The 70,218-nt window shown below is 53.8% G+C and overlaps 1 protein-coding gene across 3 annotated transcripts; it reads right to left on the bottom strand.

Annotated features, from left to right (window-relative positions):
* Positions 1-16,071: 16,071 nt before the first annotated feature.
* Positions 16,072-41,018, bottom strand: LOC144605297 (CD48 antigen-like). Of its 3 annotated transcripts, none has more exons than XM_078420412.1 (7): positions 40,929-41,018; positions 36,337-36,589; positions 33,500-33,578; positions 28,213-28,494; positions 19,600-19,779; positions 18,397-18,447; positions 16,072-17,206 (listed from the first exon to the last, which is right to left on the bottom strand). In XM_078420412.1, exons 2-7 carry the CDS (start codon positions 36,565-36,567, stop codon positions 17,187-17,189), a joined length of 843 nt encoding a protein of 280 aa, XP_078276538.1. In that variant the 5' UTR covers positions 36,568-36,589; positions 40,929-41,018; the 3' UTR covers positions 16,072-17,186. The 3 variants fall into 3 exon arrangements, with proteins under 3 accessions (XP_078276538.1, XP_078276535.1, XP_078276537.1); XM_078420409.1 differs by having other exon boundaries at positions 16,073-17,206; positions 36,337-36,593; positions 40,929-41,017; XM_078420411.1 differs by lacking the exon at positions 33,500-33,578 and having other exon boundaries at positions 16,076-17,206; positions 36,276-36,593; positions 40,929-41,017.
* Between the last annotated feature and the right edge of the window lie 29,200 nt (positions 41,019-70,218).

Raw genomic sequence — 70,218 nt, 5'->3', positions numbered from 1 at the left:
CCCGCCATTCTTGCTCTCCTTCCCCTTCACCTTTCTACTCTTTTCCAAACCCCCTCTCCTGCCCCTTCCACCGTCAACCTCCTCTCCAGTTCATCCCCTTCCGCCTCACTATCTCCTCATTCCCCACTCTCCCTCACCTCCCCCCCCCATTTTGAAAACCACCCCTCACCTTGCAGTCTTACCATTTCCTTCCCCATTTCCAACCCTTCTCCCTCACTACTTATTTTCTCTCCCTTTCCTCTTCCCTCCCTATCCCCTCCTCTCCTTCCCTGTCCCCTCCCCATCCCCCAAGGCTGGGGGTCACTGGCCCGGTTCCTGTCCCAGGTCTCACGATATGGATGAATGCAGGCCAAGCCCGAGCAACAGGCTCAGTCTTGCTGTGCAGGAACTTACCCTGTGAAGGGTGTGATACATTCACAGCTCCTCCGCACGACCCAGTCAACATTTAGGCACGGGCTGAGAAATGACAAGTAACATTCACACCACGTGCCAGACGATGATCATCCCCAACAGGTGAGTCTTACCACCTACCCCTAATGTTCAATGATATTTCCATCATCCAGTCCCACATATCAACAAGCTGGGGACACGACTAACCTGTAAGTCCAATTGACACTATGGCTGCAGGAGCATGTGAGATATCGGGACTCCTCTGGCGAGTCATGCACCTTCTGATACCCAAAGCAAGTCTCCCCCCCCCCCCCCCCCCCCCCCCCATGTGCAGAACACAACAAGGAACACTCTCCACTTGCCTGGGTGAGTGCAGTTCCAACAAGTGTCAAGACTCAACCCGTCGCTCTATTGGGTCCACATCTACCCTGGTGAACACGCCCTCTCTTCACCCCAAACACTGACTACCTCCACCTTAAACACTCCCTTCCTCCACCCATCACCCTAAACAGTCACCCACATCATGCTAAACTGTCCCTCCCTACATCTCACCAATGGACACTCGTTGGTTGTGACAAGGCTTGCATGCTATATCAGGCAACAAAGTGAAGTCGGGCCAAAGGTCTAGAAGTCCACTCCATTCTAAGGTCCTCACCTGATTTAAGGCGGCCACTATAATCCTGGTGCCGAAGAAAAGCAAGACAGTGTTGTTGTACTTCGTGGTCCAGTATCTGTTATACCCTTGTTATGACTCTGGAATGACCACTACACGTATTTAGGGGTTTGAAGCTGAGCATAAATCAAGACTCAGTTTATTTCACCGCCACCTGGAACCAGAGTGCCCTGCCCATATTACGTCATTCCCACATATACATGTTGCTACGCGGGCAAACAAAGTAGTCCTTGTGATATAACAAAATAGTCCTTGCAATATCACAACATCCCCCTTGTCTTATATAAAATAAAATATGTTTAACAAACAAAACTTTAAACACAATTGCTTTTTATAAACACCAAAATTCTTCACTAGTAATGATTATCAACAGTAACGTGTAGGTTTCTTACTAACATGTCCTGAACATGTCACATATTCTCCATCAGCATTATGTGCCGGTCGTTCCTCCTCTTTATATTTGGTCTCAGTCCTGTTGCTGTCTGGAGGGATGCAGTGGGGACCAAAACATGGTTTCTCCAGTGGAGGAATATCTCTCAACTGCACTCAATTCCGTCTTAATCTATTTCCATTTGGCATTTCAATGATGTAAGATCTTGATTGGGGTTCGTCACAGATCGTTCTCACTTCTGCTGGTAACCAGACATGAGTTGCTTGATCCAGAACCCGGACCTTCTGTCCAATTTGTAATGGTTTCATGTCTTGTCTCTTGACCAAATTGTCAAAATGCGCCTTCATTCGCTGCTTGCGCTCTTCAAGTCGCTCAAAGTTCCTCTGCCCTTGGTATGCCTTGTTCATGTCAAGGTTAGTGGGTAGAGGTGTCCGAATCTGTCTTCCAAACATCATCTCTGCTGGTGATGGTAACTTGGAATCAATCGGCGTAGTACGCAAGTTGAGTAAAGCTGCTGCTACACTCTGTTCCATTGTCAAGGACTTCTTGATGACGGACTTCACCGTTCGTACCATTCTCTCAACAAATCCATTCAACTGAGGGTACCTAGGTGAGGACATCGTATGGGTGATTCCCCATTGCCTGCACATAAACTTGAACGGTTCTCCAACAAATTGTGGGCCGTTGTCGGAGATGATTTCCGTCGGTGCTCCTAGGAGGCCAAATGTTGCAGTCACCATATTAGCAACCATGGCACTTGTGGTGCTTGTCAGCTTATGCACCACCGGAAACTTGGAATGGTAATCTACCATGACAAGATATTGTATGTTGTCAAGTTCAAAGATATCCATTGCTATTTTGGTCCAAGGTGTGACTGGTATCTCTTGTGGTATGAGTGTTTCCCTCGTTTGCTCTGGCATGTGCTTCTGGCACTGACTATACCTTCGTACAAGGTCATCAATGTGACAGTTCATGTTGGGCCAATAGACCATTTGTCTTGCTAGAAGTCTTTTCGATGCCCTGGTGGCCAACATGAAGTTGATGCAGGATATGCTGTCTCATTGATTCAGGAATGATTACCTGCCTTCCTTTGAATATGGCCCCATTTGACATGCCCAATTCGTCTCGAAAAGGCCAGTAGGGCTGCAGGTCAGCAGGTATCTCCTGTATGGTCGCCGGCCATCCAGAATGAATATAGAATAGAATAGAATAGTTCCTTTATTGTCATTGTAACATGAGCCATGTACAACGAAATTGTAAAATGTCAGCCAGTCAGTGCACCATTCAAACATTTCTAAAAGCTAACGATACATACAAGGTAAAATATTTTAAAAAAGATAAACAACTAAAATAAATATCATGAAAATAGCACGCATAAACACCCAACCCTACATCCTTCTGTCGATTTCACAGTCTCTTATTATGTATCGCCCCTGCGTTCCTTGGCGGCTACATTTAGTGCCTTTATAGCAGTGGGGTAAAAACTATTTTTAAGTCTGTTTGTCCTTGTCCTTGTAGATCTGTACCGTCTGCCTGACGGTAACAGTTCAAACAGGGAGTGTCCGGGGTGGGAAATGTCCTTTATAATACTCTGGGATTTTTTGATGCAGCGGGAACTGTGTAAGTCCTCCAAGGTAAGTAGAGGGCAGCCGACAATCCTCTGGGCGTTGTCAATGGCCCTCTGGAGCGCTTTCCTCTGAGCCGCTGTGCAGCTGGTGTACCATACGCATACACAGTATGTTAGGATGCTCTCAATGTAGCACCGATAAAAGGACAACAGCAGTCTCTGAGTGATGTTATTCTTCCTGAGCACCCTCAGGAAGTGCAGTCTCTGCTGGACCTTTTTCAGCAGCGCAGAGGTGTTCACGCTCCACGTCAGGTCCTCCTCAATATGGATTCCCAGGAAGCGGAAATCCGCCACCCTCTCCACACAGTCCCCTCTGATAGTTAATGGTACCATGTCCGTTTTATTCTTTCTGAAGTCTATTATTATTTCCTTTGTCTTTAAGGTGTTGAGGAGCAGGTTATTTTCTCCACACCACACTGTCAGCTGCTCCGCCTCATCCCGGTAGGCGTACTCGTCCCCCCCGGTGATGAGTCCCACCACCGTAGTGTCATCCGCAAATTTGACAATGGTGTTGCTGTGGTGGGCGGGGGTGCAGTCATGTGTATAGATGGTGTAGAGCAGGGGGCTCAGCACGCAGCCCTGTGGAGAGCCGGTACTGAGGCTGAGGGCCGTGGATGTGTGATGGCCCACTCTGACTCTCTGGCTGCGAGCTGACAGGAAGCTATTTATCCACATGCAGGTGGAGTGTGGAAGTCCCAAGTCCCCCAGTTTGTCCACCAGTTTATGGGGAAGGATGGTATTAAAGGCAGAGCTGTAGTCCACAAAGAGCATCCGCACGTAGCTCCCCGGCTGCTCCAGGTGGAACAGTGCAGCATGGAGGGCTGTGGCTATAGCGTCCTCTGTGGATCTATTCGCTCTGTACGCAAACTGGTGGGGGTCAAAGCTTCGGGGCAGGAGTGATGTGATATGACCCCGGACCAGTTTTTCAAAACACTTCATCACCACTGGTGTGAGTGCGACTGGCCGGTAGTCGTTGAGGCTGGAAATGTGGGGTTTTTTGGGCAAGGGGACTATGATTGCGGACTTCAGACAGGATGGAACAGTGGACTGGGCCAGAGACTGGTTGAAAATCCTCGTACAGACTCCAGCCAGCTGGTCAGCGCAGTCCTTCAGCACGCGTCCAGAGACGCCGTCGGGTCCAGTAGCCTTCCTTGGATTGATGGCCCGCAGCGTGCGCCTCACCTCATGCTCCTCTATCTTGAAGGTTAGGCTGCTGTGGACCATGTGGTGTGATATGGCTGTCTCGGGTGGCTCCACTTCAAAGCGAGCAAAGAAGAGGTTCAGCTCCTCTGCCAACGAGGCGTCACCTTCAGCAGCTCCAAGGTTGGTCTTATAGTTGGTTAGATACTGGATCCCCTGCCACACCTGCCTGCTGTTGTTACTGTCCAGGTGGTCCTCTATCTTCCTCCTGTAGTCTAATTTGGCCTCTCTGATGCCTCTCTTCAGACCATGCATGACCATGACAAGTTTCTGTCTGCAGCTCCTCTTTTTTGAGTTTGCCGAAGTGCATCAAGTCGATGTCCAGTGTGTCTTCGACGTTGTCGATAAAGATGCTCTCAACATGTACATCAAGATCTAAGCTCTCTGTCTTCTGCGGGTTGGGCAGTCTGCAGAGAGTGTCAGCAATGATCATCTCTGCCCCAGGTCTGTGCTCTATGGTGAAGTTGTATCCTTGCACCTTGATGAGCATCCGCTGCAGTCGGGGTGGGGCACTTGTGAGTGGTTTGTGATCACAAGAGGCTTGGGATCTGTCAGCACTTTAACATCTTGCCCAAATAGGTACGTATGAAACTTTGTGATTCCAAAGACTAAGGCAAGATTCTCGCGTTCAATATTGGAGTAGTTGGACTGGCACGAAGACAGAGCTTTCGAAGCGTATGCAACAGGCCGTCCTTCCTGCGAAAGGCATGCTCCTACTCCTTTCAATGACGCATCTACCTCGAGGGTGACAGGAGCATCTGGACGATAGTACTGGAGTACAGATTCCTCTTGTATGCTGCTCTTCAGGTTACAGAACGCCATCTAGTGGTCTTCTTGCCACAAGAATGGAATATCTTTCATCAGTAAATCCCTCAAGATGGCCAGCATAGTTTGGGATGTAGAGCGATAAAAAATTCATCATCCCCAGGAACCGTTGCAGATCCTCCTTGTCCTGTGGTGTTGGCATCATGTGAATGTCCTTCACCGTACAAAGATCTGGTCTGATGCCTGTGTCTGAATAGACTGTCCCGAAGGAGTTGATGGACTTAGCCTTCACTACGCACTTTGCACTGTTGAAAGCTAGTCCTTCTCGGGACGCTGTCTCCAACAGCTTCTTCAGATTACAGTCATGTTCTTGTTCCGTGGATCCCACTACGACAATATCATCTGCAATGCAGATGCATCCAGGAACCTGCTCTATGATTGTGTCCATACGTTGCTGGAATATATCCTAGCTCACCGACAAGCTGAAAGGTAACCTTTTGTAGCAATACCTGCCAAAAGGTGTCGGGAACGTGGTATGTTCCTGGCTTGCCTCATCAAGTCGTCGGACCAATAGCCCGCTTTTGCATCAAGTTTGGTGAACAATTTCCCATTGGCAAAAGCTGGATTGATTTCTTCAAGGGTTTGGATCTTGTGTGGGCAGCGTTTGAGACTTACATTCTAACGTTTTGGGTCTCGGCATACCCTGATTGATCCATCTTTCTTAACGGAGGATGTTAGTGAACTGCACCAGTCCGTATGGTGAGTTATTTTCTGATGATTCCATCATCCTCCATTTTGTCCAGCTCAGCCCGCAACTTGTCTCTGATATGGACACTGCATTTCCTTGGTGCATCTATGTGTGGTGTGGCCTTCTCCTTGAGATGAAGGGTGGCTGGCTCCTTGAAGTTGCCAATCCTGTCAAACTGATTAGGCCATCTCTTCATCAGGTCTCCCACCGAGTTGAACCTGTCTTGCTCCTGTGGAGCATCTAATGGGTGCTCTTCTGTTCCCATGGCATGTATCGTGACGACCTGAAGGTGCTTAATACCTGGGAGGCCTATGACAGCGGGTCCTGCCATGTCTACCACGAAGAATTCTTGAGGACACCACATCGATCCCTGGTATCGGCATTAAATGGATATAGTTCCAAGACAAGGGATTTCTGTCCCATTATATGCCGTCAGTCGGACTTTGCAGGGCCGTAGGTACTGCTTATACTTGTCACGTAGATGCATGTCTCATATGACCCGAAGGGGAAGGGGATTTCCTCCAGCTCCGGTTTCTATCTTCACCTTCAGTCGATGTTGCCCCTTCATCGATGGGCATATGATGTTCAACACTGCAAATGCCTCATCGCCTATTGGAGGTACTCTGTCCAGACTTGAAATGGTGATGGTATTGAAAAACATATTAGATCCTTCATCTTGACTGTCGCAGTACAATGCATAACCCCCTTGGGACTGTTGCCATACCTCATCAACCTGTTTGTATTTGCCACTTGACAATTTAGATGGGCGTATATTATACATCTTAGACCTACAACAACTTGCCCAATGCCCTTTCTTGCCGCACTTCTTACATGTGTTGCAATATGCCGGGCATTGCTTGGGCTTGTGAAACAAAGCACATTGACCACAAGGGTTTTGTCGATCCTTATCTTGTGGCTTTTGCTTCGTTGTCCCTCTTGACTTGACTGCATCTACATTGCAAGACCTGGGCTCTAAATCTGCAATGCACTGTCTGCCTGCCGCAATGGCCTCATACTGCCTGCCTAATGTAATGGTGTATCCCGCAGGCTTCTGTAGAACCTCTCGCTGTAAACCCCCTCATAGGGCGTTGACGCGATTATCAACTCAATGATTCTTTCATTGAACTCGGGATCAGTGAAGTTACATTGGAGACTCTTTTCTCGACACCGGGTCACAAATTGATCGAGCAATTCTTCCGGTTTCTGGCGATACCGCATCAACTCCAATCTGTGGACTCTGAAATTTACCTTCGTCCTCAGCTGGCCCTCAAAGAATGTCCATATTTCCTCTGGCTTGTTTTGAACCTCTTCACTCAAACCTGACGCATTCAAACGACGGACTCCTTCTGCTCCTAAGGCAAGTTTTATCTTTGTTGCCTGCTTAGACAACGATGTGATTTCTACGTCTTGCAGGCACAGTTTCATCCTCTGTTTGAACAAGGAGAACTCATTGGCAATGTCCAGCATTTGCCAGTTCATTTCAGGTAACCGAGTCATGTTACTTGCCATTTACGGCGTAAACACGGTAACTTGAAATATTAAATTTGGATTCAAAACAAACGTATCACAGGATTACACACCTCTTGCTATCGGTATTACTATATACATTTACATGCAATCTACATATATATATATATATATGTGAGCTTCAAATTCAAACACTAATACAATGTTGCCTATATTTACCAAATCTTACTAAATTAGGTACCATTATCCACTTCCAATATCATATGTAAGCTTGCACACAAATGATTAAGCATTAAGTCTTACACACAAATTATTATTTTTTAATCCATATCACTCCACTTCGAGAAGCAGTCTTGCTGTGTATCAGCGTAGTGTAGACCGTTGCTCCACCGCGATGATTTGGCCTCGCACTGCTGGGCCCGTACTAGACTGCTCCAAGCTGCTAAAGCCGCAGTGCGATCGGGCTTCGGCTGGGGTGCGCGCTGGCCACGCCCACAGGGGCTCCGGGCTGCTACCGCATGTTGGGGGCGTGGCTGTGTTCTGCAGCTGCGCTCACCGGCAGTCTCTCCGTTTTTTTTTGGTGTTTTTTTGTCATTGTCGTTCTTAAATGTACGTTTTGTTTTATTTTTAATTCTGTGTATGTGGGGGGGTGGTGGGGGGGTTGGGGGAAACCTTTTTTTCAATCTCCTCCTCAACGGAGATGCGACCTTTACCGTGTCGTATCTCCGTTCGCGCTACGGCCTAACATCGTGGAGTCGGCGGCCTCCAGCTGGGATCGACCTCGAAGACTCCGGTCGCAGGGCCTGGACTTACCATCTCGGAGGCTTCGGCCGTGGGCCCTGCAGACCGCAACATCGGGAGTTCGCAGGTCCCTGGCTGGCGACCGGCTTTTGGGAGCTCCAGCCGTAGCAGCTTCGACCGCCCCGAAGCGCGAGGTACGATCAACCCGCCCGCAGGCCCTTCATCGCCCTGCGTGGCCTGGCCGCAGCACTTTACATCGCCCGGTGGGGGCTCAGGACTCTCATCGCCCTGCGTGGCTCGGCCGCGGCACTTTACATCGCCCGGTGGGGGCTCAGGACTTTCATCGCCCTGCGTGGCTCGGCCCTGGGACTTTACATCGCCCGGTGGGGGCTTCAAGGGGTTGGGAGCCTCGACTGCCTCGTGGCGCCACGGGAGAAGAATGAGGAGGAGATAAGACTTTGCCTTCCATCACAGTGAGGGTGTGCCTAGAGCAATCACTGTGATGGCTGTTTTGTGTAAAAAATTGTATCTGTGTGTCTTGTGCTTTTTGATGTCTGCTGCCGGACCCTGACGTGAGAGGACGCTGGCGTTGAGTATTGGCCGCTTTTCCGTCAGGATAGTTTGTCTGTTTGTCTCTATGTTAAATGTATTTGTAAAGCGCTTTGAGCATGTGATAAGGCGCTATATAAAATAAATATATTATTATTATTATTATTATTATTGTCAGTATGTGCTGCTGCTGCCTCAGGCCTAGGGCTGAACCGACTCTCCGGTCCCCACGTCGCACCTTGGTGAGTGCTCAGTCTCTCGGCTTGCTTCGTCTCCGTGAGCGTTCGGTCTCTCCGGTCCCCACGTCGCACCTTGGTGAGTGCTCAGTCTCTCGGCTTGCTTCGTCTCCGTGTGTGGCCGGTCTCTCCGGTCCCCACGTCGCACCTTGGTGAGTGCTCAGTCTCTCGGCTTGCTTCGTCTCCGTGTGTGGTCGGTCTCTCCGGTCCCCACGTCGCACCTTGGTGAGTGCTCAGTCTCTCGGCTTGCTTTGTCTCTGTGAGCGTTCGGTCTCTCCGGTCGCCGCACCTCCGTGTGTGTCTAGTCGCTCCGCCTTCCAAACTCGGCTCTGCACATGGCTGGGGCGCGACGTGGGCCTTCACTCACCACCCACAGCTGCTTGCAGTGTCCCGTCGGTAGCTCGGCGCTGACTTCTAACCAGGTACTTACATGTGTAGTGGCCCTGTCGAGATGCATTCCTGGCATTCTTTACTGAGCTGGAAAGTGTCCAATTTTCTAGGGCTTTCTTTTTTTTTTAAACCTTGCTAGGGCTAAATCACATAAACCGCTGCCACCATGTTGTACTTCATGTTATACCCTTGTTAGGACTCTGGAATGACCACAAATACACGTATTTAGGGGTTTGAAGCTGAGCATAAATCAAGGCTCAGTTTATTTCACGGCCACCTGGAACCAGAGTGCCCTGCCCATATTACATCATTCCCACATATACATGTTGCTACGCAGGCAAACAAAGTAGTCCTTGTGATATAACAAAATAGTCCTTGCAATATCACAAGTGTGCCTTATCGTCCTGTGGCTCTAACATCCACCATCATGAAGTGCATTGAGAGGCGTGTTATGGCACATTAACTCCACCCTCTGAGGCAGGCTTAATCCACTGCAGTTTGCCTACCAGCACAATAGGTCCACAGCAGATGCCATCTCCCTGGTCCTAAACCCATCTCCAGAATGGAGACACCCAGACAATAAGGAAACCCACATCAGCCTATTTATTCACTAGCTAAACATTCACACCATAATCCCAGCGAGCCATGTGCCAGGAGTACCTGGGCGAGCCATGTACCAGGAGTATCTGGGCGAGCCATGTACCAGGAGTATCTGGGCGAGCCATGTGCCAGGAGTATCTGGGCGAGCCATGTGCCAGGAGTATCTGGGCGAGCCATGTGCCAGGAGTATCTGGGCGGGCCATGTGCCAGGAGTACCTGGGCGAGCCATGTACCAGGAGTATCTCGGCGAGCCATGTGCCATGAGTATCTCGGCGAGACATGTGCCAGGAGTATCTGGGCGAGCCATGTACCAGGAGTATCTGGGCGAGCCATGTGCCAGGAGTATCTGGGCGAGCCATGTGCCAGGAGTATCTGGGCGAGCCATGTGCCAGGAGTATCTGGGCGAGCCATGTGCCAGGAGTATCTGGGCGAGCCATGTGCCAGGAGTATCTCGGCGAGCCATGTGCCAGGAGTATCTGGGCGAGCCATGTGCCAGGAGTATCTGGGCGAGCCATGTGCCAGGAGTATCTGGGCGAGCCATGTGCCAGGAGTATCTGGGCGAGCCATGTGCCAGGAGTATCTGGGCGAGCCATGTGCCAGGAGTATCTGGGTGAATGGGGCCAAGCTCTCCAGCAGGCCTTGCCTGCCGTGGACTCGCTCAACGAAGACGGAGGACCCACCCGGTAGGCCTGGCTCGCCCACCACGGACCGAATGGCCATAAGCCACTAGCAAAGAACGTATCCGCGCCGCCGAGATCAAGGAGGGACCTACGAGCAACTGCCAAGAATGATGGGGGCCGTTGAAGAGCAAACAGGGCCATCGGGGAGAGAAAGTAGGGCCGTCGGGGGAGGGAGCAGGGCTATCGGAGCATGACCTGGCGGGGGGTAGGGGGACGGTGTCTGCTGCCACGTGCGGAGACCTCGTACAAATGCACGAGGATGATCAGGCATTTAGACGGATAAGTGTTGATTAGGGATAGTCAGCATGGTTCTGTACGTGGGAGGTCGTGTCTCACAAATTTGATTGAGTTTTTTGAAGACGTGACCAAAAAGGGCAGAGGTGTAGATGTATATTGACTTCAGCAAAGCATTCAACAAGGTTCCGCATGGTCGGCTGCTCTGGAAGGTTAGATCACATGGGATGCAAGGAGAGATAGCTGAATGGATAGAAAATTGGCTTCATGGAAGGAAGTAGAGGGTAGTGGTGGAAGGTTGCTTTTCTGACCAGAGGCCTGTGTGGTGACCGGAGTAGTGCGCCTCAGGGTTTGGTGCTGGGCCTGTTACGGTTTGTCATCTATATCAATGATCTGGATGAGAACATACTTGGCAAGATTAGCAAGTTTGCACATGATAGAAAAGTGGGTAGATTTGCATTGTGAAGATGGTTGTGAAAAATTGCAGCAGTATCTTGATCGATTGGGCAGGTGGGCTGATGAATGGTTGATGGAATTTGATAGAGAAATGTGAGGTGTTGCATTTTGGGAAGTCTAGTATACGGGCAGGACCTACGCAGTGTATGGTAGGGCTCTTGGGAGTGCAGGTGCATGGTTCCTTGAAGGTGGAGTCGCAGGTGGATAAGATGGTCAAAAAAGCTTTTGGCACATTGGCCTTTATCAGTTAGAGTATTGAGTATGGAAGTTGGGAGGTCTTGTTGCAGTTGTACAAGACCTTTGTGAGGCCGCATTTAGAGTATTATAGTCAGTTCTGGGCACCATCTTTTAGGAAAGTTGTTGTCAAGCTGGAAAGGGTACAGAGAAGATTTACGAGGATGTTGCCAGGACTAGAGGGACTGAGCAATAAGGAGAGATTGAGTAAGCTGGGACTCTATTCCTTGGAGTGCAGGAGGATGAGGGGTGATCTTATAAAGGTGTATAAAATCATGAGAGAAATAGATTCGGTGGATGCAAAGAGTCTCTTGCCCACAGAACGTGAATCGAGGACCAGAGGACATAGGTTTATGGTGAATGGGAAAAGATTAAAATATATAATTGGAATCTGAGGGATAACTTTTTCACATAAAGGGTGGTGGGTTTAAGGAACAAACTGCCATAGGAGGTAATTGAGGCAGGGACAATCCCAACATTTAAGGAATAGTTAGACAGATACATGGGACAGGTTTGGAGGGATATGGACCAAATGGGGGCAGGTAGGGCTAGTGTAGCATGGTGGCCAGTGTGGGCAAGTTCAGACCTCAAAACATTTGATTTTACATCAAAATTCATAATATAGCACGTAATGCAACTTTTCAGCAAAAAAAAGGTATGCATGCCAAATGCACATACGCGTTGCGCTACATTCATGTGTGAAAAACGACTATTATTTCCAACAGTCTGTAGTTCTTGGACTATATGTACAATATCAGGCCTACCATGAGTATATTCTGCTATTTATAGAAAGGTTATTGAACAGAGATATTTTTTGCAACACCAAAAAAAAATCATTTTGTTTTGTTTTTTCTATTTTGCTTTTTCCTTACACATCCCAATTCTCTTGGTATTGGATAAAAGAACAATGGTCATAAAATGCATTACTGAGTTATGAAGAAAGAGTTGATATATGCGACTCGACTAAGCATACAGAAGTACTTTGAAATTTGCACATTAATTGATAATCAGCCCAAAAAGGTGGTAATTGGTTTTTTCTGCTGTGTTTTATATTTTAGCCCCATCTTAATTAATTAATATAGTTCTCTAATCTTGCACTTAAATGTAATATTTACTCATTACATTTCCACCACTGTAATCCAGCTGGCCAAGGAAGATGGCTATGGGGATAGATGTGCTGGCTCCAGCTGGGCTGGAGTTCCAGAGCCCCGGCCATAGGTTGCACATACAACCCACCGATCGGCCATGGAAGACCCGATGTTTGGCTGCCTTGCCAGCCTAGGTGCCACATTTTAGGGGAGACTTCCAGGGCGGGGGGATTTCTTGTGGAACCCCTCGCGACCTCTAGCGGCCGAATTGACAAATTGGCCATGGAAACCCCGATGAGGTCGCGATTGGCTGCCTTTCCCAGCCTAGGTCCACATTTTCAGGGGGACTTCCAGGGCGCGGGGGATTTCTCGCAGAACCCCTAGCGACCTCCAGCTACCGAATTAACAAATTGCAATCACCGACTGTTTTGAGGAAAAATGTGAAGAAAAATTGGAATGGTGGAAATGAAATAAGAAAGCAGAAATTTCCCGCCAAATTCAGAAGGGTTGGGAGGTGCAAGTTGGGCCGAAGGGCCTGTTTCAACACTATGTCACTGACTCTATAACACAGGTGTCAAACACAAGGCCCGCGGGCCGAATGCGGCCCGCCACGTCATTTTATGTGGCCCGGGAGAGCTTAATTGTCATTGGTCGTATATCTTTTAAGTTACAGACATTTTTAACTTTCAAACTTTCATTTCTAAACACACATTTTTTCCAAGTGCTGTGCATCTGATGTCACCAGCACGGCACGGCCTCTCCTCACTCGCACACACAAGATGGACGCCGTTAGCGGAGCTGCCCGCCCGCAATCACCGCCTCCCCCCCCCCCCCCCCCCCCCCTGCTCTCCCACACCCGGGGGACACTCCCGAGCAGGAGGGAGATGGTCGGACTGATGGTCCTCATCCTTCCCTTCCGTCCCTTCAACCCACGCACGGCGTCCTCGAGTCCCCCCTTCCACCGATGGCGGCGTCGACAAGGACCGCTGCCACCGACGGCCCATCATGACTTCAGTCTGCGCGCCTCCTGCAGCGCCTCTCTCCCCCCCGCTTCCCTCCCCTCCCGACGCTCTTAGACCACCCCGCCCGACTCGAGTAGTCCCACCTCCGCTGCCCGACTCCAGTAGTCCGGGGCTCCCTCCTCCATGCACGCTCGGTAAGTGCCTTTCGCCGCCAACGGCTCTACGGAGGGGAGTGGACGTGGGGCCGAGTGGGGGGAGGGAAGGGTGGGGGTAGGAGAGAATGGGATTATGGGGGGGTGGGGGGAGGAGAGTGGGGGAAAGGGGGTGGTGGGGAAAGGGGGGGAGAGTGAGAGTGGGTGAGGAGAGAGTGGGGGGAGAGTGGGACTGGGGAGGGGGACAGCGGGGGTGGTTGGGGGAAGAGAGAGTGGGGGTGGGGGAAGGGGAACAGTGGGGGTCAGGGAAGAGTGGGGGGTGGGAGGAGCAGAGAGTGGGGGTGGGAGGGAGAGTGGGACTGGGGAGGGGGGTGGTGGGGGGGGAAGAGAGTGGGGGTGGGGGGAAGGGGGACAGTGGGGGTCAGGGGAGAGTGGGGGGAAGCAAAGGGGGAGAAGGTAGGTGGGGGAAGGGGACAGTGAGAGTGAAAGGAGGAGGAGGAGGGGGTGGGGGAGGAGGGAGAGGGGAGGAGGGAGGGTGTGAGGGAGGAGAGGGGGTGTGGGGGGAGGGAGGTGGTGGTGGGGGGAAGAGAGAGTGGGGTGGGAGGGAAGGGGGACTGCGCGGGTCAGGGAAAAGGGGAGAGTGGGGGAGGGAGGGAAAGGTGGGTGATGGGGAAGGGGACAGTGAGAGTGAAAGGAGGGGGAGGGTGGGGGTGGGGGGAGGAGAGAGGGAGTGTGGGGGGAAGGGGGGGTGGTGGTGGGGGGAAGAGAGTGGGGGGTAGGGGGACAGTGGGGGTGGGGGGGACGGTGAGAATGCAGGTGGGGCAAGTGGGTGAAAGGGAGGGTAGTGGTGGGAGGGTTGAGGAGAGAGTGGGGAGGCGGGGGTGGGTGAGGAGGGGTGGAAGAGAGAGTGGGGCTGGGGAGGAGAGAATGGGGGGGTGGGGGGAGGAGAGAGTGTTGGAATGGGGGGTGGAGGAGAGTGCGGGTGGGAGGGAGAGTGCTACTGGGGAGGAGGGTGGGGTGGGGAGGAGGGAAGAGTGCGGGTGGGGAGGGGGGTGGGGGGAAGGGGACAGCAGGGGTGGGGGGGACGAGGGGGTGTTGGTGGGGGATGAGAGAGTGGGGGTTGGGGAGAAAGGGGACAGTGGGGGTCAGGGAAGAGTACGGCACCACAGTGAAGGGGAAAGAAGATGGCCGCTGGCAGGACAGTGTCAGAGGCTCCCTCTCCCCTTTCCCTTCCTCACCCACCCCTCCCCTCTCCACCTCCCCTTCCCCCCCCCGGGGTGAAAATGAGTTTGACACCCCTGCTCTATAACATTCACCATCTCCATCAAGAGAGCCTGACCACCCACCCCTGACATTCAATGACATTTTCTTCATTCAGATGCACCCATCAACATCTTAGAGACAGGTTAACCAGAAACTCCACTCTGCACCATGGCGCTACAATAGCGGGTGAGACGTCGGGCCTCCTGTGTCATGTACTTTACGACACCCCAAGGCCTTTTCCCTCATGTGAAAGACACTAGGCAGGAGTGTGATGGAACATTCTCCACTTGGAGAATGCCCGGGTGAGTACGGTTCCAACAACGGTCAAGAAGCTGAACTCCACTCAGGACAAAGCAGCCGCTCAATTGGTTCTACATTCACCATGATGAACATGTCCCTCTGTTCATCCCAAACACTGCCTACCTCCACCCACCAGTCGAACCAATCTCCCACATCACCCTAAGCATCTCCCCCTTCCTCCATCCTCCCAAGGCAATGATAATAAACTACAAAGTGAAGTTGGGCACTTTTAAGATCTAGAAGTCTATTCCATTTTGAGGTCCCCAGCTGCTTTAAGATGGCCACTATAGTCCTGCCACCAAGGAGAAGCACAGCAGCATGCTTTACGGACTACTGTCCTGTGGCTCTGACATCCACCATCATGAAGTGCTTTGAGAGGCTGGTCATAGCGCTCCATCCTCCGATTCAACCTTGATCCACTGCAGATTGCCTACCATTGCAACAGGCCCACAGCAGACGCCATCTTCCTGGCTGTAACCTCATCTCCAGAACACCTAGACAACAAGGACACCTATGCCAGCCTCTTATTTATTGACTATAGCTCAACATTCACACCATAAACCCAGCCAAACTCATCTTCAAACTCTATGACCTAGGAGTTCCAGAGAAAAAGACCAATGTCCGCAATGAGGCAGATTAAAATATCAGCTTTCACTAACTACAATGCTGAGAAAATCTATTCTGCACTCTGGTATTTTTCTCTTTGCTCTACCTGTTGTGCTTGCGTCTGGATTGATTGTATTCATGTACAGTATTATCAGGTTTGATTGGATAGAACGAAAGCAAAAGCTCAAAGGCAACTAGGTGATAAATGTTCGGCTTGACAGTCACATCAAGATTCTTGTAATGAAGAAAACTCTTCCCTACTTCTCTAAACCCGTTCAGCCCGACACCCCTCTGATCTCTCCAAGCTCCTCCAGCACCAGTACCCCTCCCTATCTCTGTAACCTCCTCCAATTCCAGATGCCCAGCAACAGAATGATTTGGAAGAAGCCTCTCAGGGATTTTATTATAAAATATCTAGATTAATGAAATACATAAAAATCTGAAGTAACTTAAAAAAAAACTGCTGTACACAATGGGCAGGTCAGGCTCCATCTGTAGAGAAAACTTCAGATGAAACCCTTGGGACCTGGTACAATAACTCTGTGATTCCACAGGTGCTGTCTGACCCTCTCAATGTGTCAGTGTGAACAGGTGAATAATGTTCCCAGTGCCTGCTGCACCACATCAGCAGGTAGTGAAAGGTTGGGTGAGAGTGGCTTCACTGATGAAATGTTCACCGGTTAGTGTTGGCAGAGAACGTAAAACATCAGCAATGAGCCATTGGCAAAAGGTGACCCTGCTTCAGCCCCAGAGAGGGATCCAGGAGCTTTAGGGAGGTGCAGACAGTCCATGGCCTCTTCCCATAGCCATAGGGAGAGGATGCCAGAACATATCAGTACATCTGTCTTCCTGGGTGGGATCTCGACCCGAAACGTCACCCACTCCTTCTCTCCAGAGATGCTGCTTGTCCCATTGAGTTCCTCCAGCATTTTGTGCCTGCCTTGGGGTCTCCCTGGATTTTCCATGGCTCCGCACTCGGTCCTGACCTCTGGCACTTTCCTCCGGGATGTAAATAAATGAAAACTAAAACTGGGACGAGTGACCCTGAAGCGGCTGTGGATCACAGAGCAGGTATGGTTACAAACCACAGTCTGGGACAGACAGTCTGGGAGACTGGGGGTGGGGGTCACCACTGGTCACTGTGTAACCCCTGGTGTTGAACACGGTTCCTCCTTAGCAGGCCAATGAGAAAATGGCAGAGGTTCCAGTGGGAGAGAAACTCACCCCCATCATCCTCCCTCCGCTGGAGATGGGCGTCCTTTCCCAGTAACTGGGCACATGCAAAGGCACTCGCTGCCCAATGGAGGTAGCAGGTGTCTGTGAGCTGGAGTCTCTCTGTCAAGGGGTATCAGTGAGCTGGGGTCTCTTCTCAGGTGGTGTCTGTGAGTGGGGTCTCTGTCTGAGCTGCCGAACCATGTCCAATCCATTCTTCAATCACAGTATCTCCAACATTTCTGTAGGACAGAGAGCAGAGGTGAGGAGACCAGTGAGCGCTCATTGAGACACTTCTCAGTGCCCCACTCCAACCCCTCTTCCCTCACAAAGCAGCTGCACAATACCCACTGGCCCTGTCCCACTCGATGCATGCACCCCTGGGGCTACTCTTATGAGTCTGTCCATTCCGAGACCCAAATCATCACGAAATGTCATGGAAACGCCTTGACAACAAAACACACCCCTTCCCCAACTTCACAGTAACTGGGTGGTGGACAGTGTACACCCGTAACTGGTTGTATGGGGGACAATGTATCCCAGTAACTGGGTGTGTGGGGGACAATGTACCCCAGTAACTGGGTGTGTGGGGGGCAGTGTATCCCAGTAACTGGGTGTGTGGGGGGAGTGTACCCCAGTGACTGGGTGTGTGTGGACAATGTACCCCAGTAACTGGGTTTGTGGGGGGCAGTGTACCCCAGTAACTGGGTGTGTGGGGACAATGTACCCCAGTAACTGGGTGTGTGGGGGGAGTGTACCCCAGTGACTGGGTTTGTGGGGACAATGTACCCCAGTAACTGGGTGTGTGGGGACAATGTACCCCAGTGACTGGGTGTGTGGGGGACAATGTACCCCAGTAACTGGGTGTGTGGGGACAATGTACCCCAGTAACTGGATGTGTGTGGGGGACAATGTACCCCAGTAACTGGGTTTGTGGGGGGCAGTGTACCCCAGTAACTGGGTGTGTGGGGACAATGTACCCCAGTAACTGGGTGTGTGGGGACAATGTACCCCAGTAACTGGATGTGTGGGGGGACAATGTACCCCAGTAACTGGGTTTGTGGGGGACAGTGTACCCCAGTAACTGGGTGTGTGGGGACAATGTACCCCAGTAACTGGGTGTGTGTGGGGACAATGTACCCCAGTAACTGGGTGTGTGGGGGGGCAGTGTACCCCAGTAACTGGGTGTGTGGGGACAATGTACCCCAGTAACTGGGTGTGTGGGGGGAAGTGTATCCCAGTAACTGGGTGTGTGGGGGGCAGTGTACCCCAGTAACTGGGTGTGTGGGGGGCAGTGTATCCCAGTAACTGCGTCTGTGGGGGACTATTCTGCCATTTCCCACCTATGGTCCTTTCTCAGTTCCTGGTTCCACTATGGGGTGTCAGTGATGGGCTACAGGAATTCCCCGCTGGGGACCTTGCGTTTGCTTACCGTTACTGTTGTTCTCGACAGGCGTGATGACTGATTTTGGATTGCACAAGACTGTAGGGGGATGAACACAGGTTACAAGATTGTAATCAGTGATCTGCTTTCTGGAGCCCTCTCTCCCACTACACATTACAAATCCTTCCCCATCTTCCATTCTCTGCCCATCCCTGTCACAACCCTGCACCTCCCATCTTCTCCTCCCAAAATGGCGGCGCTGCCCTAGCAGCTGTGGCATACCTGCGGTCCATTTGGCTTTGTGTTTTTGTTGGTTTTTTTGGTCTTAATTGTAGATGTGATGTCGTGTTTTTTTTGTGGTTGTGTACTATGTGTGTTGGGGGGGGGGGGACTGTAAAATTGTAAATTTGTCCCTTCCGAACAGATACACGACCTTTGTTTTCTGGGTCGGGTCTCCGTTCCTGCTGCGGCCTACCATTGGCCAAACTCCTGCAGCTGGTGGCCTCCAGGGCTCTGGTTCACAGAGACCAGACTTACCATCTGCGGAGCCGGCTGTCTTCGGAGGCTGCGGGAGCGGCTGCGACTCGCCTTCGGCTCGGGCCGCGTGGATGTCGACATCAGGAGCTCCGGCAGCGGCAGCTTGTTCGCCCGCCCCGGATCGTGGGGCTTGGGTCAGCCCGCCGCGGACATTTCACTGTCCGGCGCGGCCTGAAATAGGCCGCGGGATTTTTATCTGCTCGGCGGGGGCTTCAATGTCGGGAGCCACGACTGCCCCGACGTGCAGCGGCAGTGCCTTCGCCCGCCCCGGATCGCGGGGCTGGGGTCGGCCCGCTGCAGACCTTTCACCGTCCGGCGCGGCCTGGAACGTGGCAACCTCAACAGCCTGACCGCGGGAGAAGATGGCAGGGGAAGAGAAAAGACATTCTGGCCTTCCATCACAGTGAGGAGGTGACTGGAGGAGACTCACCGTGATGGATGTTTCTTTTTGTTTTGTGTTGGTTGGGGGTGTGTAATTTGCTTATTTTATTGCTCTTATTGTTGGACTGTGGGTGACGAAATCTCGTCCAAAAGACTTGTTTTTTGGATGACAAATAAAGATATCCTGAATCCTGAGTCGCCTCTCTCCTGCCCTTTCCATCGACTTGCCCACATTCCCTGCCCCCTCCTCGCTCAGCTCCTCCCATTCTTCCTACCCCTTGTTCTGCACTGCCCTGATGACCCCACACTCCCCAGACGGGCGCAGACACTCACGGATACAGGGTGAAGCACGGCTCTTTGGATCTTCTTGGCACCAGTTGACCCAGGCCTCACGCACCTCAGCCCATGTCAGATTTGCTGCACTCAGCATGCAGCCGTAAACGATGACGATGACCACAGTAATCCCAATCAGACCCCCAATGGCGATCAGAATTATCACCCACCAAGGCAATCCTGTAGTTGGCGAGGAGAAAAGACTCAGTGACTCCAACCCCATCGTCTCTGCCAGTGACACGGGGTATACAGATCCACTCCCATCCCGCCCATGCCAGGGCGGCACGGTGGCACAGCGGTAGAGTTGCTGCCTTACAGCGAATGCAGCACCGGAGACTCAGGTTCAATCCTGACTACGGGTGCTGTACTGTATGGAGTTTGTACGTTCTCCCCGTGACCTGCGTGGGTTTTCTCCGAGATCTTCGGTTTCCTCCCACGCTCCAAAGACGTACAGGTATGTAGGTTAATTGACTGGGTAAATGTAAAAAAATTGTCCCATGTGTGTGTAGGATAGTGTTAATGTGCAGGGATCGCTGGGCGGTGCGGACTCGGTGGGCCGAAGGGCCTGTTTCCGCGCTGTATCTCTAAATCTAAAAAAATCTAAATCTAAACCCCAGTATCATGCCCCCACGGCCACTTCCATCTCTCCCCACTAAACCACAAACCAGTGCCTGCCATCCTGTTTCCTCCCACTGTGCAGCCAGGCCTGTTGGGCACGTCCCAGTGGCCAGGACCACATCAGCAACAGGTTGCACAGCCACAGTAGCTCAACCATCTCCCATTTGCCCTACGCCCTCACCCCACCTTGGACTCCCCCTTATTTCACCACATTCCCTTCCTGAATACAGTCTGCCCAATCATTAGAACCTCATCGATTAGATCCCCCCTCATTCTTTTAACACCAGTGAATGGTGGTCTTATCAGCCCAATCGCTCAGAGACCACTCAGTCGTACAGCATGGAAACAAGCTCTTCAGCCCAATTTGCCCATGCCAACCAAGATGGCCCATCAACACTAGTTCCACCTGCCCAATTTTGACCCATATATTTCTAAACTTTTCCTGTCCATATGCCTGTCCAAATGCCTTTTATTTGTCATTCTACTTCCTGCTTAACTACCTCCTCTGGCAACTCATTCAATATACCCACCATCTCTTAGAAAAAGTTGCCTCTCAAGTTCCTATGAAATCTTTCCTCTCTCACCTTAAACCTATGTCCTCTGGTTCCTCATTCCACTACGCTGGGGAAAGAAAGACTGTACATTTACCCTATCTATCCCTGTCATGATCTTTTACACCTCTATTAGATCTCCCCTCATCCTCCTGGGCTCTAAGGAATAATGCTCTCGCCTGCTCAACCTCTCCCTAAAGCTCAAGCACTTGTCCTGGCAACTTCTTCACAAATCTTCTCTGCACTCTTTCCACCTTAACAATATCCTTCCTAATGCATGGTAAACAAAAATGAACACAATACCCCAAATGTGGCCTCACCAATGTCTTGTACAACTGGAACATAACATCCCAACTTCTATACTCAGTACCCAGATTGATGAGGGGCAATGTACCAAGAGGTTTCTTAACCATCCTGTCTACCTGTGACACCACTTTGAAGGAACTATGTACCTGCCCTCCTAGATCCCTCTGCTCTATAACTTTCACCAGGGCTCTGTCATTCATTGTGAAGGTCCTGGTCTGGTTCGACTTCCCAAAATATAATATCCCACACTTATCTGCATTAAACTCTATTAAACATTCCTCAACCCACTTGCCCAACTGATTAAAATTCAGCTGTAATTTTTGATTAGTATTAGAATTCTAATTAGTATTAGAATTTTTGATCCAAAATGGCGGCGCTGCCCTAGTAGCTGCGGCTCACCTGCGGTCCATTTGTCTTTGTGTTTTTGTTGTTTTTTTTTGTCTGAATTGTAGTTGTGATGTGGTGTTTTTGTGTTTGTGTACTGTGTGTGTATGTGGGGGGGAGGGGGGGAACTGTAACATTGTAAATAGATGTAAATAGATGTCCCTTCCGAACGGAGACCCGACCTTTGTTTTCTGGGCCGTGTCTCCGTTCCTGCTGCGGCCTACCATCGGCCCAACTCCTGGAGCTGTCGGCCTCCAGGGCTCTGGTTCGCAGAGCCCGCGGATCGGACTTACCATCACCGGAGCCGGCCGTCTTCGGAGGCTGCGGGAGCGGCTGCGACTTGCCTTAGGCTCGGGCCGCGTGGATGCCGACATCGGGAGCTCCGGCAGCGGCAGCGGGTTCGCCCACCCCGGATCGCGGGGCTTGGGTCGCGGACATTTCACCGTCCGGCGCGGCCTAAGATGGCCGCGGGATATTTCTCTGCTGGGCGGGGGCTTCAATGTCGGGAGCCACGACCGCCCCGACGTGCAACAACAGCGGCAGCAGCAGCGTGTTCGCCCGCCCCGGATCGGACTTATCATCAGCGGAGCCGGCCGTCTTCGGAGGCTGCGGGAGCGGCTGCGACGCGACGCGCCTTGGGCTTGGCCCGCTGTGGACCGTCCGGCGCGGCCTGCAACCACAACAACCTGACTGCGGGCGAGGACAGCAGGAGAAGGGAAAGACATTGTGGCCTTCCATCACAGTGAGGAGAGAGAGGACTGGAGGAGACTCACTGTGATGGATGTTTCTTTGATGGATGTTTCTTTTTTTGTGTGTTTTTGGGGTTGGGTAATTTGAATGCCTATTTAATGCTTTTATTGTTGGACTGTGTTTTTGGGGGTTTTGGGGTTGTGTAATTTGAATGCATATTTAATGCTTTTATTGTTGGGCTGTGTTTTGGGGGTTTGGGGGTTGTGTAATTTGAATGCCTATTTAATGCTTTTATTGTTGGACTGTGTTTTGGGAGTTTTTTGGGGTTGTGTAATTTTAATGCTTATTTAATGCTTTTATTGTTGGACTGTGGGTGACTGAATTTCGTCCAATATTGGATGACAAATAAAGCTATCTTGAATCTTGAATCTTGAATCTTGAATATTAGCTATCTTTGCTATCTACAATTTCACCCACTTTTGTGTAATCTGCAAACTTACTAATCATGCCTTCTATATTCACATCTAAATCATTGCAATAAACCATAAAGAGCAATGGGCTCATCACTGACCGTCAGGCACACTACTAGTAACAGGCCTCCAGTCTGAAAAACAACCTTCAACCATCACTCACTGCTTCCATGAAGCTAATTCTCTACCGGTTGGCTAGTTCTCCTTGATCCCATGTGATTTAACCTTCTACAGCAGCCTACCACGCAGAACCCTATCAAATGGCTTACCCTTATCAACCTTTTTTTGATACTTCTTCAAAAATCTTAATTAAATTCGTGAGACACGATCACACATATACAAAACCATGCGGACTATCCTTAATCAGTTCCTGTCTAGTAACTTGCTTACCACAAATTTAAGGCTGTAATAAAAAGGAACTGCAGATGCTAGTTTATACCAAAGATAGACTCAGTGGGTCAGGCAACATTTCTGGAGAAAATGGATGTGACATTTCAGATCAGGAGCCTTCTTCAGACTGATTGTGGTGGGGAGAGTGAGGAAAAAAAACTGGAATTAAAAAAAACAGGCCAAGTCAGATGACCCAAGGTGAGGAGGTTCCCTGATAGGCCGATTTGTTGGATAGAAATAGATGTGACCCCAAGAGGGTTACATGGTTGCAAACCATGAAGCTGATTAACAGACCGTTAGTGCAGTTTGGGGGGGTGGGGGGGAGTGGGAAGAAAGGAAAGGGAAAGCTGGGGGAAAGGGAGAAGGGGGCTAGTGCAAGGTGAGCCAAGTTTCAGTGAAAGGGAGTGGAAGGGGGGGAGGGGGGGAGAAAGTAAGAAACATAGAAAATAGGTGCAGGAGTAGGCCATTCGGCCCTTCGAGCCCTTCGAGCTCAGTAGCCTGTACCTGCCTTCTCTCCATACCCCCTGATCCCTTTAGCAAAAAGGGCCACATCTAACTCCCTCTTAAATATAGCCAATGAACTGGCCTCAACTACCTTCTGTGGCAGAGAATTCCACAGACTCACCACTCTCTGTGTGAAGAAATGTTTTCTCATCTCGGTCCTAAAAGACTTCCCCCTTATCCTTAAGCTGTGACCCCTGGTTCTGGACTCCCCCAACATCGGGAACAATCTTCCCGCATCTAGCCTCTCCAACCCCTTAAGAATTTTATATGTTTCTATTCTATAAGATCCCCCCTCAGTCTGCTAAATTCCAGCGAGTACAAGCCCAGTCTATCCAGTCTTTCCTCATATGAAAGTCCCGCCATCCCAGGGATCAATCTGGTGAACCTTCTCTGTACTCCCTCTAAGGCAAGAACGTCTTTCCTCAGGTTAGGAGACCAAAACTGCACACAATACTCCAGGTGCGGTCTCACCAAGGCCCTGTACAACTGCAGCAGAACCTCCCTGCTCCTAAAATCAAATCCTCTTGCTATGAATGCCAACATACCATTCGCTTTCTTTACTGCCTGCTGCACCTGCATGCTTGCTTTCAATGACTGGTGCACCATGACACCCAGGTCACGTTGCATCTCCCCTTCTCCCAATCGGTCACCATTCAGGTAATACTCTGCTTTCCTGTTCTTGCCGCCAAAGTGGATAACCTCACATTTATCCACATTATATTGCATCTGCCATGCATTTGCCCACTCGCCTAATCTATCCAAGTCACTCTGCAGCTTCCTAGCATCCTCCTCGCAGCTAACACTGCCACCCAGCTTCGTGTCATCCGCAAACTTAGAGATGTTGCATTCAATTCCCTCGTCCAAATCATTAATATACACTGTAAATAACTGGGGTCCCAGCACTGAGCCTTGCGGTACCCCACTAGTCACTGCCTGCCATTCCGAAAAGGACCCGTTTATTCCTACTCTTTGCTTCCTGTCCGCCAACCAATTTTCTATCCACCTCAACACTGAACCCTCAATACCGTGTGCTTTAAGTTTGTACACCAATTTCCTATGTGGGACCTTGTCGAAGGCCTTCTGAAAGTCCAGATATAACACATCGACTGGTTCTTCCTTATCCACTCTACTAGTTACATCCTCGAAAAATTCTATAAGATTCGTCAGACAAGATTTTCCTTTGGTAAATCCATGCTGACTTTGTCCATGCTGATTTCACCACTTTCCAAATGTGATGCTATCACATCTTTAATAACTGAGGGGGAGGGAGGTGTTTGTAGACGTTACCTAAAATCAAATGATTCATTGTTCATACAGTTGGGTTGTAAGCTGCCCAAGACTAATAGGAGTCTTCCTAAAGTTGATTGGAGTAGGTTCTTTGCGGGAAAAGGAATGTCTAATGGGATTGTCAGACTCATCGGGATGGCTGGCTCCGTCCTGGGGGCGGAGTTAGATTCATGGGAGGTGGTCTTGGAGGGTAGGATGCTCCTCAAACTGTGGAGCATCCTGGACAATACAGCTCACCCCCTCCCTGACACACTGGTCAACCAGAGGAGTACCTTCAGCAACAGACTGGTTCCACCAAGATGCAGGACAGGACGCCACAGGAGATCCTTCTTCCCTATGGCTATCAATCTGTGCAACTCCTCCCCCTTCTGTCGTGGGGTAGACTGAGATTGACTCCCCTCCCCAATCTTTTCCACTCGTCACTTTAATTTCATGTTTCATGTATTTTGGTGTTTTTATGACTGTTGGCAGATCAATTTCCCTCCTGGGATAAATAAAGTTGTATTGTATCGTATGTATGCCCTGAACTCTTGTCATCACACTTTTAAAAGCATCCTATCCCACTCTCTGGACATTCCTTTTCCTGCAAACAACCTACTCCAATCAACTTTAGCAAGTTCCTGTCCAATACTAAAGTTGGCCTTCCCTTAATTTAGAATTTTTAACAGGTGGGCCTGCACTGTCTTTATCCATAATTATTTTAAAGCTAAGAGAATAGTGGTCACCAGTCCCAAAAGTCACTTGCCCTTCTCCTATTTCCGAAGAGTAGATCAAGCTTTGCCCTCTCCTTTATATGGCCCTCTACTGCTGTGATATTCTCCTTAATCAATAAAGCAAATGTCAGTCCTCCCAACCCAGGAACCAGGTGAACTTTCATGAACTCCATCCATGGCATGAATATCCTTCCTCAGATAAGCAGCTCAAAACTGTACCCAGATTTTGTGTTGAGATCTCTGCGGGCACAATACAGTTGCAGCCTCTCCCACTCCAACTAAACGTTTGCTCTCAGCAACTGGTGTCCAAGGACACTCGGGTCTCCATGCACCTTCCCCTTTCCCAAACAATCCCCATCCAGATATTAATGTCTTTCTATTTTAAGAATGATAGTTGACGACCTCACATTTATCCACATTACAGCACATCTGGCATGCATGGAGATAATAGGGTTTAATGGTTTCTTTATTATCACATGTACAAATGTACAATGAAAAATATAGAACTTAGCAGGACTATCCCCGTTCAGGAGCACAATCCCCTGGTTAGTACAGAATATACAGAGCAGTCCACTGAGTCTATATGCAAGAGGTGCCATTTTGACTCCATTTTACAGTCCCAGCTGCAGCTGGCCACAAAAGCCTGTTGCAGCCGGCGACTCCATTTCGATTGTCCTCCGTACTAATGTCACTCTCCTCACCTGGCCCTCTCCAACCCTTGTACCCCAGGGTGCACCTCCCGCAGTCGACCTTGAGAGCGTGGAAGGCACCTGTGGCTTCTTTCTTTCTCGCCAACATTCAGAAAAAGCTGGTGGAGATACTGGGTCTCTGCTATACTTCTGATTCTCCCGAGTGAGCAGAATCGTCACTCACTGTTGTCCATCCGTACCCATATGGTGACACTCCCCCTTCACACTGTGCAAAGGTACCTGCACGTTGATCATTCTCTCAGATTGTGACTTAATTTTCCCACGGGGCACTGGCTTCAGCATGACACACAGCTCACCATGGAGATCACCAGGCTTTTCACAATTCATGCACTCTGCTATTTCTACAGACTGGAGAAGTTCATGTTCCTAGTATAGTTTTGTTTAGGTTAGGTTAGTTTAGAGATACAGCATGGAAACAGGCCCTTTGGCCCAGCGAGTCCACACCAACCAGCCAGCCCCACACATCAACACCATCATTTACACTTATACCAAACCAATTAACCTACAAACCTGTATTTCTTTGAAGTGTGGGAGGAAACCAATGATCTTGGAGAAAACCCACGTGGTCACAGGGAAAACGTACAAACTCCGTACAGACAGCAGACATAGTTGGGATCGAACCCGGGCTCTGACGCTGCATGTGCTGTAAGTCAGCAACTCTACTGCTGCACCATCTTGCCGCCCTATAGCTATGCGAGCGGGTGCAGCCCTACACGAGTATTTACAAGGTTGTTCCTCAGGTTGTGTTGCACTTCAGCCTCACTCTCCTGATCTTTGGGCACCTGCTACTGAGGGGTGGATTGTTCACGTGACCTTTGATGGATCATCCATCTGCTCCTGGGCCTGAACAAGGTGGCCATTCATGGGAGCAGGCTGTGGAATGTTGGTGTCCACTGGCTCCTTGGTGCTTTCTAGGACCAGTGAGGACTGAAGTGCATCCTGAACAAGGATGATAGTGCTTTAAGTTGAGGACCATGTGGGTATTGTCATGGAAATTAATTGGCATAGGTGAGAGAGGATGACAACTTGTTGCCCTTGAGTTCAGGTGGTTAAAAAGGGGTATGACTGAAATATAGATCGAGTGAACTACAGGAAATTGTTCCAACACAGGTTTAGGACAAGGTGGAAATTTAAAGGGGATGCAACGGGGACCATCTTTACCCTGACTGTGGTAAGTACCTGGACCGCATTTCTGAAGAACGATGAAAGCAGAGTCACCAGCAGAATTGAAGAAGTGTCTAGTCAAGCACTTGTATCGCACAGGCACAGAAGGCTTTGGGCCAAGTCCTGGTAGATGGGATTAATAAGACACAGACAAAAAGATGCAAAGTGCTGGAGTAAGTCTGCAGGTCAGGAAGCATCTCTGGAGAACATGGATTGAAATGTGAAGCCAGAAGAAGGGAGATAGGTGAAACTAACCAATTTTAGATCGTTAACCAACAACAAACCTTTTCCCCGTCCCAGTCCCCTGCCATCCAGCTCACTTCCTCTGGCTCCAAATTTCATGTCTCTTCTCTCTGTATCGCAAAGCCTTTTGTCTTCCCGTCTCCGGAAATTGTCCAACTATATGCCAATCAAAACTCCCTCACCTGCATCACTTGCCACCTCCCACCTAATTTTTACCCCCCTACTATAATCATCCCAAAATGCCACCCATTCCTTCTCTCCAGAGATGCTGCCTGTCCCACTGAGTTACTCCAGCATTTTGTGTCTACCTTCGATTTAATCCAACATCGGCAGTTCTTTCTTACACAAAATGTTACCTATCTGTGTTCTTGAAAGGTGCTGCTTGACCCGTTGAGTTACTCCAGTACTTAGTGTATTTTGTTTGGGATTCATAATGAGGTGCCCGCGAGTTGGCGTTGACATGATGGGCCAAATGCCCTGTATGACCTATGACTCTAATATTTAAATAAACCACTTTTTTTTTTAAATGGTGGGAAATCACAAACTTCTCCAAACCAAACCCAATTCTCCCACTGACACTTACCAGGGCCTTCACAGATGTCCTCCAGCTGGATCTCTGCTTTGTCCGTACTGATTGGGTTACTGGCCTCGCACGTGTACACAATGCCCACGACCGCTCCACTGTGATGAATCTCGACCGTCTCATTGCGTACATGGTGGTACTGGAAGCTGTTCTTTTGCAGAGGTTTACCGTTCCTCCTCCAAACGAATCTGGTGGGGTTGCCCACGGTCACGACGCAGGTCAGGTAGAAGTTGCAGATCTCGGTGATGTTCCTTGCCTTGATCAGTGTGCCTGATATGGGTTCTGAGGTTGGGATGGAGATGAAAGATGAGTAGAGATCATTGTGGATCCAACTTTTCCCGATCCAAAAATCCCCAACTTTCTCCCATCGCCTACAGCCATGAGTGAATTTTAAGCCGATCCCATTAATTTCCACCCATCAGTTTAACTCTTCCCCTCACCCCTACCCTCTTCAGTTCAGACCGTTGGCGCTGGAGGAAGTCCCTACATATGCTGCGTCTCCTTCCTGACCTCTGCCCTCACTCATCAGCAATTTCATAAATCTTCTCAACCACTAAACTTAGCCTCTGGGGGAGAGAATTCCAAAGACACACCCGTCTGAGTAAATAAATTACTCCCCTTCTCTGTATTGAATGGCCAACTCCCTATTCTGAGACTGTAACCACTGATTCCAGTGATTCCAGGTACCTCAACTTACATCTACCCCCCCCCCCCCCTCCCAGTTCAAATCTCCATTAAACAACTTCGGGAGCACTGTGCACAGTTCTAGTCTCCATAATAAATAGTGAACATGAAATTATTTAATTATTTGACAAAGTTGAGAAAGATTCACTGGTTAGTCTCTGATCTGAATGGTTGAACCACGTGTCAAGCTGTTATTGAAAGTAAAAGCCCATGGGATCGGAGGGGGCAGCAGCAGATTGGATTCAAAATGGGCTTAGCGGAAGTTTATGTTTCTGTGACTGAAATTAACCCGAATGGGCTCAGTATCCCGTCCCACATTCTATGCTGTAGATAGTAATGATTTAGAACTAAATGTAGAGTATTGAATAGTGCATGACTTGCCCATGTGGATGGCAGTGAGGAGAGCTCCAGGCTGCAGAGAGGTGGAGATGGGCTGGACAGCTGAGCAGGGTTGTGGTAAACAGAGTTTAATGCATGGAAGTATGAGGTGATGCAATTGGAGAGTTGAAACAGGGCCAGGCAATAGGCAATAAATGGGAGGGTGGGAGTGTGGTGGAGGGACACAAGGAGCTTGAAGTGAAGATCCCTGATGGGCGTTGGGATATCAATATGGGTTAATCAGGTAGACAGGATGCTTTGCTTTCATTGAAACATGCAAGTATAAGAGCAGGGAGAGAATGCTGGAACCTTGCCCAACACTGTTCTAGTCACCACATCCCGGGAAGAACAGGCTTGTGTTGGAGGATGCAAAGGGGATTTATTTGGATTTTACCGACTGGGATATTATCGTTGCGGAATGATGGGAGAGGCCGAGTTGTTTTCCCCGGAACAGAGGAGGCTGAGAGGAAGCGTTTGAGGGATGTAAAATGATGAGGGGACTGGGCAGAGTCAATAGGAAGGAGTGGTTTCCCTCAGCAGAGGGGCAGATGCACAGGAACCAGGGCAAGGATTAGAGCATGGATGAAGGAGTTCCTCCAGAGAGTGGGGGTCGAGGGCTCATCGACTGATGGGAAGCGATGGGTGAACCAAGGAGTTGTGGAGGGAGCGGGCTCGTAGAAGGTGGAAAGGGATGGAGATAGGAAGATGCGGCTGGTGGTGGAATTACTGAGTTGATGGAAATGTCGGAGGATGATGTGTTGGATGCGGCTCCTGGCCATATGCAAGGCGAGGACCAGGAGTACTCTATCCTTGTTGGAACTCTGGGGGGAGGAGGAGTGAGAGTAGAACTATCGGACACAGAGGAGACGCGGGTGAGGGATTCACCAATGACAGCAGGGGGAAAACCACGTCACTAAAGAAAGAGGACATCTTGGATATCCTAGAATTGAGAGCTTCCTTGGGAGGATGCGGTAGTGATGGAGGAATTGAGAGTAGGGGTTAGCGATTTTGCAAGAGGCAGGGTGGGAGGAAGTATAGTCTAGATAACAGTGGGAATCGTTAGTTTTATAGTAGACATCAGCCGATAGTCTGTCTCTTGTGATGGAGACAGAAAGATCAAGAAAGGGGAGAGAGGTGTCAGAGATAGTCTAGATATATTTGAGGGCAGGGTGGGAGTTAGTGGTGAAGTTGATGGTCCATGAGTTCTGCAAGGGTGCAGGAGACAGCTCCGATGTAGTCATGAATGTAGCGGAGAAAGAGTTGGGGGATGGTGCCAGTGTACGTTTGGAACAAGGGTTCTTCGATGTAACTAACAAAGAGGGAGGCATAGTTGTGGCCCATGATTATTTCTTTAAATTGGAGAACTTGAAAGGAGTCATGAGAGAAGTTGTTGAGTGCGAGGGCGAGTTCCACCAGGGGGAGGAGAGTGTTAGTAGAGAGATTGATTGAGTCTCTGTTTGAGAAAGAACTGAATATCCTTGTAACTTTCTTGGTGGGAGATGGAGATGTAAAGGGACAGGACCTCCATGGTAAAGATGAGGCAGTGGGGGGGGGGCTCGAAATTGAACATTATTAAAGAGCTGAAAGGTGTGTGTCATGTCATGCAGGGTGACTTGGACAGGTTGTGTGAGTGGGCGGATGCAAGGCAGATGCAGTTTAATGTGGATAAGTGTGAGGTTATCCACTTTGGTGGTAAGAATAAGAAGGCAGATTATTATCTGAATGGTGTCAAGTTAGGAAAAGGGGACGTACAACGAGATCTTGGTGTCCTAGTGCATCAGTCACTGAAAGGAAGCATGCAGGTACAGCAGGCAGTGAAGAAAGCCAATGGAATGTTGGTCTTCATAACAAGAGGAGTTGGGTATAGGAGCAAAGAGGTCCTTCTGCAGTTCTAAAGGGCCCTAGTGAGACCGCACCTGGAGTACTGTGTGCAGTTTTGGTCTCCAAATTTGAGGAAGGATATTCTTGCTATTGAGGGCGTGCAGCGTAGGTTTACTAGGTTAATTCCCGGAATGGCGGGACTGTCGCATGTTGAAAGACTGGAGCGGCTAGGCTTGTATACACTGGAATTTAGAAGGATGAGAGGGGATCTTATCTAAACATATAAGATTATTAAGGGGTTGGACACGTTAGAGGCAGGAAACATGTTCCCAATGTTGGGGGAGTCCAGAACCAGGGTCCACAGTTTAAGAATAAGGGGTAGGCCATTTAGAACGGAGATGAGGAAAAACCTTTTCAGTCAGAGAGTTGTAAATTTGTGGAATTCACTGCCTCAGAAGGCAGTGAAGGCCAAGTCTCTGAATGCATTCAAGCTAGATAGAGCTCTTAAGGATAGCGGAGTCAGGGGGTATGGGGAGAAGGCAGGAACGGGGTACTGATTGAGAATGATCAGCCATGATCACATTGAATGGTGGTGCTGGCTCGAAGGGCCAAATGGCCTACTCCTGCACCTATTGTCTATTGACTATTGTGTCTCAGATGTAGGTGGGAAGGGACTGGACAACGGAAGGGTGGTGGGGGGGATAGGATAGAATCAAGGTATGTGGAGATGAATTTAGTGGGACAGGAGCAGGTAGAAACAATGGGTCTGCCACTCAGCACTTCTGGCTGAACACGGTATGGATGATCAGCCTTGTCTCCAGCACTCACATGCTGGGTCCCAGTATCACCGAGGATGTTCTTGGAGACTCCTCATCCCATGAGCTGTTGAACTGTCCACGACTATTTAAGGCCAGATGTGGAAGGAGTGTTTAGGTTTGATCTAATTTGTGTTGACCCTACTTCAGACCGATTGTGGTGGGGAGGAAGAAAGTTGGAAGAGAGAGGGGAAGCAGAACAAAGCTGGCGACTGATAGGTGGATACAGGTGAGGGGAGTGGGGGTGGGGGTTTGGATAGACAGATGGTTGGACAAAGTCCAGAGATAAAAAAGACAAAAGGTGTGAGATAAGGATAGGAGGGGCAAAGACAGGCATGTGAGTGAGGTTTAAAAAAATGAGGTAAAGAGCCGAGCGCTTGCGCAAGGCGTACAGTGGGGGTCAAAAAATTGGAGAATGTACACACAAAATTACCAGTTTCAAGCCTCTTTTAGTGCATTTCAAAGTAAAAACGGACATTACAAAATAATGTGAATATGTCACTGTATACTAATAACATTTTGAAGCAAATTCGCACATTAATTGATAATCAGCCCAAAAAGATGGTAATTGGCTTTTCTGCTGTGTTTTATATTTTAACTCCGTCTTAATTAATTTAGTTATATAATCTTGCACTTAAATTTAATATTTACTCATTACAGTTCCACCACTGATTTTCTGGCACTCTTGGTTCCAGAGCTTTGCTGGTTTATCCAGCCGCCAAGGAAGTCAGCTATGGGGATAGATATGCTGGGCTGGGCTGGAGTTCCAGAGCCCCGGCCGCAGGTTGCAAATTTAACCCACCGATCGGCCGTGGAAGTCCCGATGAGGTCGAGATTGGCTGCTTTGCCCAGCCAAGGTGCCACATTTTCGGGGAGACTTCCAGGGCGCGGGGGATTTCTCGCGGAACCCCTAGCGACCTCTAGTGGAACCCTAGTGTTCATTACAAGTCTATACATCGTTTCTTTTCGTTTTTTTAATCCTATTTCTCCGTTGGTAAACGCAATTTTGGCAAAGTGAAAAACGCGGAAATCATCTAAAAGCGCGGAAAATGGATTTTAAAAACGCAGAAATCCGCGGAAATGCAGAAAATTCACATGCCTGCAAAGAGTAAAACGGGAGGAAGGAATATAGATGGAAGTGGAGGGGGACGGGGAGGGGATGGGTACGAGTGCAAGTGGGGGCACAGGGAAGGGGGTAGTGAAGAAAAAGAAAGACAAATGAAGTGGAAAGGGCGAGAGGGGGTGCAGGGGGGTTGTAGGTTAGTTACCTAGAATTTTCCAATTTTATGTTCATATCGTTAGGTTGTAAGTTACCCTCGTGGAATAGAAGGTGCTGTTCCTCCAATTTCCATGTGGTCTCACTGTGGCAATGGAGAAGGCCCAGGACAGAAAGGTCAGTATGGGAATGGGAAGAAGTGTGAAAATGGTTCACAACCAGGAGATCCAGCAGGCCTTGGTGGGCCGAGCAAGTGTACGGCAAAACAATCGCCGAGTCTACACTTGGTCTTTTCGATGTACAGGAACTCATATCAGGAACACCTGATGTAATAGATGAGTTTAGAGGAGATGCATGTGAACCTCTGCCTCACCTGGAAGGATGCTGGGTGGAGGCGAGAGAGGAGGCATCGGAACAGATGTTACATCTCCTGCAGTCACAGGGGAACGTATCTGGAGAGGGGGTGGTTTGGGTGGAAAGGGATGCGTGAACCAAGGGATAAGATTCAGAAACAGAAACATAAAAAATAGTTTCAGGAGTAGGTCATTTGGCCCTTCGAGTGCAGCATAGGTTCACCAGGTTAATTCCCGGGATAGCGGGACTGACATATGATGAAAGAATGGGTCGACTGGGCTTGTATTCACTGGAATTTAGATGAGAGTGGATCTTATAGAAACATATAAAAAATTTAAAGGATTGGACAGACGATGCAGGAAGAATGATCCCAATGTTGGGGGAGTCCAGAACCAGGGGTCGCAGTTTAAGAATAAGGGGTAGGCCATTTAGGACTGAAATGAGTAAAAAAAACTCAGCCAGGGAGTTGTGAATCTGTGGAATTCTCTGCCACAGAAGGCAGTGGAGGTCAATTCACTGGATGTTTTCAAGAGAGAGTTAGATTTAGCTCTTGGGGCTAAAGGAATCAAAGGATATGGGGAAAATGCAGGAACGGGGTACTGATTTTAGATGATCAGCCATGATCATATTGAATGTCGGTGCTGGCTCAGGGCCAAATGGCCTACTACTGCACCTATTTTTCTATGTTTCTCCATATCCCTTGATTCAGTCAGCCCCAAGATCCTGCCGCACTCTCTCAATAACAAAATGTTCTTCCTCAAATTAGGAGGCCAAAACTGCGTACAATACTCACTGTACAACTGCAGTGTGACCTCCTTGCTCCTATACTCAAATCCTCTTGCTATGAAGGCCAACATGCCATTAACTTTCTTCACTGCCTGCTGTACCTGCATGCTTACTTTCAGTGAATGATGTACAAAGACAACTAGGTCTTGTTGCACCTCGCCTTTTACTAATCTGACACCATTCGGATAATCTGCCTTCTTGTTCTTGCCATCAAATTGGATAACTTCACATTTATCCACGTTAGACTGCATCTTCCATGCATCTGCCCATTCACCCAACAAGTCACCCTGCAGCCTCATAGAATCCTCCTTGCAGCTCACACTGCCACCCAGCTTTGTATCATCCACAAACTTGGAGATGTTACATTTAATTCCTTTGTCTAAATCGTTAATATATATTGTAAATAACTGGGGTCCCAGCACTGAACCTCGTGGCACCCCACTAGTTACTGCCTGCCATTCCGAAAAGGACCCATTAAATCCTACTCTTTGCTTCCTGTCTGCCAACCAGTTCTCTATCCATGTCAATACCGTACCCCCAATACCTGTGCTCTAATTTTGCACAATCTCATGTGGGATCTTGTCAAAAGCTTTTTGAAAGTCCAGATACCCCTACATCCACTGGCTCTCCCTTATCCATTCTACTTGTTACATCCTCAAAAAATTCCAGAAGATTAGTCAAGCATGATTTCCCCTTCATAAATCCATGCTGACTTTGACCGATCCTGTGTCCTCTTGTTGAATTCTAAATTTCTCCCAGTCCTCCAGTTTGCAGCTTCCTCTGGCCAATTTATATGCTCCCTTGGATTTAACACAATCCCTAATTTCCCTCATGAGCCACAATTGAGCCGCCTTCCCCGTTTTATTTTTACGCCAGACAGGGATGAACAATTGTTGTAATTCATCCATGCGATCTTTAAATCTTCGCTATTGCATATCCACCGTCAACCCTTTAAGTATCAGTCTATCCAAACCAATTCCCGTCTGATACCATCAAAATCACCTTTCTTTAAGTTCAGGACCCTCGTCTCTGAATTAACACTGACACTCTCCATCTTAATGCAGAATTCCACCATATTATGGTCACTGTTGCCCAGGAGCTTTGCACAACAAGATTGCTAACTAATCCTTCCTGAATACACAATCCTCGTCGAGCATGGCCTGCCCCCTAGATGGTTCCTCTACATATTGGCTTAGAAAACCATCCCGTATACACTACTCCTCAGCGTTGTTACCAATTTGCTTAGCCCAATCTATATGTAGATTAAAGTCACCCAAGATAACTGCTGTACTTCTTTGATGCTATCCCTAACCTCACTACTGCTGTTTGGTGATCTGTACACAGCTCCAAAAAGTGTTTTCTTCCCTTGTCTATTTCACAGTTCTACCCATACAGATTCGACAGCATCCAAGCTAATGTCTCTCCTCACTATTGCATTAATCTCCTTTTTAACCAGTAATACCACCCCACCTCTTCTTCCTTGCCTTCCTCACCCAGCAGACTTCAGCCAGACATTGCTGGGTGAGATTATTCTGAGCATATTCACGAGTCAGGACGATATTGCTGGGTGTGAGTGTGCTGTTGTGTACGTGTACTGCTTCACTCACTGGGGCAAGAAGTGAACTCACTAAAGAGGACCTCTGGGAAATGGGTAGAAGTGGGATCACCAAGCATGACAGACACCTTTGACCTGGGGATGCAGTGGGAACTAGTTAATGCAATGCACAGATACAGACCCTCTGGCCCAGCCCCCCCCCCCCCCTCCTCCCCCCCCCCCCCACCATGTGCTCAGCTCCTCCAGCCTCGGAGCCACGATGTTCCCCATTGATGGTTCGATCCTTCGCGGCCCCTGGCTCAGTCTCCGGGGATGTGGTGGGTCTGTCCCCCAGCCTGGCACTGCCCCAGTCCCACTACACTGGGACCATCACCCCCCCGATCTGCCCTCACCCATTAATTAGGGGGGTTCAGAAGCTGGTGAAACCCCGGACCTCTGCGGCAGTCTCACTCACCGTACACATCCAGTCGGACCCTCGCCGAAGATTCAGATCCGGAACGTGTTACAAAAATTACCTCGTAATCAGCAGTGTCGTCTACCTGTAGATCACGGACTTCCAGTTCATACGTCCTGAGGTTAAAAGTTACCCTTTGTTTGTACTCGGTACTACCAAAGTATACAATGATGTTATCCTCGTATTCCGTTATCCTCATATTGGGTAACCGTTTCCACACAACCTCAGAAACTTGTGGTCCAACTGCCATCCCAGTAGGTAACGAGATGTTTTGTCCCACAGTTCTGATCATAGGGCGAGGGTCAGCCCCAGTCCTAGCTGAGGAGACAAGAGAGGCAGTCAGCAGAAGAGTTCAGTGACTGGAGGAGGAATCGGAGCTGGGAGGATCACAGAGCACAGGAGCAGGCCATGCAGCCCATCGTCTGGCTCTCGGTTCTGTGAGAGACCGGCCCACAGTTCCTACAACACACAGTGAGCCCACGGGGTGAACAGAGTGAAGACTCTCTACACCCGGGCCCGAGGAAGGAAGTTACAGCCTGCAGCCAGATATCGACGGATGGGTCAGGGGGCACAGACACGGCAAATGGGACGCAGTATGGAGAAGGGCTGAGGGTGTAAATTCGGAGGTTGAACACAGAGAGAGAATGCAGGGAACCTCCCTTTACGATATTCCATCACACACTCCCAGTGCAAGGTTAGATACAGAGGCTGGACATGGAGGTTGTCCTCTTTGACAGCATGACATTACATTGACAGCATGATCCTCACGAACACAGATCCTGTTTAGTCGTGGAAGATGCGCTTGTGCCAGTGGGACTTATTGGTTTCATCCTCCACACAAATCAATTTGGATAAGCCTTTTGTACTCTCACTAAGTCAAATCTTGGGGTCTACCTGGAGCCAGTAGAGACCCAGTGATTCCCCTTGTCCCAAAAGGAATCCATCAAATTCTTCAGGATCTTGGTGGCAAAGGCATGGGGAAGGGCCAAAGTGTCTAACGGGTGCAACGGCATGGAGGTCACCAGTTGGTTTATAACCAGTGCTCGGTCCCTGTGGGAAAGCACTCAGAGCAGGTCTGCCAGCACCCAAGCCAGGTGATGACTTTCACCGCCATATCCTGCCCGCTTGCCGGCCATATTTCCTCAACTGGGGTCAGGTAGACGCCCTGGTAGAGGAGGTGGGGGGTTGCGCCAAGCAAAAGGTCTCATCTATTCTAGCAGGGAGTCCAGCTGCCACGGATCCACCAAGGATCCATAATGTTTTTCGCAATTGATCTGAACACAGGATTTGCCCTAAATGCTCTCTGGCAGTTGCATATCTTCTGCAGGTTCGCAAACTGTTGTAACTTTTCTGTCAAGCTGCAATGTGAGTTTCTCCTCCTGACCCCCTGACGGCTTCTCCACTATCTACAAAGCGCTTCGGGATGTGATGGAACACTCTCTGCCTGCATGGGTGAGAGGAGCTCCAACAACTCGCGAGATGTTCAACGTCATCAAGAACAAAGGACGTGCTCGATCAGCTCCCCATCCAGTGCCCTAAACACTCCCTCCACTGTTGGTGTATAGTGGCTGCGGTTGTAGTTATACAACACTGAAACGCACTCATCAGCCCAACTCATCAATGCCAATCATGCCGCCTACCTAAGCCAGTCTCCATTTGTCTGTGTTTTTCTATCCATGTATCGTTCCTTTAAATGTTGTAAATGAGCCCAGTTTTACCACTTCCACCTTGCAGCTTGATCCAGGCATCCACCAAGCTCTGTGCGGAAAAACTTGCCCTTCGTGGCCCCTTTAATTCTTTTTTCCCCATCTCACCTTTGCCCTCCAGTTGCAGCTGGCATTCCTCACTGTCCACTATAGCACTAATCTTGATGACATCCGCAAACATATTGATTACGCCGGCTAAATTATTAATATATACGACAAACAACGGGAGACCCAGCACTGATCGCAATGGCACACTACTGGTCACAGACCTCGAATCTGAGGAAAAACAACCGACTACCACCCTGTGACTCCTTTCATCACAATTTTGCACCCAAATGGCTAGCTCACCCTCGTTCCCATGTGATCTCACCTTCCAGACCAGTTGACCATGCGGGACATTGTCAATGGTCTTGTTGAGGTCCATGTAGATAACCAATAAGCTCATCAATCCTCTTGGTTACCCACTTAAAAACACAGTCAATTTTGAGACATGATTTCCCATGCACAAAGCCATGCTGAATATCTCTTATTGTGGTGACACCATGGGCAGCTGGTAGAGCTGCTGTCTCATAGTGCCAGAGACATGGGTTTGATCTTGACTCTGGGTGTTTATGTGCACTTTCTCCCTGTGACTGCGTGGATTTCCTCTAGGTGCTCCGTTTCCACCATTTTTCAGATAGACCCCGCCTCTGAGAATTCCCTCCAGTCACACCAGTCAGCTCCTAAACTGTGGAACCGCATCCCTCTCCCCATCAGAACTGCCCCCTCCATCGACTCCTTTAAGTCCAGGCTCAACACCTATTTCTACTCCCTAGCATTTGAGGCCCTCTGAGGGGGCACTGTGAACTGTTTATGTATGTGCTGTTATGTTTGTGTGCCATTGTATGTTCGTTTCTTAGTACCTGAACTGATGTACAGCACTTTGGTCAACGTGGGTTGTTTTTAAATGTGCTATAGAAATAAAATTGACTTGACTTGCTCTTTTGTAATGTTGACAAGCTGCAGGATATCACTGTTCTCTTCTCTGAACGTACTAGTTTCCAAGTCATTCTCCACAATCAATGCAGATGAGAAGTACATTCATTTAAAACCTCATCCATCTCCCATGGCAGCACATACAGATTCCTACACTGATCCGACATGGCACCTAGTCTCTCCCTAGTTATCTTTTTGCTCATAATATACTGAACCTTTTGAGATTCCCCGTTACCTTATCTGCCAGGGATATCCCCATCCTCTTTCTGCCCCTCTAATTTCCTTCTCAAATTGTTCTCCTACATATTTTCACTCCTCAAGGATTCACTGCAACCAACATAGGCTTCCTTCCTTTTTTGGGGGCACAAGCTCAATTTCTCACATCAGCCAGGGTTCCTTAATCCTTCCAACCTTGCCTTTCACTCAACCAAGATCACACTCAATCTCCCAATCTCATTTTTAAAAGCCACCCACTTACCTTTACCTGCCAACAGCCTTTCCCAATCAAACTTTGCAGATTCCTGTCTAATCCCATCAAAATTAGCATTGCCCCAATTTAGGATTTTGAGTCCTATCTCTTTCCATGATGCCTTTAAAACAAATAAAATTAAGGTCACTGACTGACAAATAAAATTAAGGTAGCTACTCCACTGACACATCAATACTCACCCAAGCTTATTTCCCAATACAAGGTCCAGTGTGGCCCTTCTCTGGTAGATTTTGTTTAAGAAAACTTCCCCAGACATACTGAACAAATGCTAAACTGTCCAATCGTTCAGCACTCTGGTCATCCCAGTCAATAAAATCTCCTCCGATTACAAGCCTATTATTCCAACACCTATCTGCAATCTCCCTAATTCCTCTAAAAGTACAATCATGTTAAAGTGATCACCCCCTTACAATTTCTAAATTCTATTCATTTGGCCTCACAGAACAATCTTCTCGCAATATTCTCTGTACTGCCAAGTTGTTCTCCCAGATCAATACCGTAACACCTCTCCTAGCTACCTGGTTTCTGTGCTCCAGAGTACTGAGATGCCAGTGCCCACCAATATTGCCATAATATCCCAGTCCCATGCTGTTATACAATATACACTCAATTTTCTCACCTTGGTGAGAACCTCTCGCAGCGGTAGAGTTGCTGCCTTACAGCGAATGCAGCGCCGGACACTCAGGTTCGATCCTGACTACGGGTGCTGTACTGTACGGAGTTTGTACGTTCTCCCCGTGACCTGCGTGGGTTTTCTCCTAAATCTTCGGTTTCCTCCCACACGTCCAAAGACGTACAGGTTTGTAGGTTAATTGGCTGGGCAAATGTAAAATTTGTCCCTTGTGGGTGTAGGATGGTGTTAATGTGCGGGGATCGCTGGGCGGCACGGACCCGGTGGGCCGAAGGGCCTGTTTCTGCGCTGTATCTCTAAATCTAAAAATGTTCTCAAACCCACCACCTCTCCCACTGGGAAGGACAAGTGAACACCACCACTTGTAGGCTCCTCTCCAAGTCACACACTATCTCTGTCAGGCTGACCAGACCATCTGAAACCGCCTGCACTCTCGGAGCTCTCCTCCTCACTGCCATCCGCATGGACACTTCTTGTTCCGTCTAAAATCTTTTATCATTTGCTCCCTCCCACGGAGCCCATTTTGGATCCAGTTTGCTGCTCTCGCTCGGGTCATCTGGCCTTTCGCTTTCTTCACCAGCCCAATAAAGACTGATAAAAAAGAAAATCATAACTTATCAAAAGCCAAGGAGGCAGAGATAGAGTGGAGAAATATAGAGAGGCTGAGATTATTGGAGTTCAAGAGGGAGGGAGGGAGGGATGGAGGGATGGAGGGATGGAGGGATGGGTGGAGGGAGGGAGGGAGGGGGAGATCAGGGTTTCCTCTCTCAGGGTGTGGGAAGTTTTGGGGGGGGGGGGTCACGGGTGGTTTGGAAGAGCTTGGCGTGAAGCTAAATCCGATGTGAGCTTACCCGGAGAGACGGCAAAAACTGCAAACACGGCGGCGTGGACCAGGCAGGTGAGCTGCCCCATCTTCAACCGTCTCTGGTGTTCACTCGGGAGGCTCCGGTGGTATTGGAGAGAACTTCCGGTTCACTGCGGCGGTGACATTCCCGGAGGAGAGGCGTCGGGAAGCGGCCGGTGAGCTCAGTGCGTGGGGCCGTGCCTCTGAAGCCGGCACACTCCCCCTGCTCGTCTTTTAAACCCCAACCGTCTCCCGCACCTCGCTCCATCACCACCTTTACTCTCCCCTCCCCCATTTCTCTCCCCTCCCCCATTTCTCTCCCCCCCCCCATTTCTCTCCCCCCCCCCCATTTCTCTCCCCTCCCCCATTTCTCTCTCCCCCCCCCATTTCTCTCCCCCCCCCATTTCTCTTCCCCCCCCCATTTCTCTCTCTTTCCCCCCCCCATTTCTCATTCCTCCCCCCCCATTTCTCATTTCCCCCAATTTCTCTCCCACTCCCTATTTCTCTCTTCCCCCCCCACCCCTCCATTTCTCTCCCTCCTATTTCTCTCTTTCATTTATTATGTGTTCCGAGGCACAGTGAAAAGTTTTTGTTTGCGTGCTAACCAATAAGCAGAAAGACTATATATAATTATATCCAGCCATCCTACATGATCAAGGGAATAATGTTTGGTGCAAGATAATGTCCTGTAAAGTCTGATTAAGAGATTCCTTGATTATATTGGTGGCCATGCCGAGGCAACGTGAAGTGTAAATGAATTCAATGGGGTGGAGATTGGTTTATATGATGGTCTGGGCTGCGTCCACAATTCTCTGCAATTTCGTGCGGTCTTGGATGGAGCTGTTCCCAAACCATGCTGTGATGCATCCCGGTAAAATGGTTTCTATGGTGAGAGTTGGGGACATGCCAAACTTCCTAAGCCTTCGAAGGAAATGAAGGCATTGGTGTGCTTTCTTGGCTATTGCTTCAGTATGGTTGGTCCAGGACAAATTACTGGTGATATAGGTATTTTCTCCTCGAACTTAAAGCTTTCAACCATCTGTACTTTGGCACTGCAATGCATACCGTGGTATGTGTACTGCTTCGCACCCTGAAGTCGAACACTATCTCCTTTGCCCTGCTGACATTGAGAGAAAGATTGTTGTCTTGACACCTGGTCGCAAGGTTCTCCTTCCTGTACACCTTTTGGAATATTTTGTGCAGTTCTCGTCACCATGTTACAATATGGTTGTGGTGGCTTTGGAAAGGGTGCAGAGATTTACCAGAATGGTGCCTGGATTAGGGAGTAGGCCTATTGGGAGAGGTTCGACGGACTTGAATTATTTTCTCTGGCATGTCACAAGTTGTGGGAAGACCTGATTACAAAACTATGATAGGTGCTATGATACTATCGCTATGATAGTCAGAACTTTTTTTCCAGGTTGGAAAATTCAAATACCAGAAGGCATAGCTTTCAAGTGAAAGGGGTAAAGTTTAAAGGAGATGTGCTTGCAAGGTTTTCAATCACAGATGGTGGTGAGTGCCTGGAACGCACTGCAGGGGTGATGGTTGAAGCAGATATGATGGTGGTATTTGACTTTTGGATAGGCACATGGATATGTAGGGACTGGAGTAATATGAATAAATGAATGAATGAATGAATAAGTTTATTGGCCAAGTATGCATATATAAGGAATGTGCCTTGGTGCTCCACTCACAAATGACAACACAAACATACAGTTAACAATTAAGAATAAAGCATAACTACATCAAAACAATAAGGATACAACATTACGATCTAAACATATGGGTGAAAATAAACCAGAGCAAAAAAGAGACTACAGGCTTTGGTTATTGAGTAGAACTATCACTCGTGGAAAAAAGCTGTTTTTATGTCTGGCTGTGGCTGCTTTGACAGTCCGGAGTAGCCTTCCAGAGGGAAGTGTTTCGAAGAGTTTGTGGTCAGGGTGAGAGGGGTCAGAGATGATCTTGCCCGCTCGCTTCCTGGTCCTTGCAGTGTACAGTTCATCAATGGGGGCAAAATGTGGCAGCCAACAACCTTCTCAGTTGTGCGAATGATCCGTTGCAGCCTCTGGATGTCATGCTTGGTGGCTGAGCCAAACCAGACCATGATAGAGAAGTTGAGGACGGGCTCAATGATAGCAGTATAGAATTGGACCATCATTGCCTGTGGCAGATTGTGTTTCTTCAGTTGCCGCAGGAAGTACATCCTCTGTTGGGCCTTTTTGACTGTGGAGTCGATGGTGGCCCCCCATTTAAGGTCCCTGGAGATGATGTTTTCCAAGGAACATAAATAACTCCACAGGTGTGACTATGGTGTTGTTGATAGACAATAGACAATAGACAATAGGTGCAGGAGTAGGCCATTCAGCCCTTCGAGCCAGCACCGCCATTCAATGCGATCATGGCTGATCACTCTCAATCAGTACCCCGTTCCTGCCTTCTCCCCATACCCCCTCACTCCGCTATCCTTAAGAGCTCTATCCAGCTCTCTCTTGAAAGCATCCAACGAACTGGCCTCCACTGCCTTCTGAGGCAGAGAATTCCACACCTTCACCACTCTCTGACTGAAAAAGTTCTTCCTCATCTCCGTTCGAAATGGCCTACCCCTTATTCTTAAACTGTGGCCCCTTGTTCTGGACTCCCCCAACATTGGGAACATGTTTCCTGCCTCTAATGTGTCCAATCCCCTAATTATCTTATATGTTTCAATAAGATCCCCCCTCATCCTTCTAAATTCCAGTGTATACAAGCCTAATTGCTCCAGCCTTTCAACATACGACAATTGATGGTGAGTGGGGGGAGGGGAGGGGGATCTCTTCGAAAGTCTACAATTAGTTCCACTGTCTTGAGAGCATTGAGCTCCAGATTGTTGCGATGGCACCAGGACGCCAGCTGTATCACTTCCCCTCTGTAGGCAGATTACTCCCCATCCTGGATCAGTCCAATCAGGGTAGTGTCATCCGCAAACTTGAGGAGCTTGACAGAGGAGTCTGTGGAGGTGCAGTAGTTGGTGTAGAGAGAGTAAAGGAGAGGGGAGAGTACACAGCCTTGCGGTGCTCCTATGCTGAGGGTCTGCGGGTCCGAGATGTGCTTTCCCAGCCTCATATGCTGCTTCCTGTCCGTCAGGAAGTTGATGATCCACTGACAGAGGGGTTCAGGCACAGTCAGCTGGGAGAGTTTGTAGTGTAGTAGCTCTGGCACAATGGTGTTAAAAGCAGAGCTAAAGTCCACAAACAGAATCCTGGCAGTGGTCCCCTTGTGGTCTAGGTGCTGGAGGATGAAGTGCAGGCCTAGGTTGACTGCGTCATCCACTGTTCTATTGACCCTATATGCAAACTGCAGGGGGTTTGTGATGTTTTTCAGCTGGACCAACACGTCTTTCAAAGGTCTACATGACTGCAGAGGTAAGTGCGACAGGCCTGTAGTCATTAAGACCAGTGATCCTTGTCTTTTTGGGTACAGGGACAATGGTGGAAACTTTGAAGCAGGCAGGGACAGTGCAGGTTTGCAGGGACTGGTTGAAAATGTCTGTGTAGATCGGTGGCAGTTTTTCGGCACAGAGCTTGAGGGTGGAGGGGGAAACATTGCCTGGAGATTTCCGACTTTTCTGTTTTCTGAATAGCCTCTCCACCTCCGCAATTTCTATTGTTAAACTGGAGTCATTCTGTGAGGATGTGCAAATTGGTGACTGCAGAGGGGTGGGGGCCAGTCTTTGCAAACTCCAGCCAGTCTCTGAGTAGGTGTGAATTTCTGCTTGTGGAGGAGTGGGTGGGGATGGATCCAGTCTTTGCAAACTGGAGTCAGTCTTTGAGTACGTGTGATGGGGGGAGGGGGTCCCAGGATTATGTTTCTGTTTCTCGAACCTGCAGTAAAACTCGTTCAGGTCGTTGGTCAGCTGACGATTGTCCAAGGAGCGTGGGGTTTTCCTCTTGTACCCGGTGATTTCTTGCAAGCCCTTCCAAACTGAAGAAGCGTCATTAGCTGAGAACTTGCTCCTCAGCTTCTCAGAGTACCTTTCCTTGGCAGCTCTGATTCCTTTTCTCAGCCTGTACTTGGCCTGCCTGCAGAGATCTGTATCCCCGCTCCTGTAGGCCTCATCTTTTGACCGGCGGAGCTGTCTGAGTTCTGCTGTGAACCAGGGCTTGTTGTTGTTGAACCAGATCCGGGTCTTCGTGGGAATGCAACTATCCTCGCAAAAGCTGACATAGGATGTCACAGTGTCTGTGTGCTCATCGAGGCTTGTGGTTGCTTCCCTGAACACATTCCAATTAGTGCAGTCAAAGCAGGACTGTAGTTTTTCAATGCCCTCGCTTGTCCACCTTTTCGTTGTTCTGACCACCCACTTCTCCCACTATCTCACTGCTCTCTCCTCCCCGGCCCCCCACCTGTGTCCCTTTGGCTTGCCTTTCACTGCTCTGACTTCTTATTTGACACCCTTTTGTCTACTTTTCGCCTCTCACCTTTGTCACCCATCTGCGAAGCAAATGAAGCCATCAACTGGAGCAATCTCTCCCTTGCAAGATTTGTGCCGCCCCACCTCAATTCCAGCCTTCTTCTCCCCCCCCCCCCAAAACCAGTCCGAAGAACGGTCACGTGTTGAAAGATTGCCTATCCATTTCCTCTACAAATGTTGCCAGACCCGCTGAGTTACTCCAGCAGAAGGACAAAAAAAGCTGGAGTAACCCAGAGGGGTCAGGCAGCATCTCTGGAAAGAAGGAATGGGTGACGTTTCGGGTCGAGACCCTTCTTCAGACTGAATTCTTTAGAGTTACTCCAGCACTTTGTTTCGCTCCAAAATAATGGTAACCACAAGCTAGTAACTTCAAAGGGAAGGAAAGAGAAACGAGGAAGTGTGGTTAAATCTTGGTTTCCGACTTCAGAGATTGCTTGACGCTAGTTAGTTTTCAAAGGAGAAACTTTCATCTGGAAGCCTGTGAATGGATAAAAGAGAGCGGAGTCACACAGCGTGTTAAAGAGACCTTGCCTTCAAATCCTGCAACTGACCTTCTCCCGAGATGCTGCCTGACCTGCTGAGTTACTCCAGCATTTTGTGAATAAATACCTTCGATTTGTACCAGCATCTGCAGTTATTTTCTTATACTATATATATTTCACATCACCGGGCCTCAGAGTGCGAGTGCGGAAAGGTCACGGAAAGTTAAAACCGGGTGGCCACCTGCTCCTGTAAAAGAACGGGTGGTCTGCAGACCACAGAGTTCTGGAATAATTCAAAGGGTCAAGCAGCCTCTGGAAAGCATGGATATGTGATGTTCCAGGTCGGGACTTCTATATACTCCAAACATTAACAGGCATGCAGTGAACCTTTGGTTACATTAGCCGCCTGAAGAAATAGGAAAGCCCCCCTTAGTTGTATTCCTTCACCAGGCACATCCCGATAAGAAAGTGTGAATGTAAATTCCCTCCAAGGCACAGGGAACGCTGTCTTCACTCATACTTCCCTCTCTCTCCTTCACTCACTCAGTTTCCCTCACGCACTCCCATCCCCTCAATGTTTACACACTAGTCTCACTGACTGACACGCCCTCTCTTTTTTGCTTTTTTTTCACACTGTCTCCCTTGCATACTCTTTCCACCCCCTCACTCTTGCTTTCTCTCTCTCGCTTGTCCACATCTCAGTTGAACTGGAGAAACAAGGAACTGTAGATGTTTGATTACAAAAACGACACAAAAGGCACGCTGGAATAACAGTGGATCAGGTAGTATAGTTTAGTTTAGAGATACAGCGTGGAAACAGGGCCTCCGGCCCACCAAGTCCCTGCTGATCAACGATCACCCATACACTATTTCTATCCCACACACTGGAGAGCAACTTAAGAAGCCAATTAACCCACAAACCTGCACATCTTTGGGATGTGGGAGGAAACCGGAACACCCAAAGAAAGCCCACGTGGTCACAGGGAAAAAGTACAAACTCCGTACAGACAGCACCCATAGTCAGGATTGAATCCGGATCTCTGGTGCTTTAAGGCAGTAACTCTGCCGCTGCGCCACTGTGTTGCCCAATCTCTGGAGAACATGGAACGGTGACTTTTCTTCAGACAGATTATACGAGTGGGGGGGGGGTGTGAAAGCTGGAAGAGAGGAGGGGCAAGACAAAGGCTGGCAAGTGGTAGATGGATTGATTGAGTCCAGGTCAATACATGGTCAAAGAGCAGCAGGCATCGCAGAGGGGGAGCAGTGAGAGGGTTTCACAGACCTCCTGTCGGAGAGAGGAAAAATAACTTCTTCAAAGTAGGCATAATTTAAGGAGGTTTCAGATGCTGATCTACAAAAAAAGTCTGGTTTACGAAATAAGTGTTGGAGTACCTTTCCAGCCATAGGTCTTGAAGATCTAGGAACTAGTGCCTGACCACATGCTCCACATTGCCATGTGCCTAGATGGCTAGTCGTTGCAGTTTGTGAACGTGTACGCCATGGGCCTTGCATGACGCAATCGTGCGTATTTCCAGAGATGTCCAGTCTCTTGTGCTCCATCGACCGCTGCAAGTTGTCATCTTTGGGAAGTCACCAATTGCACATTCAAGGAGGTAGATCACTCCTCAAGGCGGCCAAACCTCACTTAGAAGTTGAAGGTCGTCTCCTTTGACTTTAGTTTAGAGATACAGACCTCCCAACCCTTCCGAATTTGGCGGAAAGTATCCACTTTCTTATTTAATTTCCGGCATTCCGATCTCGCCTCACAATTTCCCACAAAACACATGCCTCGTCGCTCGCCCCGCCGCTGGCCTCGCCTGCATCGCCACTGGCCTCGCCTCGCCGCTGGCCTGGCCTCGCCGCTGGCCTGACCTTATCGCTCGCCCCTGGCCTCGCTTCGCCACTGCCTCAGCTTGCCGCTGGCCCTGCCTCGCCGCTGGCCTGACCTCTCTCGCCTCGCCGCTGGCCCTGCCTCGCCGCTGGCCTGGCCTTGTCGCTGGCCTGGCCTCTCTCGCCGCGCCGCTGGCCTTGCCTCTCTCGCCGCGCCGCTGGCCTGGCCTCGCTAGCCTCGCCGCTGGCCTGGCCTTGTCGCTGGCCTGGCCTCGCTCCCCGCTGGCCTTGTCGCTGGCCCCTGACCTCGCTTCGTCACTGCCTCGCCTTGCCGCTGGCCTGGCCTTGCCGCTGGCCTGGCCTCTCTCGCCGCTGGCCTGGCCTCGCTAGCTTCGCCGCTGGCCTGGCCTTGTCGCTGGCCTGGCCTCGCTCCCCGCTGGCCTGGCCTTGTCGCTCGCCCCTGGCATCGCTTCACCACTTCCTCAGCTCGCTGCTGGCCCTGCCTCGCCGCTGGCCTGGCCTTGTTGCTCGCTGCTGGCCCTGCCTCGCAGCTGGCCTGGCCTCGCTAGCCTCGCCGCTGGCCTGGCCTTGTCGCTGGCCTGGCCTCGCTCCCCGCTGGCCTGGCCTTGTCGCTCGCCCCTGGCCTCGCTTCGCCACTGCCTCAGCTCGTTGCTGGCCCTGCCTCGCCGCTGGCCTGGCCTCGCTAGCCTCGCCGCTGGCCTGGCCTTGTCGCTGGCTTGGCCTCGCTCCCCGCTGGCCTGGCCTTGTCGCTCGCCTCTGGCCTCGCTTCGCCACTGCCTCAGCTCGCTGCTGGCCCTGCCTCGCCGCTGGCCTGGCATTGTCGCTCGCTGCTGGCCCTGCCTCGCCGCTGGCCTGGCCTTGTCGCTGGCCTGGCCTCTCTCGCCGCGTCGCTGGCCTGGCCTCTCTCGCCGCGCCGCTGGCCTGGCCTCGCTAGCCTCGCCGCTAGCCTGGCCTTGTCGCTGGCCTGGCCTCGCTCCCCGCTGGCCCCTGACCTCGCTTCGTCACTGCCTCGCCTCGCCCCTGGCCTGGCCTTGCCGCTGGCCTGGCCTCTCTCGCCGCTGGCCTGGCCTGGCCTCGCTAGCCTCGCCGCTGGCCTGGCCTTGTCGCTGGCCTGGCCTCGCTCCCCGCTGGCCTGGCCTTGTCGCTCGCCCCTGGCATCGCTTCGCCACTTCCTCAGCTCGCTGCTGGCCCTGCCTCGCCGCTGGCCTGGCCTTGTTGCTCGCTGCTGGCCCTGCCTCGCCGCTGGCCTGGCCTCGCTAGCCTCGCCGCTGGCCTGGCCTTGTCGCTGGCCTGGCCTCGCTCCCCGCTGGCCTGGCCTTGTCGCTCGCCACTGGCCTCGCTTCGCCACTGCCTCAGCTCGCTGCTGGCCCTGCCTCGCCGCTGGCCTGGCATTGTCGCTCGCTGCTGGCCCTGCCTCGCCGCTGGCCTGGCCTCGCTAGCCTCGCCGCTGGCCTGGCCTCGCTAGCCTCGCCGCTGGCCTGGCCTTGTCGCTGGCCTGGCCTCGCTCCCCGCTGGCCTTGTCGCTGGCCCCTGACCTCGCTTCGTCACTGCCTGGCCTCGCCGCTGGCCTGGCCTTGCCGCTGGCCTGGCCTCTCTCGCCGCTGGCCTGGCCTCGCTAGCTTCGCCGCTGGCCTGGCCTCGCTAGCTTCGCCGCTGGCCTGGCCTTGTCGCTGGCCTGGCCTCGCTCCCCCCTGGCCTGGCCTTGTTGCTCGCCCCTGGCATCGCTTCGCCACTTCCTCAGCTCGCTGCTGGCCCTGCCTCGCCGCTGGCCTGGCCTTGTTGCTCGCTGCTGGCCCTGCCTCGCCGCTGGCCTGGCCTCGCTAGCCTCGCCGCTGGCCTGGCCTTGTCGCTGGCTTGGCCTCGCTCCCCGCTGGCCTGGCCTTGTCGCTCGCCTCTGGCCTCGCTTCGCCACTGCCTCAGCTCGCTGCTGGCCCTGCCTCGCCGCTGGCCTGGCATTGTCGCTCGCTGCTGGCCCTGCCTCGCCGCTGGCCTGGCCTTGTCGCTGGCCTGGCCTCTCTCGCCGCGTCGCTGGCCTGGCCTCTCTCGCCGCGCCGCTGGCCTGGCCTCGCTAGCCTCGCCGCTAGCCTGGCCTTGTCGCTGGCCTGGCCTCGCTCCCCGCTGGCCCCTGACCTCGCTTCGTCACTGCCTCGCCTCGCCCCTGGCCTGGCCTTGCCGCTGGCCTGGCCTCTCTCGCCGCTGGCCTGGCCTGGCCTCGCTAGCCTCGCCGCTGGCCTGGCCTTGTCGCTGGCCTGGCCTCGCTCCCCGCTGGCCTGGCCTTGTCGCTCGCCACTGGCCTCGCTTCGCCACTGCCTCAGCTCGCTGCTGGCCCTGCCTCGCCGCTGGCCTGGCATTGTCGCTCGCTGCTGGCCCTGCCTCGCCGCTGGCCTGGCCTCGCTAGCCTCGCCGCTGGCCTGGCCTCGCTAGCCTCGCCGCTGGCCTGGCCTTGTCGCTGGCCTGGCCTCGCTCCCCGCTGGCCTTGTCGCTGGCCCCTGACCTCGCTTCGTCACTGCCTGGCCTCGCCGCTGGCCTGGCCTTGCCGCTGGCCTGGCCTCTCTCGCCGCTGGCCTGGCCTCGCTAGCTTCGCCGCTGGCCTGGCCTCGCTAGCTTCGCCGCTGGCCTGGCCTTGTCGCTGGCCTGGCCTCGCTCCCCCCTGGCCTGGCCTTGTTGCTCGCCCCTGGCATCGCTTCGCCACTTCCTCAGCTCGCTGCTGGCCCTGCCTCGCCGCTGGCCTGGCCTTGTTGCTCGCTGCTGGCCCTGCCTCGCAGCTGGCCTGGCCTGGCCTCGCTAGCCTCGCCGCTGGCCTGGCCTTGTCGCTGGCCTGGCCTCGCTCCCCGCTGGCCTGGCCTTGTCGCTCGCCCCTGGCCTCGCTTCGCCACTGCCTCAGCTCGCTGCTGGCCCTGCCTCGCCGCTGGCCTGGCATTGTCGCTCGCTGCTGGCCCTGCCTCGCCGCTGGCCTGGCCTCGCTAGCCTCGCCGCTGGCCTGGCCTTGTCGCTGGCCTGGCCTCGCTCCCCGCTGGCCTGGCCTTGTCGCTCGCCCCTGGCCTCGCTTCGCCACTGCCTCAGCTCGCTGCTGGCCCTGCCTCGCCGCTTGCCTGGCATTGTCGCTCGCTGCTGGCCCTGCCTCGCCGCTGGCCTGGCCTCGCTAGCCTCGCCGCTGGCCTGGCCTTGTTGCTGGCCTGGCCTCGCTCCCCGCTAGCCTGACCTGGTCGCTCGCCCCTGGCCTCGCTTCGCCACTGCCTCAGCTCGTTGCTGGCCCTGCCTCGCCGCTGGCCTGGCCTCGCTAGCCTCGCCGCTGGCCTGGCCTTGTCGCTCGCCTCTGGCCTCGCTTCGCCACTGCCTCAGCTCGCTGCTGGCCCTGCCTCGCCGCTGGCCTGGCATTGTCGCTCGCTGCTGGCCCTGCCTCGCCGCTGGCCTGGCCTTGTCGCTGGCCTGGCCTCTCTCGCCGCGTCGCTGGCCTGGCCTCTCTCGCCGCGCCGCTGGCCTGGCCTCGCTAGCCTCGCCGCTAGCCTGGCCTTGTCGCTGGCCTGGCCTCGCTCCCCGCTGGCCTTGTCGCTGGCCCCTGACCTCGCTTCGTCACTGCCTCGCCTCGCCCCTGGCCTGGCCTTCCCGCTGGCCTGGCCTCTCTCGCCGCTGGCCTGGCCTGGCCTCGCTAGCCTCGCCGCTGGCCTGGCCTTGTCGCTGGCCTGGCCTCGCTCCCCGCTGGCCTGGCCTTGTCGCTCGCCCCTGGCCTCGCTTCGCCACTGCCTCAGCTCGCTGCTGGCCCTGCCTCGCCGCTGGCCTGGCATTGTCGCTCGCTGCTGGCCCTGCCTCGCCGCTGGCCTGGCCTCGCTAGCCTCGCCGCTGGCTTGGCCTCGCTAGCCTCGCCGCTGGCCTGGCCTTGTCGCTGGCCTGGCCTCGCTCCCCGCTGGCCTTGTCGCTGGCCCCTGACCTCGCTTCGTCACTGCCTCGCCTCGCCGCTGGCCTGGCCTTGCCGCTGGCCTGGCCTCTCTCGCCGCTGGCCTGGCCTCGCTAGCTTCGCCGCTGGCCTGGCCTCGCTAGCTTCGCCGCTGGCCTGGCCTTGTCGCTGGCCTGGCCTCGCTCCCCGCTGGCCTGGCCTTGTCGCTCGCCCCTGGCATCGCTTCGCCACTTCCTCAGCTCGCTGCTGGCCCTGCCTCGCCGCTGGCCTGGCCTTGTTGCTCGCTGCTGGCCCTGCCTCGCAGCTGGCCTGGCCTCGCTAGCCTCGCCGCTGGCCTGGCCTTGTCGCTGGCCTGGCCTCGCTCCCCGCTGGCCTGGCCTTGTCGCTCGCCCCTGGCCTCGCTTCGCCACTGCCTCAGCTCGCTGCTGGCCCTGCCTCGCCGCTGGCCTGGCCTTGTTGCTCGCTGCTGGCCCTGCCTCGCAGCTGGCCTGGCCTCGCTAGCCTCGCCGCTGGCCTGGCCTTGTCGCTGGCCTGGCCTCGCTCCCCGCTGGCCTGGCCTTGTCGCTCGCCCCTGGCCGCGCTTCGCCACTGCCTCAGCTCGCTGCTGGCCCTGCCTCGCCGCTTGCCTGGCATTGTCGCTCGCTGCTGGCCCTGCCTCGCCGCTAGCCTGGCCTCGCTAGCCTCGCCGCTGGCCTGGCCTTGTTGCTGGCCTGGCCTCGCTCCCCGCTGGCCTGACCTGGTCGCTCGCCCCTGGCCTCGCTTCGCCACTGCCTCAGCTCGTTGCTGGCCCTGCCTCGCCGCTGGCCTGGCCTCGCTAGCCTCGCCGCTGGCCTGGCCTTGTCGCTGGCTTGGCCTCGCTCCCCGCTGGCCTGGCCTTGTCGCTCGCCTCTGGCCTCGCTTCGCCACTGCCTCAGCTCGCTGCTGGCCCTGCCTCGCCGCTGGCCTGGCATTGTCGCTCGCTGCTGGCCCTGCCTCGCCGCTGGCCTGGCCTTGTCGCTGGCCTGGCCTCTCTCGCCGCGTCGCTGGCCTGGCCTCTCTCGCCGCGCCGCTGGCCTGGCCTCGCTAGCCTCGCCGCTAGCCTGGCCTTGTCGCTGGCCTGGCCTCGCTCCCCGCTGGCCCCTGACCTCGCTTCGTCACTGCCTCGCCTCGCCCCTGGCCTGGCCTTGCCGCTGGCCTGGCCTCTCTCGCCGCTGGCCTGGCCTGGCCTCGCTAGCCTCGCCGCTGGCCTGGCCTTGTCGCTGGCCTGGCCTCGCTCCCCGCTGGCCTGGCCTTGTCGCTCGCCCCTGGCATCGCTTCGCCACTTCCTCAGCTCGCTGCTGGCCCTGCCTCGCCGCTGGCCTGGCCTTGTTGCTCGCTGCTGGCCCTGCCTCGCCGCTGGCCTGGCCTCGCTAGCCTCGCCGCTGGCCTGGCCTTGTCGCTGGCCTGGCCTCGCTCCCCGCTGGCCTGGCCTTGTCGCTCGCCCCTGGCCTCGCTTCGCCACTGCCTCAGCTCGCTGCTGGCCCTGCCTCGCCGCTGGCCTGGCATTGTCGCTCGCCGCTGGCCTGGCCTTGTCGCTGGCCTGGCCTCTCTCGCCGCGCCGCTGGCCTTGCCTCTCTCGCCGCGCCGCTGGCCTGGCCTCGCTAGCCTCGCCGCTGGCCTGGCCTTGTCGCTGGCCTGGCCTCGCTCCCCGCTGGCCTTGTCGCTGGCCCCTGACCTCGCTTCGTCACTGCCTCGCCTTGCCGCTGGCCTGGCCTTGCCGCTGGCCTGGCCTCTCTCGCCGCTGGCCTGGCCTCGCTAGCTTCGCCGCTGGCCTGGCCTTGTCGCTGGCCTGGCCTCGCTCCCCGCTGGCCTGGCCTTGTCGCTCGCCCCTGGCATCGCTTCACCACTTCCTCAGCTCGCTGCTGGCCCTGCCTCGCCGCTGGCCTGGCCTTGTTGCTCGCTGCTGGCCCTGCCTCGCAGCTGGCCTGGCCTCGCTAGCCTCGCCGCTGGCCTGGCCTTGTCGCTGGCCTGGCCTCGCTCCCCGCTGGCCTGGCCTTGTCGCTCGCCCCTGGCCTCGCTTCGCCACTGCCTCAGCTCGTTGCTGGCCCTGCCTCGCCGCTGGCCTGGCCTCGCTAGCCTCGCCGCTGGCCTGGCCTTGTCGCTGGCTTGGCCTCGCTCCCCGCTGGCCTGGCCTTGTCGCTCGCCTCTGGCCTCGCTTCGCCACTGCCTCAGCTCGCTGCTGGCCCTGCCTCGCCGCTGGCCTGGCATTGTCGCTCGCTGCTGGCCCTGCCTCGCCGCTGGCCTGGCCTTGTCGCTGGCCTGGCCTCTCTCGCCGCGTCGCTGGCCTGGCCTCTCTCGCCGCGCCGCTGGCCTGGCCTCGCTAGCCTCGCCGCTAGCCTGGCCTTGTCGCTGGCCTGGCCTCGCTCCCCGCTGGCCCCTGACCTCGCTTCGTCACTGCCTCGCCTCGCCCCTGGCCTGGCCTTGCCGCTGGCCTGGCCTCTCTCGCCGCTGGCCTGGCCTGGCCTCGCTAGCCTCGCCGCTGGCCTGGCCTTGTCGCTGGCCTGGCCTCGCTCCCCGCTGGCCTGGCCTTGTCGCTCGCCCCTGGCATCGCTTCGCCACTTCCTCAGCTCGCTGCTGGCCCTGCCTCGCCGCTGGCCTGGCCTTGTTGCTCGCTGCTGGCCCTGCCTCGCCGCTGGCCTGGCCTCGCTAGCCTCGCCGCTGGCCTGGCCTTGTCGCTGGCCTGGCCTCGCTCCCCGCTGGCCTGGCCTTGTCGCTCGCCACTGGCCTCGCTTCGCCACTGCCTCAGCTCGCTGCTGGCCCTGCCTCGCCGCTGGCCTGGCATTGTCGCTCGCTGCTGGCCCTGCCTCGCCGCTGGCCTGGCCTCGCTAGCCTCGCCGCTGGCCTGGCCTCGCTAGCCTCGCCGCTGGCCTGGCCTTGTCGCTGGCCTGGCCTCGCTCCCCGCTGGCCTTGTCGCTGGCCCCTGACCTCGCTTCGTCACTGCCTGGCCTCGCCGCTGGCCTGGCCTTGCCGCTGGCCTGGCCTCTCTCGCCGCTGGCCTGGCCTCGCTAGCTTCGCCGCTGGCCTGGCCTCGCTAGCTTCGCCGCTGGCCTGGCCTTGTCGCTGGCCTGGCCTCGCTCCCCCCTGGCCTGGCCTTGTTGCTCGCCCCTGGCATCGCTTCGCCACTTCCTCAGCTCGCTGCTGGCCCTGCCTCGCCGCTGGCCTGGCCTTGTTGCTCGCTGCTGGCCCTGCCTCGCAGCTGGCCTGGCCTGGCCTCGCTAGCCTCGCCGCTGGCCTGGCCTTGTCGCTGGCCTGGCCTCGCTCCCCGCTGGCCTGGCCTTGTCGCTCGCCCCTGGCCTCGCTTCGCCACTGCCTCAGCTCGCTGCTGGCCCTGCCTCGCCGCTGGCCTGGCATTGTCGCTCGCTGCTGGCCCTGCCTCGCCGCTGGCCTGGCCTCGCTAGCCTCGCCGCTGGCCTGGCCTTGTCGCTGGCCTGGCCTCGCTCCCCGCTGGCCTGGCCTTGTCGCTCGCCCCTGGCCTCGCTTCGCCACTGCCTCAGCTCGCTGCTGGCCCTGCCTCGCCGCTTGCCTGGCATTGTCGCTCGCTGCTGGCCCTGCCTCGCCGCTGGCCTGGCCTCGCTAGCCTCGCCGCTGGCCTGGCCTTGTTGCTGGCCTGGCCTCGCTCCCCGCTAGCCTGACCTGGTCGCTCGCCCCTGGCCTCGCTTCGCCACTGCCTCAGCTCGTTGCTGGCCCTGCCTCGCCGCTGGCCTGGCCTCGCTAGCCTCGCCGCTGGCCTGGCATTGTCGCTCGCCGCTGGCCTGGCCTTGTCGCTGGCCTGGCCTCTCTCGCCGCGCCGCTGGCCTTGCCTCTCTCGCCGCGCCGCTGGCCTGGCCTCGCTAGCCTCGCCGCTGGCCTGGCCTTGTCGCTGGCCTGGCCTCGCTCCCCGCTGGCCTTGTCGCTGGCCCCTGACCTCGCTTCGTCACTGCCTCGCCTTGCCGCTGGCCTGGCCTTGCCGCTGGCCTGGCCTCTCTCGCCGCTGGCCTGGCCTCGCTAGCTTCGCCGCTGGCCTGGCCTTGTCGCTGGCCTGGCCTCGCTCCCCGCTGGCCTGGCCTTGTCGCTCGCCCCTGGCATCGCTTCACCACTTCCTCAGCTCGCTGCTGGCCCTGCCTCGCCGCTGGCCTGGCCTTGTTGCTCGCTGCTGGCCCTGCCTCGCAGCTGGCCTGGCCTCGCTAGCCTCGCCGCTGGCCTGGCCTTGTCGCTGGCCTGGCCTCGCTCCCCGCTGGCCTGGCCTTGTCGCTCGCCCCTGGCCTCGCTTCGCCACTGCCTCAGCTCGTTGCTGGCCCTGCCTCGCCGCTGGCCTGGCCTCGCTAGCCTCGCCGCTGGCCTGGCCTTGTCGCTGGCTTGGCCTCGCTCCCCGCTGGCCTGGCCTTGTCGCTCGCCTCTGGCCTCGCTTCGCCACTGCCTCAGCTCGCTGCTGGCCCTGCCTCGCCGCTGGCCTGGCATTGTCGCTCGCTGCTGGCCCTGCCTCGCCGCTGGCCTGGCCTTGTCGCTGGCCTGGCCTCTCTCGCCGCGTCGCTGGCCTGGCCTCTCTCGCCGCGCCGCTGGCCTGGCCTCGCTAGCCTCGCCGCTAGCCTGGCCTTGTCGCTGGCCTGGCCTCGCTCCCCGCTGGCCCCTGACCTCGCTTCGTCACTGCCTCGCCTCGCCCCTGGCCTGGCCTTGCCGCTGGCCTGGCCTCTCTCGCCGCTGGCCTGGCCTGGCCTCGCTAGCCTCGCCGCTGGCCTGGCCTTGTCGCTGGCCTGGCCTCGCTCCCCGCTGGCCTGGCCTTGTCGCTCGCCCCTGGCATCGCTTCGCCACTTCCTCAGCTCGCTGCTGGCCCTGCCTCGCCGCTGGCCTGGCCTTGTTGCTCGCTGCTGGCCCTGCCTCGCCGCTGGCCTGGCCTCGCTAGCCTCGCCGCTGGCCTGGCCTTGTCGCTGGCCTGGCCTCGCTCCCCGCTGGCCTGGCCTTGTCGCTCGCCACTGGCCTCGCTTCGCCACTGCCTCAGCTCGCTGCTGGCCCTGCCTCGCCGCTGGCCTGGCATTGTCGCTCGCTGCTGGCCCTGCCTCGCCGCTGGCCTGGCCTCGCTAGCCTCGCCGCTGGCCTGGCCTCGCTAGCCTCGCCGCTGGCCTGGCCTTGTCGCTGGCCTGGCCTCGCTCCCCGCTGGCCTTGTCGCTGGCCCCTGACCTCGCTTCGTCACTGCCTGGCCTCGCCGCTGGCCTGGCCTTGCCGCTGGCCTGGCCTCTCTCGCCGCTGGCCTGGCCTCGCTAGCTTCGCCGCTGGCCTGGCCTCGCTAGCTTCGCCGCTGGCCTGGCCTTGTCGCTGGCCTGGCCTCGCTCCCCCCTGGCCTGGCCTTGTTGCTCGCCCCTGGCATCGCTTCGCCACTTCCTCAGCTCGCTGCTGGCCCTGCCTCGCCGCTGGCCTGGCCTTGTTGCTCGCTGCTGGCCCTGCCTCGCAGCTGGCCTGGCCTGGCCTCGCTAGCCTCGCCGCTGGCCTGGCCTTGTCGCTGGCCTGGCCTCGCTCCCCGCTGGCCTGGCCTTGTCGCTCGCCCCTGGCCTCGCTTCGCCACTGCCTCAGCTCGCTGCTGGCCCTGCCTCGCCGCTGGCCTGGCATTGTCGCTCGCTGCTGGCCCTGCCTCGCCGCTGGCCTGGCCTCGCTAGCCTCGCCGCTGGCCTGGCCTTGTCGCTGGCCTGGCCTCGCTCCCCGCTGGCCTGGCCTTGTCGCTCGCCCCTGGCCTCGCTTCGCCACTGCCTCAGCTCGCTGCTGGCCCTGCCTCGCCGCTTGCCTGGCATTGTCGCTCGCTGCTGGCCCTGCCTCGCCGCTGGCCTGGCCTCGCTAGCCTCGCCGCTGGCCTGGCCTTGTTGCTGGCCTGGCCTCGCTCCCCGCTAGCCTGACCTGGTCGCTCGCCCCTGGCCTCGCTTCGCCACTGCCTCAGCTCGTTGCTGGCCCTGCCTCGCCGCTGGCCTGGCCTCGCTAGCCTCGCCGCTGGCCTGACCTTGTCGCTCGCCTCTGGCCTCGCTTCGCCACTGCCTCAGCTCGCTGCTGGCCCTGCCTCGCCGCTGGCCTGGCATTGTCGCTCGCTGCTGGCCCTGCCTCGCCGCTGGCCTGGCCTTGTCGCTGGCCTGGCCTCTCTCGCCGCGTCGCTGGCCTGGCCTCTCTCGCCGCGCCGCTGGCCTGGCCTCGCTAGCCTCGCCGCTAGCCTGGCCTTGTCGCTGGCCTGGCCTCGCTCCCCGCTGGCCTTGTCGCTGGCCCCTGACCTCGCTTCGTCACTGCCTCGCCTCGCCCCTGGCCTGGCCTTCCCGCTGGCCTGGCCTCTCTCGCCGCTGGCCTGGCCTGGCCTCGCTAGCCTCGCCGCTGGCCTGGCCTTGTCGCTGGCCTGGCCTCGCTCCCCGCTGGCCTGGCCTTGTCGCTCGCCCCTGGCCTCGCTTCGCCACTGCCTCAGCTCGCTGCTGGCCCTGCCTCGCCGCTGGCCTGGCATTGTCGCTCGCTGCTGGCCCTGCCTCGCCGCTGGCCTGGCCTCGCTAGCCTCGCCGCTGGCTTGGCCTCGCTAGCCTCGCCGCTGGCCTGGCCTTGTCGCTGGCCTGGCCTTGCTCCCCGCTGGCCTTGTCGCTGGCCCCTGACCTCGCTTCGTCACTGCCTCGCCTCGCCGCTGGCCTGGCCTTGCCGCTGGCCTGGCCTCTCTCGCCGCTGGCCTGGCCTCGCTAGCTTCGCCGCTGGCCTGGCCTCGCTAGCTTCGCCGCTGGCCTGGCCTTGTCGCTGGCCTGGCCTCGCTCCCCGCTGGCCTGGCCTTGTCGCTCGCCCCTGGCATCGCTTCGCCACTTCCTCAGCTCGCTGCTGGCCCTGCCTCGCCGCTGGCCTGGCCTTGTTGCTCGCTGCTGGCCCTGCCTCGCAGCTGGCCTGGCCTCGCTAGCCTCGCCGCTGGCCTGGCCTTGTCGCTGGCCTGGCCTCGCTCCCCGCTGGCCTGGCCTTGTCGCTCGCCCCTGGCCTCGCTTCGCCACTGCCTCAGCTCGCTGCTGGCCCTGCCTCGCCGCTGGCCTGGCCTTGTTGCTCGCTGCTGGCCCTGCCTCGCAGCTGGCCTGGCCTCGCTAGCCTCGCCGCTGGCCTGGCCTTGTCGCTGGCCTGGCCTCGCTCCCCGCTGGCCTGGCCTTGTCGCTCGCCCCTGGCCGCGCTTCGCCACTGCCTCAGCTCGCTGCTGGCCCTGCCTCGCCGCTTGCCTGGCATTGTCGCTCGCTGCTGGCCCTGCCTCGCCGCTAGCCTGGCCTCGCTAGCCTCGCCGCTGGCCTGGCCTTGTTGCTGGCCTGGCCTCGCTCCCCGCTGGCCTGACCTGGTCGCTCGCCCCTGGCCTCGCTTCGCCACTGCCTCAGCTCGTTGCTGGCCCTGCCTCGCCGCTGGCCTGGCCTCGCTAGCCTCGCCGCTGGCCTGGCCTTGTCGCTGGCTTGGCCTCGCTCCCCGCTGGCCTGGCCTTGTCGCTCGCCTCTGGCCTCGCTTCGCCACTGCCTCAGCTCGCTGCTGGCCCTGCCTCGCCGCTGGCCTGGCATTGTCGCTCGCTGCTGGCCCTGCCTCGCCGCTGGCCTGGCCTTGGCGCTGGCCTGGCCTCTCTCGCCGCGTCGCTGGCCTGGCCTCTCTCGCCGCGCCGCTGGCCTGGCCTCGCTAGCCTCGCCGCTAGCCTGGCCTTGTCGCTGGCCTGGCCTCGCTCCCCGCTGGCCCCTGACCTCGCTTCGTCACTGCCTCGCCTCGCCCCTGGCCTGGCCTTGCCGCTGGCCTGGCCTCTCTCGCCGCTGGCCTGGCCTGGCCTCGCTAGCCTCGCCGCTGGCCTGGCCTTGTCGCTGGCCTGGCCTCGCTCCCCGCTGGCCTGGCCTTGTCGCTCGCCCCTGGCATCGCTTCGCCACTTCCTCAGCTCGCTGCTGGCCCTGCCTCGCCGCTGGCCTGGCCTTGTTGCTCGCTGCTGGCCCTGCCTCGCCGCTGGCCTGGCCTCGCTAGCCTCGCCGCTGGCCTGGCCTTGTCGCTGGCCTGGCCTCGCTCCCCGCTGGCCTGGCCTTGTCGCTCGCCCCTGGCCTCGCTTCGCCACTGCCTCAGCTCGCTGCTGGCCCTGCCTCGCCGCTGGCCTGGCATTGTCGCTCGCTGCTGGCCCTGCCTCGCCGCTGGCCTGGCCTCGCTAGCCTCGCCGCTGGCCTGGCCTCGCTAGCCTCGCCGCTGGCCTGGCCTTGTCACTGGCCTGGCCTCGCTCCCCGCTGGCCTTGTCGCTGGCCCCTGACCTCGCTTCGTCACTGCCTCGCCTCGCCGCTGGCCTGGCCTTGCCGCTGGCCTGGCCTCTCTCGCCGCTGGCCTGGCCTCGCTAGCTTCGCCGCTGGCTTGGCCTCGCTAGCTTCGCCGCTGGCCTGGCCTTGTCGCTGGCCTGGCCTCGCTCCCCGCTGGCCTGGCCTTGTCGCTCGCCCCTGGCATCGCTTCGCCACTTCCTCAGCTCGCTGCTGGCCCTGCCTCGCCGCTGGCCTGGCCTTGTTGCTCGCTGCTGGCCCTGCCTCGCAGCTGGCCTGGCCTCGCTAGCCTCGCCGCTGGCCTGGCCTCGCTCCCCGCTGGCCTGGCCTTGTCGCTCGCCCCTGGCCTCGCTTCGCCACTGCCTCAGCTCGCTGCTGGCCCTGCCTCGCCGCTGGCCTGGCATTGTCGCTCGCTGCTGGCCCTGCCTCGCCGCTGTCCTGGCCTCGCTAGCCTCGCCTTGTCGCTGGCCTGGCCTCGCTCCCAGCTGGCCTGGCCTTGTCGCTCGCCCCTGGCCTCGCTTCGCCACTGCCTCAGCTCGTTGCTGGCCCTGCCTCGCCGCTGGCCTGGCCTCGCTAGCCTCGCCGCTGGCCTGGCCTTGTCGCTGGCTTGGCCTCGCTCCCCGCTGGCCTGGCCTTGTCGCTCGCCTCTGGCCTCGCTTCGCCACTGCCTCGCCGCTGGCCTGGCCTCGCTACCCTCGCCGCTGGCCTGGCCTTGTCGCTCGCTGCTGGCCTGGCCTCGCTTCGCCACTGCCTGGCCTCGCCGCTGGCCCAGCCTCACCGCGCCGCTGGCCTGGCCTCGCTAGCCTCGCCGCTGACCTGGCCTCGCTGCGTAGTGTGAGGCCAATTGATATTGAGAGGGGATGGGGTGGGTGAATGCAACTTGTTCCAGGTACCCACCACCCTTTGTGTAAAAAAAAAAGTTATCCCTCAGGTTCCCATTAAATCTATCCCCCCCCCCCCCCCCCCCCTCTTACCTTAAACCTATGTCCTCTTGTTCTCGATTCCTCTACTCTGGGCAAAAGACTGTGCGATTACCTGATCTATTCCTCTGATGATGTTGTACATGCCTATAGGATCACCCCTCATCCTCCAGCACTCCAAGAATTATAGCTCCAGCCTGCTCAACCTCTCCCTTTAGCTCAGGCTCTCGAGTCCTGGCAACATCCTGGTGAATCTTCCCTGAACCCTTTCAAGCTTGACAACATTTTTCCTGATACACAGTGACCAAAACGGAACGCAATTCTCTAAATGTGGCCTCACCATTGTCTTGTATAACTGCAGCACGATCTCCCAACTTCTATTCTCAGTGCTTATGATTTTATCCTTGAATGTATTACAGGAAATGTGTCCAGCTGCAAATCCTGACTGACCATGTTCACACACTGTGGATGGATTCACTATGAAGCACCAGTGATGGTAAGGACATTGTGGGCAGCAGGTTGAATCAGCTGTCCCACCCAGACCGCGGGCCGAACATCAAAAATGTGTCTAGATTTTTACTTTTGTGACCTATCTCTGGTACCTACTTGAAATTGGGCACAGATTTAGATTAAAAAATCATTGAGAAGGAATTCATAACTCGTCAGTGCAAAACGTTGCACACTAATTAATTAAGCTAATTAGAAAAAGTCACAACACTCCAGCTGCAGGCTCCATCGACCCAGGCTCCAGCCACGGACCCCATTGACCCAGGCTCCATCAGCCGCGAGCTTCATCGACCCAGGCTCCAGCCACGGGCCCCGTCAACCCAGGCTCCAGCCATGGGCCCCGTTGACCCAGGCTCCAGCCACGGGCCCAGTCGAACCAGGCTCCAGCCACGAGCTTCATCGACCCAGGCTCCAGCCACGGGCCCCGTCGACCCAGGCTCCATCAGCCAGGGGCCCAGTCGACCCAGGCTCCAGCCACGAGCCCCGTCGACCCAGGCTCCATCAGCCACGAGCTTCATTGACCCAGGCTCCAGCCACGAGCCCCGTCGACCCAGGTTCCAGCCACCGGCCCAATCGACCCAGGCTCCAGCCACGAGCCCCGTCGACCCAGGCTCCAGCCACCGGCCCAGTCAACCCAGGCTCCAGCCACGAGCCCCGTCGACCCAGGCTCCAGCCACCGGCCCAGTCGTCGACCCAGGCTCCAGCCACCGGCCCAGTCGACCCAGGCTCCAGCCACGAGCCCCGTCGACCCAGGCTCCATCAGCCACGAGCTTCATTGACCCAGGCTCCAGCCACGAGCCCCGTCGACCCAGGCTCCAGCCACCGGCCCAATCGACCCAGGCTCCAGCCACGAGCCCCGTCGACCCAGGCTCCAGCCACCGGCCCAGTCAACCCAGGCTCCAGCCACGAGCCCCGTCGACCCAGGCTCCAGCCACCGGCCCAGTCGTCGACCCAGGCTCCAGCCACCGGCCCAGTCGACCCAGGCTCCAGCCACGAGCCCCATTGACCCAGGCTCCAGCCACGGGCCCAGTCGACCCAGGCTCCAGCCACGAGCCCCGTCGACCCAGGCTCCATCAGCCGCAAGCTTCATCGACCCAGGCTCCAGCCACGGGCCCAGTCGACCCAGGCTCCAGCCACGAGATTCATCGACCCAGGCTCCAGCCACGGGCCCAGTCGACCCAGGCTCCATCAGCCACGGGCTCTGTCGATCCGCAAGATCGACCCGCTCTGTCCTGCTCCGGTCCTGGCTTCTCCGCGGCTCTTCGGGATCTCAGAGAGAGAATTCAGAACACGCACTGCATGGTTTTGCCAGAATTTACTCCAGAACTTTGACCCATCAATAGTGAAGGAACAGCGACACGTGGGCTCCCTGCCTAGCTAGCCTGAAACAAAGCACGTGATTGGTCAATTGGCGTCCGACTCAATGACAAACGTGCTTTGATTGGACAATTACTACTCGGAAAATTGACGAGATTTGTTTTTTTCCCCCCATATTTAAAAAATATGTGCAGGTTTTGTTCTTGACGAATTTCAGATATAATTTCTATAATATTTTTACACAATATTTTATAAATACAGGTAGATATGGGATGTGGGTCACGACATGAAACGAAAAGGCATCTCGGCCCGCATCTAACCAGCGATATCTGAACAGGCAGAAATCAATGGGTGGCCACTAGGTGGAGTAATAGGCAAGGTCAGATAGTAGAGGCATCCTGTGTGGCCACTCCCTTCTCACAGAGGTTCTGCATTGCATTCCATTGGGGTGATGGCTTCCTCATTCGTGGCCCTAGGAAAAGAAAGGAAATGATGAGATTCAAATGTAAGAAGAGCATGCAGGTATTTCTGTGGGCACAATAAGATTCCTGGATTGTTGCACCGATGTTGCCAGTGTTTAGTTTAGTTTAGAGATGCAGCGTGGAAACAGGCCCAAAGAGTCCACACCCACTATTTCATACTAGTTCTATGTTATCCCACTTTCTCATTCACTCCCTACACACTATGAGCAATTTTGCAGAGGCCAACCAATCTATAAATTCATACATCTTTGGGATGTGGGAGGAAATCGGCACACCCAGAGGAAAGCCACACCACGCCGTGAGAACATGCAAACTACATACAGGCAACAGCCGATGTCGGAATCAAACCTGGGTCTCTGGCACTGTGAGGCAGCAGCTCTACCATTGTGTTAGGGATGTCTCAGCACCTGCAGGAGATTCTAAACGAGGAGAGAAAACAGCCAGAGCTCATGGTCCACATGTGGAAAGAGTGATGAGGGCTTCCGAGAGGAACAATTCTGAGAGCGAGGTCATAGGTGAAAGAGTAGGTTGTCATCTCTGCATTCTCATCGTGCAGGTTAGAGGTGTCTAATGGCAGCTGCAGGGCATTCTAAAAGGGAAGGGTAAACAGCTGAGGACATGGTCAACGCTGGTACCAGTGACATGTAAAAAGAGGGATGAGGTACTGCAACGAGAATTTTGAGAGCTAGGTCATAGTTTAAAGAGCAGGTGTATTCTGATGCCATGTCGTGTGAGTACAGGAATAGGGGAAAGGTTAGAATAATGTGACGATAAGGTTGGTGTAAGAAGGTAGGCTTTAAATCTTTGGATCACTGGGACACTTCTGGGGAAGGTGATCTACATAAAATGGATGAGATGCGGCTGAAGCAAAAACCGAATCAACATTCTTGTGGGAATATTTGCCTGTACTGTTTGGAGGGTTTGAACTAATTTGTTAGATGTCGATTTGAAGGGTATGGTACAGTCAAACATCGAAGGGGAACTAGTCGATACAGTTGGTACAGTGAACCAAGTATAAAGTATATAAAGTATCCAGAAGGATACCAGATAACAGACTAGATCGCATCTATTTTAACACAAGGCGTTTGACCAGTAAGGATTTCCAAGAATACATTTTATTCAGAATAAAAAATATATTTCTCACCCTATTCAGTCCTCATTTCAATTTCCCCCATCCACCTACATTGTTTCCTCTGGCTTCCCACTGTTTTTCCTTATCTTATAGCCTCGTCACTTTTTCATCTATAGCCTTTGTCCACCCATCTGACAATCAACCCCCCCATACCTGTATCAACCTATCACTTTGCCCACCCCACCTTTTTTCCAGTTTTCTCCCCCCATTGGAATTAGTCTGAAGTGTCCCTAGCCATAATAACATCTATCCATTTCTTCCAGAGGTGCTGCCTGACTCTTTGAGTTATTCCAGCTCTTTGTGGTTTATTTTGTAGACCAACATCTGTAGTTCCTTGTGTCTACATCAAACTGTCTTCATTGACAGGATGGCAGTGGAGAGATCAACGACTTCAAATTCCGTAGAGTTCTGAAGATCAGTCCTGGAACCAGCACGTTGATGGTTGGCAAAGCCCAGAGATGAAAAGACAAGGTGTGAAATAGGACTGGAGAGTGGTGTGTTATGAAGCTAGTGGAAAGAATGTAGGTGGAAAGGGAATAGCAGAGGAGAAACACTGAGTTACTCCAGCACTTTTTGTGTCTTTTCTTTTCTGCGTGTTAATTTCCAAAGTGGTTTTATGTGGTTCCTTAGTTCCTGATGGAAATGGTGTTGTAACCAATTTTGGTCAGTGTAATACAATAAGCGTTCCCTCATTCATCAATGGTGTTATGTCCAATTCACGATATGTAACACATGCTGCAGCAGAACTGTGTATATTCTTATTGGCAGTTGGGGAGGTAAAAATCCGTTCTTCCTTTTGCATAAACACGTCTGGCATTGGCTGCATAACAATCAGCCTTGCTGCTTTCTGTGTGTGATCACAGCTCCTCCAGCCTGGCCCTCTGTCTCACTTTGTGTCTTTCCATTCTTGTCACATGAGCGGACTGCTCATAACGTGCACCCACTGGGGGAGAGAGCACCTCGCCGAGCCCTCTATCTCAACAGACCGTTCCCGGAGAGAGATGTACACTGAGCAGCTGCTACTCTGTACCTGGCTGATTCTCCGCATCTCAGTCCGTGAGTTCTTTTCTAAGCAAATCCTTGTGTGTTTCACTTCTCTATCTGGCATCTTTATTACATTCACAACTGGTATAATCCTGGACTCCAGGCACCCAGGGCGGAGAAAATATGAGTTAGATACAATGAAGCTCCGTCTAGACGGTCCTGTCACACCCAGGCAAGGGTTAGACACAGAGTAAAGGTCTCTCAACACCGTCCCCTCACTCATTCCCAGAGCCCAGATTAGATACAGTGGAACTTCCTCCATATAGTCCCCTCACACACTCCCAGGGCACAGGTTGGGCACAGAAGGAAGTTTTCTCTGCACCGTCCCCTCCACTCCCAGGGCACGCTGCCTCCAGGAGGGCACACGGTAGCGGGCATAAGTTGACGCGCTAGGCGGGAGTTGCCTGGGTTTTATCGCGATCTACTTAAAGCAGGAATCTGGTCACCTTCAGCCAGGGCGCTGCTCCCCAGGGGGAAGGGGGTAGTGTGGTTGTGAGGGTAGCCGGTCCTCACCCTGTCACGGTGGGTGTCGAGGAGAGGCGTGTGCGTGGAGCGATTCCGGCCGGGCTTACCCCACCTCCGTCGGAATTGCTCAAAGGACCCACGGCCTGGGTCCCTTCCCGAGAGCCGGCCCCATAACATGAGCCACCTTTCCCAGATGCCCAGCGTGCCGTTGCGTGATGCGGAGAGACGCGTTTTGTACAGGCTGCTCCTGCACACTCTCCACTTCCTCGCTCTCGTCTTCCATCCGGTGACACCCTGGCGGTCTGTGTTACCACCTGACAGCAGGAACCGTCCCCAGTGGAGGTCTCTCTATGAGGGGGGAGTCCTCCTTTACATCGGGGACCTGGGGTGGAGAGTGTTGCATATAGCCGTGGCCTGCAACAGGTACTTGAGCCGGTTCCCGGACTTGTCTGCCGCCTGTCACTTCTGCGGCGAGGAAGAGACCGTGTACCATTTGTATATACAGTGCGAGAGGTTGCAGCCCCTGTTCAAGTATCTGAAGGGGCTGCTCCTCAAGTTTTGGCTCCATTTTAGCCCCACGCTTCTGATTTTTGGGCACCCGGTACAGAGGGGGAGGGAAGGGGGGGCTCTCTGTCGGTCTGCTCCAGGACCTGGCCAAGGTGGCCATTCGCGGGTCCAGGCAGCGGGTAGTCAACGGCCGCACAGGGGTCGGCTGCCTGCCCCTTTTCTGGGCCTACGTCCGTGCCTGCGTGTCCCTGGAGAGGGAACACACGGTGTCTATGGGGACAGTGGAGGCTTTCCGTGAATGCTGGTCGCTGCGGGAGGTCGAATGTAATACTGATGATGATGACGTTATTTAAAAATTGATGACTGTTTTGTAAACAGCCACAAAGGCAGTTTTGATTGTGTTACTTTTTTGTTTGTTTGTTTTGTTTATCAATAAAAGTATTTATATTTTTAAAAAGTGTACATATTACATACAAAGTAAAGCTCTCTCTACAACGTCTCCTCACACAGTTCCAGCGCATGGGTTAGACACAGAGTGAATCTCCCTTTACACAGTGCTTGCCTTGTGGTGTTGTTGTTTCTTGCTGCGGTCACTCCATGTGGAACAGCTATCTGCAACTGGAGCTGGAATTTGAAGTTTGGCTATCAAATTAACAGGTCAGGAAAATGCAGTGAAGGTGTGGTAAAATGTGTCATATTGGGAATGGGAGTGATGGAGACGAGACTGCACTGGTCAGGTAAGTAGAGCAGAGACTGTGCCTGTCTCTGGGCAGGGACAGGGTCTGGACATGGGGAATAGGAGGAAGGTGAGAAAGCCCTGGTCAGGTGTGTGTGCTGCGACTGCCTGTCTCTGGGCAGGGACAGGGTCTGGACTTTGGATGGCATTGTGCTGGGCTCCCAGTGGGCATGTTGGGAAACCACTGTAACCCGGATGACATTGGGATCATCCCATTCCGGAGTGAAATCCCTCAGTTGCCACTCAGACTGGATGGGATCCCCACAGTTGTGTTTGACCTTTCCCGCCTGATTCAGGCCTTGGATCTCAGAGACTAGTTACAGGATGGCCATAGGGAAGGAGGCCATTTGGCCCTCTCATCTACATCCGCTCTATAAATTGGAACCCCTGGTACAGGAAATGGCTGGCAGCTCACTGCAAGCAGCTCCGCTCTGGTCTATTCCCCATGTGGCTGTCATTTAAAGGGCCACTGAGAAATGGGGAGACTGTGGAAAAGAGATGGAGAAAGTGTGTGAGAGGGGGAGAGAAAATTCAAAGCACATACAAGCACATTGAGAGAGTGAAAGTGGAAGAGGGGGAGAATGAGCATGAAAGGGAAATCAGACAATCCATGGGAAAAAGTATATGGACAGGAATACACAGACTGGCGCTACGTGACGGTACAGAGTTGTAGGGAATGGGACAGTGAGAGAAGTCAGTTCTCATTGTGAGCACCTCCTGCTCTGTGGAGACTACTACTGCGCATTCCCTTATTGTAGATCACTGAATGGTTCTGTGGTCAGTCCCTGTTGTTTTATTTCTTCTGACTATTTCCAAACCTGCAACATTCCAAATAAGGGTCCAACTTCCAAATGCAGATGTTCTACTTGGGCTAAAGCCTCCTCGTGCACTGTCCCTCTTTGCCATTTGGGCAAGAAAGTATTTTAAGACAAAAGCAGAAACTGCTGGTCAGGCAGCATCTGCAAAGAGAGAAGCAGGTCCTACTTCAGGTCTGAGTCTCTCTATTAGATGGAATGCAAAATAGTATAAAGCAAGTGCAGTGGGCTAATCAGGCAAAGCAGATGGTAACAAAATAAGGCACCTTGAGGAGCTGGTTGGCCAAACTGCTTCTATCTTAATGCCAGAAGCCCCTCGTGACTGATGAGTTTAGAGCATTGGCCAACTGGGAATGTGATGTCTTTGCAACCACAGAGATGTGGTTGATAGTTGTTCAGGACTAGAAGCTCAATATTTGAGGGGAAGAAGTTTCAGGGAAAACATCACGGCGGTATTCAGGGCAGATGTCTTAGTAGTCTCTTCCAAAGACGCGATATGGGGAGCTTAGAAATAAGGTAGGGAAGGTTACTTTGTTAGGCCCATACCGTACAACATCTAAACAGTCCATGGGACATAAGGGAGCAGACATGTAGACTAATCGCAGAAAGGTGTAAGAATAACAGGGTCATGTCAGTGGTAGAGAATGAATTAATTACATACTGTTAGCATGGATTTATCCAAGGCAGGTTGTGTCTTACTAACTTTATTGAGTTTTTTAAGGTTGACAAAGATGATTAATGAGCGTAGGGCATTCGATGTTGTCTTCATGGATATTAGTGAGGCATTTGATAAAGTACCTATGGTAGGCTAATCCAGAAGATTAAAATTCAGGGGATTAACAGTGACTTGGTTGCATGAATTCAGAACTGGCTTACTGATAGAAGACAGAGGGTTGTGATGTAAAGGACAATATTCAGGCTGGAGATCTGTGACCAGTGGAGTTCTGAAAGCATCTGTGATGAGACCACGGCTATTTGTGATATATATTAATGGCTTAAATGCAAACGTAGATGGGTTGGTTAGTAAGTTTGCAGATGATACCAAGATTGCTGGGGTCGCTGACTGTGAGGAAGCCTGACAAAGTATACAGTGGGATATAGATCAGCTACAGAAATGGGCAGAGAAATGGCAGGTGGAGTTGAATCCTGTGAGGTGTTGCACTTTGGGATGTTGAATGTAAGAAGAAATTATACAATTACTGGCATGACCCTTAACGGCATTGATGTAAGATGGATCCTGGAGTCCAAATCCATAATTCCCAGAAAGTGGCAACACAAGTAGATTGAGTGCTAAAGTAGGCACATGATATACTTGCTTTCATAGTCGGGTCATTGAGCATAAGAGTCCAAGAAGTCATTTTACAGCTTTATAGGACTTTGGTTAGACTGCCTGTGGAGTAAAGCATACATCTCTGGCCACCTCATTACAGGAAGGATGTGGACGAGGATTAGCAGAATAATGAAGATATAGAAACAAAGAAGTGCAGGTTCCGCAGATGCTGGTTTACACAGAACGACGCAAAGTGCTGAGGTATTTCAGTAGGTCAGGTAGTATTTCTGAAGAATATGGATAGACATTTTGGGTCAGGACCCTTCTTCAAACTGTTGCCTAATCCACTGTTATTCCAGCACTGTGTCATTTTACCAGAAAAATGTATGGATTAGGATGTATTAGCTACAGGGAGTGGTCAGACAGACTTGGATTATTTTCTCTGGAATGCCAGAGGTCGAGAGGAAACCTGATAGAAGCATATAAAATTATGAGGTGTAGATAGACCTCGAAGTCGAATAGTAGAGGGCATAGCTTTAAGGTGAGAGGGCAAAGTTTAAAGGAGATGTGCGGAACACATTTTTTACACAGAAGGTGGTGGTTGAGGCGAATATGAACGTGCCACTTGGGACTGCCCTCGTGTGAGAGTATCAGATGAATGGGATTTCTGGAGTGCTTCTAAGATAGATTTTTAATCCAATGCTACTTGACAGGGGCCTGCCCTAGACCTGATTTTGGCAAGTTACGAAAATGTTGATGGGGACCATCTTGAAAATACTGATCACAATTACAACATTTGCAATACAGTTAGAGTTTAAAAGCCATTTGGACCTGTATTTGGACAGGAAGGGTTTGGAGAGATAAGAGCAAAATAGAGGAAAATAGTCAGAGAGTTGTAGAATTATACAGCATGGCAGCCATACTGTAGTCCCACCTTGTCCATGCTGACGAAGTTGTCATATTGAGTTAGTCTCAGTCGTCTACATTTGGCACATACCCCTCTAAACCATTCTTATCCATACATCATGTAAAAACAAAGAAGAAGGGTCTCGACCCGAAACGTCACCCATTCCTTCTCTCCCGAGATGCTGCCTGACCTGCTGAGTTACTCCAGCATTTTGTGAATAAATCGATTTGTACCAGCATCTGCAGTTATTTTCTTAAAGAACTGCAGAAAT

The sequence above is a fragment of the Rhinoraja longicauda genome, chromosome 24 (genome assembly GCF_053455715.1).
Source record: "Rhinoraja longicauda isolate Sanriku21f chromosome 24, sRhiLon1.1, whole genome shotgun sequence".
NCBI classification, from domain to species: Eukaryota; Metazoa; Chordata; class Chondrichthyes; order Rajiformes; family Arhynchobatidae; genus Rhinoraja; species Rhinoraja longicauda.
Note: the sequence above shows the minus strand (reverse complement) of the source record. Positions and strands in the feature narration are given on the sequence as shown.

What these genes read in the sequence shown, in the direction of transcription:
- LOC144605297 (XM_078420409.1), bottom strand. Translation starts at nt 40,989, where the DNA reads ATGGGGCAGCTCACCTGCCTGGTCCACGCCGCCGTGTTTGCAGTTTTT. An exon ending in TCCACCCAGCATCCTTCCAG is followed by an intron (nt 28,495 to 33,499) that starts GTGAGGCAGAGG and finishes TCCCAACCTCAG; the next exon opens with AACCCATATCAGGCACACTG. An exon ending in CCGTGCTTCACCCTGTATCC is followed by an intron (nt 18,448 to 19,599) that starts GTGAGTGTCTGC and finishes ATCCCCCTACAG; the next exon opens with TCTTGTGCAATCCAAAATCA.